The sequence below is a fragment of the Amphiura filiformis genome, chromosome 7 (assembly GCF_039555335.1).
Source record: "Amphiura filiformis chromosome 7, Afil_fr2py, whole genome shotgun sequence".
NCBI lineage: Eukaryota > Metazoa > Echinodermata > Ophiuroidea > Amphilepidida > Amphiuridae > Amphiura > Amphiura filiformis.
This window is the reverse complement of record NC_092634.1, coordinates 9,091,231-9,152,178: the sequence shown is the minus strand read 5'-3', so window position 1 is coordinate 9,152,178 and position 60,948 is coordinate 9,091,231. Positions and strand designations below refer to the sequence as shown.

Sequence of the window (60,948 nt, the reverse complement as noted above, 5' to 3'; positions counted from 1 at the left end):
ATAAACAGTTTGCTTGTCAAAATATAAGCTTTAAAGCACTTCTAACACATATATTTTGATAGATTCTATTGAATTGAGCAATGCTAAAATGTTTTTCCTGACCCTTTATATTTTGCCAAGCAAAATGTTTATAATACTGAAATATTCCGTTCACAATTGAAAATGTCACATCCGCTTCTGTAAATTGTATACAAAACTGTCCCCTAAAAGACAACAACAAAGCCATGAAATAATCATATGTGACATGTATGAAATAATAAACCTATTTTAGAAAGTCAAATATCATGTTGTTTAAGTATTTTGGCCTAAAACTACTAATTTTGAGGATGTGACATGTGAACGGAAATTGAAGCTTTTTGAATCTCCTGTCACAATTAAAGAAGGCATACTGAATTAAAAACTTATTGTGCCTTTTGATCCCCCACAAACCTGTAATGAAATAACTTCAAACTGGCATCCTAGTCCCATACCTGTCTTAGTTCTTTGAAGAAACTATTTTGGATGTGACAGGTACCATGGATGTGACACATGTGAACGGAAACTTTGAAATGACATCTGCAAGCTAAGTTGATGAAGGAGTTTTCATTAAATGGTGTCATTAGATAGCTCATAGCAGGAGATTTTTAATTTCAAGGAGAACAAATTCTGCCACTTATTTGTTAATAAATTATACTATTTGGAAAATTAATCGGATGTGACAAAATTGTGAACGGAATTTGTTGGCAAAAATTCAAAATATCGCTGTATCTACGTATTAAGAGCAACAAGTGTAATTTGTTCAACAAATAGTAACAAGACTCTGAACTTTACTAAAACACACTAGTTTGCCATTTATGTAAAGTATTAGTCGATCTATTCCACATTGAATAAGATACATAGATGTGAACGGAAAATGTCACATCCGAATTCAGAAATTTAAATGGTTCTCATGCTAGTTTAACTGACAACTACTACTTTGTTCATGTATGGCTGTATAGTGCAACTTGTTCACTACATAAAAACAACAAAAGCAGCTGATAGGCTCAACATAGTTAAAAGTGGCAGCATTGGAAACTAAATGTCTGTTTTTAGGTTGCTAGTAAAATGTGGTTTTTGACCACTTCTGACCCCTGTGCGCCCTGAAAGATAAAAGCAGAAAGGCCGATTAAGCTAGTGGAGGTAGGCTATACAGAGACAATGAAAAATCACCAACAGTCAATTCTGTAACCCCATTATTTTTTACACACCAGGCCAGATACGTTGAAAATCAAAAAGTGGCGCCTAACCGTGAAATGGGCCATATATGTAACAGGTGCCATTGTGTTGTTTCATACATGTATGAGGCATGAAGTAAATAAATAAATAAGATAGGTTAACAGCGTACTTAATAGACTCAATAATGAAGTATTCTCTCATCATATTCTCATTTACAAAAGCCTAATAATACTTGACTTCTTTAATAATCCAACATGATTTTTAAATACTTCAGATCAAAGTATGTTTTAAGAAATACAACAACTTGGACTGGTGTGCAAATTAAATGGTTTATAGGTTTTTAATAAATGCGTACATTTGTTGGGAGTGAAATTGTATGCGCGCATACTGAGATGTTGATGCTTCTAATGCACGTGCCCCAGCGCAGCAATATCTCAGTACAAGTGCATTATTTTGTACAGTTTCTCAAGCAAAAAGTAATACATATTAACCTATTTCACCAAGCAAAAAATTCAAGGATTTTTGCTATTTTGATAACAAAATTGTCACTTAAGTTTGGGAAAATACAAGCAAATATTAATGTAACACACCAAACCGCAAAAAAATGAATGCGTCCGAAAGCATTGCGCGTAGTACACGCCCCTGCATACACAATCAATGATGGTTTGCATTTTTCTAATGCTTGCTCTCGCTATCTAAGAGGGGTATGGAATATTGAATAATGATATTATAATAATGAAAAACAAGTTCATCCTTTTATGAGGTGTCCAATTGGAAGACCATTTTCATAGTCTAATCTGAGCACACCAGTTTAACACAAAAGCAATATTACTCGGCCCGATATACATGTAGGACCTTGTCAGGACTTGTCTTCACTCTCTTCAAGACAGGAACAGATCCAGTTTTTAAAAGAGGGCCACTCATAAAAACAAATTATGGCACGCTTTAAGGCAAGTACAACTCTTTTGGTAATTTTTGGGGTGTGTACCCACCCCCCCCCCACCACTGAGTCAGAGTGTTTGTCAAAAATTGGGATTAAAAAAATCCAATCAACATTTTTTGTTTTTGGTAAATTGGGCTGTACAACTGTGTACATAATGATTAATGTTAGAATAACCCAGAAATTATGGTCAAAGCCCTTAACAGGGTTCCCGCACCTTGAAGCCTTTAAAATTCAAGGTCTTTTCAAGGTCCAAAAGCATGATTTGTAAAGACTTAACCACAACACAAAAATCATGATGCGGCTCTCCATGCGGCACATATTAACAAAAGTAACAGCTCCTCTCCACTCCCTAAATTTTGTCAAAATTATACTTTAGGTAAAATTCCAATGTTCAAGGACTTTCAAGGACCTTGTGCAAATTTCCAGGACTTTCAAGGCCTTGAAAAGGTGTTTTCAAATTCAAGGACTGTGGGAACCCTGCCTTCGGTCTCAAAATGTATGAGCTGTTATCAATTTGTACGAGCTCAAACAAAAAGGAATGTAGCATACTTTGGCTTTGCTCCACCCTCATCAAAAATCCCACTATTCGGGGGAAATGGTGAATTTTAGGAAAATTAGGTCTGAAAATCTATGGACATGTTGTCATCAATTTTGGTAGCTATTGATTGACACAAGGTCCTGTCTTATTTCTAACAATATGCATGATATTTTGTACATTACAGATCCGTAAACTGAACCTTGAAAAACTGTAAAATGGCAACTGCAGATTCAAACACCGCAGGAGTTGAGAAGCCAGCTGAAGCACAAATGGCAAGATTAGACTCCACCCCAGGTCTCATAGTAGTGGGAGGGGGCATAGCTGGTGTGACATGTACAGAGACTTTGTCAGATCTATGTCCTGAAGAAGAGATTACATTAATATCGGCATCACCACTAATCAAAACAGTGACAAATTTTAATCAGGTATGTATGCACACAAATGTATCAATGGGTGCACTATCTACTACAAGTGATTAAAGCCATAATGTATGATTTCTTTTTTTGCCAAAAATTATGAAATAATATTTAGTACACTATACTATGATCAGCTCTTATTATTATTATTATTCGGTTTTTGTTACTGCGAGTCAATAAAGTTCCAACTTACGCATGCGTAAATTCACAAAAGCACACTTCATTCACGCAAAACGCAAAGCGCAGTTCGCGTAGGCGTTGCGACTAGCTGTGTGTACGTCATTCTGTATCAATCCACGGTGTTATGAGTCCCCGACTATTAAGGGCTGATCAGAGTATACAAAATTCCTGGCGGCAGAGTGACTACATCACACTGGAACTCTGCAGTCACCACTGCCATCACTCCATAAAAACTTGCCCTGTGTTGGCTGACGGAGTGACTACATCGGAAACAAGGCACTGGACCAGTGTCAGAATCTAGTCAGTGGTGTACCTCTTGAGTCGCCGATGCGGCATCAAGCAGGTAACACATTGGAGGCCAGCAGTTGTAGTCACTGCGTGATGACACTGCTGCATAGTACCCTACTGCCTTGTTTCCGATGAAGTCACTCTCCTGTAGTGACACTGCCGGCCAAAATAAGGGAAGTTTTTATGGATTGACGGCGGTGGTGACTGCAAAGTTCCAGTACAATGTAGTCAGGAATAGTAGTATCGCTATATCTTGCTCCAATTATACCAGACATGTAACCAACTGGCCAGGGAGTTCCAATAGGCAACATCCTGGTCACTGAGAAATCTTATGGCTGGAGCCGATTTATCACAAATTTTAAATATAAAGTTCCTTTTTTGAGGGATGGGATATTTGCTTCTGTGTAGTACATCATAAATTTGTACCTAGTCTTAACGTGTGCCACTAGTTACCTGTCAAATTTGAATTCTGGATTTGTTTAATGCCTCAAGCTTGAGGTGGACCTAGATAGAATGATGTTGGATTTTACTAAAATTGGCTTGTGAGTCGTTCATTGAGATACTGGTTCACAACTATGCTAGGCACAAAAATCAAACTGATGCTTTTGAAAATTAGGGGGCTCATGATGCAACATACTTTATTGTGTACACTGCATGGATTTCTGAACTTTTAAGGAAAGCAATTAACCTTTCAATTTGGACAGCAATTTTCCAAGTCAGTAATTGTGGTTTTAAAACTTGTTCATATCTTAATTACTTTATATCTATCATTATTTCAGATTTCCTATGTTTTGGAAGAGTTTGAGGTTGAAGAAAGACCAGCAGCTGCCCTGCAGACACGATGTCAAAATGTCAGAGTGGTCCAGGATATGGTGACAGAAATAGATTCAACAAATCGCAAAATAACAATGCAAAGTGGTTTGAAAATCCAATATAAAAAGCTTTGTATATGTACAGGCGGCATCCCGAAACTCATTTGCAAAGATAATCCACTTGTTTTGGGTATACGAGACACTGAAAGTGTTGCCACTTTTCAGAAGAAATTAACAGGAGCCAAGCGGGTGGTGGTCGTTGGCAATGGCGGCATAGCAACAGAGCTGGTGTACGAGATTGAAGGCTGTGAGGTAGTATGGGTCATCAAAGACACATCAATTAGCAGTACATTTGTAGATGCTGGTGCTGCTGAGTTCTTCTTACCACATCTTGTGAAAGATAAGGAGCCTGCTCAAGGACCTCTGAAGAGACATAAATATGAAGGTTTGTGAACACCAATGTGAAAGAAATTGGTTTTTATTCAGGTTACTAAAATGTTTCCTCGTTTTTTGCAGTATAAATTTCTTAATAAATTTAACTTGTACCATATTCATTCCAATGGCGCTAAACAAAGTCATTTTGGGTGGGCGCTTATTTTTTTACCTAATTTTTTCATGAGCTGGGCGTTTATTAGAGATAAATTTGCATATGTTATAAAAGGTTCCTGAGACGTTCTAGTAGCTATTCTGATGCAGAAAATGTATTGCAAGTTTACGCAGGACTTGTGTAGTCCTGCAGCTATTTCATTGTATCAACATCTATCTGTCACTTCAACATTAATGGTACCCTTTAGCAAATTGAAAATACCCTGGGTGGGCGCTAATTGGGGCGTGGCCGCTTATTGGAATGAATACGGTAATTACACTTACCTCAAATTGAGATTGTGAATTATGGTGTCCATATGCATTTACTTACAACAAAGGTACTTGGTACACATTTTGTCATGGTGTCAGAATTTATTTGACTTAGCCAATGCAAAAGAAATGTTTTTGCATTCTTATTTGGTTTACTGAAATAATCCCCTTTTTTGCAGCAACAATGATTTTTAAAAATAAATTTCGATGTCAGTTATGCATGCATGTACTTACAACGAAGGCACTTGATACCAGGGCATAATGGTGCTGGAATACATTTTATTAATTGTACCAAATTGAATAGATTTTAGTGAATTGTATCCAAATTAAGCATTTGAGAACAAATTTGAAATACAAGTGGATTCAGAATCTTTCATTGTAGATGATTGACCACTTGGGTATATATTTCTTGAATACAGTTGCAGATTTGGAGGCAGCAAGAAGGACACAGCCAACAAAAGGTGGTGCTCTTGGTCCGGATTGGAATACTGGGCTTGACATGAAGGGTCAGGCACAGGGTTCACATCAAGTCCATGTGGAATATCAATCCGAGGTAAGGCGACAAAACAATCTGTTCTACAGGCCGGACTGACCCATATTTTGCATGGGGATATTTTATGGCAAAAGTGGAACGATTCTGATTAAGAAAACATGTGTGAAGCAAGTGAAAGACTTCGCAACTTTTAAACAGATTTTGGTTATTTTTTAGGGCCATTTGCAACAAAAAAAAACCAAACCACCAAAGGTCTGTTCTCCAATAAAATTTTTTTTTTTTCGTCACCTATAAGATTAATTTGGTCAGGGCCTATATAGTGTATTATCTTAGTGCAACTGCTTGACATCCTACATCCATGGTTGTGAATTTTGTGGTGAGGAGCCAGTTTCTATTCCTTCCATCCAAAACATTGTTCATTCCGAGGTATATTTCCCTGCTAAAATGGCTATAAATTTCTGTACAATTAGCCATACGTACCTGACCTAAATAGCTAAATACATGGTGTGCTCTTTTGGTATGCCGTCCCCATGATATTCTTTCATTTTGCCTTTTATCAAGCCTTTTTCAAAGTCCTGGCTGATGGAAAACCTGTACATACACAAGTCAACTTTCCCCCCTATGTCCTGGCTAGCACCAGCTGGTCACCAGGGAACCCAAGACCCAGAGAAGAATCTCAGAATCCTTTGTAACATGATGCATCACCTCATTAAAGCAAATGACTTCCTATTGCTTTGTACAGGTTCCATTTGTTTTCCTTGTGGGAAGACTGGCTAAGCATGGGTTGATATTGAACATATTTTGTTCAGGGAAAATAGGCAAGGCTCATCATATTGTGTTAAGGGCAGAGTAATGGGAGAGAACATGGACCTTTTCGAGCTTCATTATTTCTGAATTGTATGTCCAAAGTATATAAAACTATACATTTTTGGAAAGGAAATGAGTCAAGGAATCCCATGGTGACGTCAGATTTGTTCAAAAATCTCAAGTTTTTGAAAAAATCACAAAAATTCACTTTTTTACCCCAATTTTTTTGTGACAACTTAGAAAAGAATCCGTTCGGAGTAAAAAAAATTCAGTTAGCTTTTCATGAAGAAGAGACATGAACTTAGGGAAGGTTTTTTATTTTTTTGAAATTAAGTCTTTTTTTTTTAAATATTGAAAAAACATGTGAAAAAAGACATTTTGTCACTCTATTAAGCTAAAATTGCACATAATTGTGTATATTTTTGTTTAAAACAAATATTTTGAAAAAATGAAAAAAGCTTCCCTAGACTTTGATGTACTCTAAAGGATAGTGCAAAAAGTTTACCCTTTGCTTGCATATTTTTCGAGTTTTCTTGTCACAAAAATCGCGCAATGTTGTCAAAAGTGAACTCTGAGAAATCGACGTTTTAGTAAAAAAATGTCAAAATTATGCACAAAACGTCCTTAAATTTTAAAACGGTAAGACTTTCACACTTGTAAAAGCTGTATTTGGTGCATAGTCTAAATATGCATCTTTTTGCACCAATGAGTCTATAATCTCTGCTTTCAGTGCGCCAAAATTCAAAAATCTAAGTGGCATTTTGACTGCAAATTTTTGTTTTGTTTACACCACATTTGCTGGCGTTAACAACATACCGAATGCGCCTTGACTGCGTTGGACATATGCGCAGAGTTGCGCCCAAGCATCACGCTTGACGCTTGAATCGCCAGTAATCACAATATTTCGCATTCACGCATTTCTGACTCATTATTTCCGCCAATTTACTAAGCTGTCTTGATCCATGTGACTTTTTAGAGTTGAAAAGAGTGAAATAAATCAAGCAAAAATACGAATAAATATTAGCAAGTTGTATTTTATCAGTTTCAAGTGAAAGAATACATCTTAGTGTTGATAAATATCAAAAAATCTCAAATTCGGTCGTGGACGAATGTGTCTTCCATTACTCTGGCCTTAAGAGAACAATTACAGCATGTTTTCATTTTAACTCGGCGAATTATAAAGTTTTTCTTTTGTGTCTTTTATTTCAACAGGTTAAAAGTGTGTGGACACCAAGTGAATTCAAATCAAGCAACAAAACAGCAGATTGTGTCCCTTCTAGCACAACTTCATCTGAAAAACGTGCAACAGAAACAACAGAATGGCCAGTTTATGTGCATCTTACCAATGGGAAAACATACGGATGTGACTTTGTGGTCAGCGCAACTGGTGTCACTCCCAACACAGCATTGTTTCAAAACCAAATTAACTTGGACCTCGCAGATGATAAAGGTATGAAAGTGGACGATCACATGAGGACCAATGTTGAACATATATACGCAGCTGGCGATGTATGCACTGCATCATGGGAACCTGCCACACACTGGATGCAAATGCGCCTCTGGTCCCAGGCACGGCAAATGGGGGCGTATGCTGCTAAATGCATGGTTGCAGATGCTACTGGCGAATCGATATCACAGGATTTTTGTTTTGAACTTTTTGCACACGTTACAAAGTTTTTTGGGTACAAAGTTGTGCTACTTGGGAAATACAATGCACAAGACTTAGGAAATGAGTATGAAATACTTCTTAGGGTCAGTGACGATAGAGAATTCGTCAAAGTGATACTGTGTAATGGTAAAATGTATGGAGCAATATTAATTGGGGATACGGATCTTGAAGAGACATTTGAAAATCTAATACTAAATGGACTTGATCTGAGTAGGTACGGGGAAGATCTGTTGGATCCAAATATTGAGATTGAAGATTACTTCGATTAAGCTTTCCATATAATTTTCTTTGTGATGATGGCCTTGCCACCACTCCATTGGTGTGTGATTATATTAGCAAAAAAAATAATGAATGGTTAACAATAATGAAAAAAAAAATCCCATACTTTTCTACAGGGAGACTAAAAAATCACGAACCAACCCAAGAAATCATACCTTTGTAATTTACATGATCGGAAGCCTCTCTTTAACTACAGAAGTGTTCAGATTACAGTCCATTGTCAACCATAGGAACAAATGGATTTTAAAATAACCATCTGAATGAAGTCACATGAAAACACAAGGTTTTGGGTTGCTGATTTTGACTAGATGTTTCACCAGAAAAATTATCCTTACACCTGGAAAAATAATCACAATTTCAAAACTGAACCATATTGGGTAAATTTGTTTTTGTAATAGATGCACTATCTAATCCGGCACATTATGACACCCCATTGAATCCAATGTGACCTACAGGAAGCAGACGAGCAATAGAAGTAAATAGACAAGCAATTGAATAGACGAAGGTCCAGTTTTAAAAGTGACAAACTGACCTATACAAGGTGCAAAAAGATTCCATCAAGCGCAAAGAGACAACACAGTTTCTTTAAAGTTCAATGAAGCTTTATTTAAAGCAGTATTTATTTCAGTTTTTAGTTCTGTACTTTTCATAACTTCCATTTTATTTGTCAGCTCTTTTGGTTCAGTTTTCTTTTGTTCCTTTTGTTTTAAATTAAAGGCACACACAAATTAGGCATTTACCACTCTCAAACCAGATGTCTATCCGTGGAGTTTTGAATAGGCCAGTTTTTCACTTTTAAAACTGGACCTTCGTCTAATCAAATGCTTGTAACTTTGCTTCTTGAAGTCTTATTGGATTCAATGGGGTGTCATAATGTGCCGGAATAAATAATGCATCTATTAAAAACAAAATTTACTCCAATATGGTTCAGTTTTGAAATTGTGATTATTTTTGCAAGGTAAGGATACTTTTTGGAGCAGTATATGGAATTTAGCACAGGCTTGTTTCACAAGGACTTTTTTTTCAACATGTTTGATTTTAAAGGAGGCTGGTCTGAAACACAGTGTTTTCTACCTCACATTAAGAGCACACACATTGTTTTTTAGCTCACTTTGAGACCGATCGCCCAAACATCAGTCATACCTGCCAACCCTAAAACCTCGCAAATAGAGACAAATGGGAGAAATTCCTGGAAAATAGGGACATACCCGAATTTCCTATACATTACTATAGTCAGTTTTGCAAAAATAGGGACACATGGTAAAATCGCTCTCTTTTTATGCTTTTTGTTTCTGTAAAAATAGGGACAATCCCTATTAAATAGGGACAGTTGGCAGGTATGCATTCTGTTCCAAGTTTTGAGCTAAATTCCTCCAGCAGTTTAAGGGATCCAAAATGAGCGTTTATTGCGTTTCGACAGTATTTTTTGTGGGACATGAGAGCACCTCAGACCTATCGAATTGCATTCTGAATACGAAGCATGTCTTTCTGATATCAAATAATTTTCATTTTGTTAAAATCACAATATAATACAAATTTTATGACAAATTATAAAAATTTGATATTTTTCACATTTTTGATATATAACAGTCCTCGAAGTAAATTATATAAATCTAATGATATATTCTTAAAGTGTATGTAGCAGAGAGGAAAAGCCGACGGTCAATTGAAATTTTTGACCTTTCATATTGAAGATATGGATTTTTTTCCCAAAAAGACCTAATTTTTTTTGGTGTTTTGGGAAAAAAAATCCATATCTTCAATACGAAAGGTCCAAATTTTCAATTGATCGTCGGCTTTTCATCCCACCTTCATACATACACTTTAAGTATAAATCATCAGATTTATAAAGTTTACTTCAAGTACTGTTAAATATCAAAATATCAATTTTAATGATTTGCCATAAAATGTGTATCAAATTGCAATTTCAAAAATCAAAATTATTTGATATCAGAAGGACATTCTTCAGATTCAGAATGCAATTCGATATGTCTGATGTGCTCTAATGTCCCAAAATAAATACTGTCCAAACGCTCATACCCCAGCCCTTAAGATTCCCAAAGCAAAAGTATGTTACAGTGCCCCACAGTAGACGACTTCTGGGATGGTAACCACCAAAGTACAATATTTTTGAGCTTTCACCTAATACCAAATCTGCATTTTGACATGGTAAAGTGGGAAGATAAGGTCGTCATTTAGGTCACACCCCTAAATCTGGCTTTATGTGAAGAATCAAATGTAACATTCATTAATTTTAAGTGTTTGTAAACTGAGCCTCTGCCGAATAGGTCGGAGCTATGAAATGTCAGAAAAGGATATACATGTACACATCAAAAAAAGAAAGTTCTCACTTGATTGTGTGGTCAAGCAAAACTGATACTATAGTGATAACGCGAGGAAAACGGTCAGCTACACTATGATACCAAATTGATTTTGAATTTGGTGTGATTTGAAAAGTTGAAATTACATAGTTCATCAATCGGTAACTGTCCAGACTGCTGTCTACTACTTAATCTGTGGAGTATTTGGCCATTAAAATGTTGCTGAATCTCAACATGGCTAGGTAATTTGATTTCTTTTGAAACAAGTGCGGTATCATGTTGCAGTTAAGAAAATTTTGATTTTATTGGTTGCTACAGGAACTTATACTGTGTGAGACCTGATATTGGCGGTATCCTTTAAATTAGGTCATTTGTAGGACATTACAAAACATTGTTGTATGAGAGTGTTACTAGACCTAGTCACGCTGGGAAAATTTTGGCCATAACGTCCTGTCTAGAAGTTAGAACTGACCATCGACCCTTTGAAAAACACCTGATGCAGACCCATTAACAATGTAAGCATTCTAATAATGTAATAGACTATCCAGATAAAATTATAATTATTTAATTATTTTTAGTTCTAATATGTGACACGATCAAGGGAAATGAGTCAGATGTCGCTAATATTGATTTTGAGATATTGGCAAAGAAAGTATTCAAATTCTTTGTTTTATATTGTTTTCAGCGATTGACGTAACTTCACAAAGAAAAGTCATATCAACATGAGATTGAGGTTTTCAGTTTCTCATTCCCCTTGATCATGTCACATATGTCCCCAAAGGCAGGCATAACTACTAATTACACTAACACAATCTGTATCACAATACATAATATTATTATGGTATGAAAGTTTATTTACACATATATTTAAAAGCCATACAAAATAATACATACGGTAGTACAAATCTGATGTGATTAGAATCTACTGCTTGACTGAAGTGGGAATGTTTTGCACAAAAGACCACAATCACAAAGTTGTCTATTATATTACTTTTTCTGGGAAAATACATTCTAATGTGATTTGTATTATAGTGTCCAATAAAGCTTATCAGATTCATTTTAATACCTAATAATTGTTTTCCGTTTCTTTTGTTCTCAAAAGAATATTACACTCTCATCAAGTTTCACCTGCCAAATATATGTCTTCTGTCATCAGAATGATGCTTAACCTGTTGCAATCACAACAATGTGGACAACAAGAAGAGGCAGTTTTGGGCAGGAATGTGTAAACAGCCGGGGGTTAAGGGACTACACGCCTTGATAAATTTGTGACTATTTATGCATTTTTCTCAAAAACTAATAACACAGTGGTAACAAAAGTTATGTATATTATAGGGACAAGGAATCCAAAATTGAATTTTACAGTGTTTTGTGTTTTTAATATGAAAATTGATACTTTGTTTTCATGTCATACTCTAGTATTAATGATATCAAAATGCATTGAATGATAGAGTATGACATGAAAACAAAGTATCAATTTTCATATTAAAAACACAAAACACCATGCAAAATTCAAAAACCATGAATGATCCTAGCATTTAGGTCTAGGTCCAGGGACACTACAAAACCGAAAAAAATAAAAAACTTATTTTTTTTAAATTTCGGGTAATGTAATCTCGGGCGGGTACCCCAAGCCCACCCGAAAATGCCAGCCTTACCCTGAAATTATGGAAACTTCTGGGCTCATTCTGCTAAATTGTTGGTATGAAGTATTTTGGGGTAATTTCTCCAAAATGAGCATTTTTTTGCCCAAATTTGACCTTGAGCAAAGATTAATTCATCAAGTCTTTGTCATTCTAAAAATGTATACTTTTATATACTTTAGTTAAGGCTCAAAAGTTTCCATAATGCCAGGGTTAAGAGTTAAGACCACCCTTAAACTTAACCAACCAATTTATGCAGTGCAAAATCACGCTATGTGTGTGAACTATTTTGTCACATGCCCCCCAATAGGATGACTAACACTACACCGCTGGGATGCACAACGAATACAACATCTCACACAGAATTATGTATGGTACTTAAAGCCTTAATATGTTTGATTTCCGTCAAAATTTAATTTTGTTATTCTTTATTCAAAATGTTGAAATAATATTGGTAATAACTGACGGGAAGGGTTGCTGTCCATTTTAAGTTGAAATAACAAGGTAAAGTGAAAGAAACCCCACTGGTTATTTTGGCCATTTCCCATGCAGTTAGTATATGAGCTTCTATGGGAGGACATATTATCATAGTTTATGATATGTCGAACTTTGCTCTGTTGACCTACAAAGACAACAAATTTGGCCGATTCCATTTAGGTGTAAGTTGGGACACGTGTAAACATTAAAAGTATGCAAAAAAATCAGGTTTGAAAAAAATTAACCAATTTCATATTATAAGATCGTACATTATGGCTTTAAGGAACTTAGTCAAAATTGAATATGTGATCAATATCGAGCTTGCTTAGCTTGATTGCATCACATCATCATGATATTAAAATAAATATAATTTCTTTAAATAATAAAAATACTTGATCACATATCAGGCATGAGAAAAGATTTCCATAACAAAACAGGAAAATTCTGAAAAAGCAGGAAATAGTGCGTAAAATGTGGCAAAACTTTCCAAAACGGGCTAAAAATGAATAAAAATGCGGAAATTTGGACAAGAAAAAAGCACTGAGGAATTCCTGCTTGGTCAGGAACATTCTCATGCCTGATATATACATAGCAGGGCATTCATTTTTCATCAAGTTCTTTGCTGTTGTTTGCTCTTATCTCGAGAAACAAGTTCAAAACTAGCGAATACTTTTGCACTAACAGTCACAGTGGCATTAGCAATCTTTTGTTGTAATGTCATGGGTCCCTCATTGCCTGCTGCAGAGTCTTGCTGCGATGGGGTAGGTCCTTCCCACTCATGTGACTGGTCTTCTCGTATGGTGAGGGGTCTTCCGAGACCCTGACGTAGAAGTCTGGCAACCTCCAGGGCTTTTTGTCTGGCGTTCTGTACTGCATTGAGACATGCTTGTCTCCTGTAGAAAACAGAAAAGAGTTGGAACACAACAACATTAATCATGTGCCAAATAAATGTTATACATGTACATACTTTGGAAGTATGTAGGCTATCTAAAACTTAAGTTGTTTTTAAAATAGAAATAGAATCGGTAATAGATAAAATGACAAATTCCTGTTCACTGTGTTCACAGCAAAATCTATTGGGTTTTACCGGATCCACATGAGTAAAATGATAGCATCTGCCTTGGTGTTCAAAGGTAACACAAAATGGGGCACACAAAAAAAAAAATCCCAGAAAGCGGAGTGAAAGCCGCAAGGTCACCCCGCTTGTGATGTGCCTTTGATAAAAAAAAGCAAAATACATGCAGCTTCAAGGAAGGAACTGTGGATATCATGTGCATAATTCGTCACATTCAGTCCATGCAAATCAAAGTCCACCCTTCAGTTAACTGTCAACATCTTGCTTTTCAAAATATTATTCAAAAAGTGGGTGCAATTTTACATCCATGGATTAACAAAAGCCTTTTAGAGAGTGCATCCAACCTTCGTGGGAAATGCAGTGGACCAGATCACAACAGTCACTTGTGATCAAGCCATCAGCCTCGATGGCGTAAGCTCAAGCCGTGAGTAATAATATTTCTGACTTTGTCACACAGAATAAGAAATATTATGATCTACAACCCTACTGATGCATCTGTTTACGGATGTTCTTTGGTGTTGTTATAAGTACTGGACTGGTACTGGGAAACAAGAATTCCACTAAATTGTAATATACATATATCCTTTAAAATTAAATAATGCCGGTCATTTAAACCTACCTAACCCCTTCTAGACCATGAGAGCTATGAAAGTAATTTGGTTGTGACACCAGCACCGATTCATCAAGCTTTTCCACCAGAAAATTACACACGGCCTGACACTTGTCAAAATCTACAAAGACTACACCCACTTCTGCTTCCATGTTGTAAACGCCCTCTAGCCGCTGGATGAACTTGGTAATTGTCACATCACCTTCCTGCGTGGCACACAAATGATAAAGCAATTTAACATTAAAAAAATGAAATGCAAAACAATAAATTAGTGGCATTCAATTAACCTGTTCTGAGGCTATATATGTACGGTACCTAGTTTTTTATAGACTATAGAAAAATGATTTAATTTGTGTACATCGTGCAACATTCAACTACGCTTATTACTCCGCGACTAATCATGTTAATACACAAGCGTACAACGCTACTCTACGCGTCCATATATGCGAGGTTATCTGCGTACAACAGCTTACTACGCACAGCCACGCAAAGAGTATGTTCCACGATGTACACAAATTAAATAATTTTTCTATATACATGTACCGTAAAGTGGGGTGACTTTGGACAGTGGGGTGACTTTGGACACGCATATACATTTGTGTAGAACAGGGTTGCTTGATATAAATCACAATTTTTTTTCAAAAAAATTGTTTATTTAAATTTAAATCAATGATTTTTTTAGAAAAAAATTATTGATTTACATTGAGATACCCTGTCTAATATGCGTGTCCAAAGTCACCCCACTTTACGGTAGTTAAAATAAATTTTTGTATCAGCATTTTCTTGCCAAAAACTTTTGAAATACTGGTACTGTAAAACCGATACAAGCATACAAACAATACAATGTACTAATTGGAAGACCAATCTATTGATTGGCTTGTTTACGGCTGTCTCGGATTAATTTACTGTACGTTCACTATTAAAAAATATGCTTGTAGACGAGGTTTTACGGCATGACATGTTGGAAAGTCTTTAATGAGGGAAATTGGGGAAAAACATCCATGGTATTTAGCAATGTGCGATTTGCAAAGGGGAAAAACAATAAATTAGTGGCATTCTATTGCCCAAATTATACAAACCTGTTGGGCTATACTTAGTTTTTTTTTAATCTAGACTAGTTTAAAAATTAATTTTTGCATCAAGGTTTTCTTGCCAAAAACTTAAGAAATATATTATGTTGGAAAGTCTTTGAATGAGGGAAATTGGGGAAAAACATCCATAATGGTAATAAATAATACATGTAGCAATGACTGTGCGATCACAGATATTGTTCCAATATCTGTGGTGCGATTTGCATTAAAGATTTTTTAAAATTTCCAATACTGGGTAATTTTGTTTTCTTTGCTCCCCTCCCTTGACAAAAAGTACAGGCACGTGACTAGAACTTCTGCTTCAATCATGCAATTGGGCCTTCATCAGGGGTCATCCGGGTGTGAGAGGCCACAGACCAAAAACGAGGAAAATCACTAAAAACAGCGTAAAATCAGGGTAAAAACGCCAATATGGGCTGAAAATAAAAGAAAAACTTGTAAATTTTGGCAACAAAAAAAGAGGAAATCAGCTGAAAAGAGGAACTCTCACATCCCTGCTTCATTGAACTTTTTTCAATTTTTCTAAACATTTTTAATACAAAAATACATACCTAATTTAATATTGTAAAAAAAAGTGTCCACCAAATGCTTTCATTTGGCACCCATTTTGTAAAATTTTCCAACGACTGACAAGGCCGGGGCACATCCCCCTCAGCCAACCCCCTGCGCCGCGAAATAAATTTTGGGGAGATCTTTTCTTTTAGACCACCCGAGCTATATAAGGTAACTTAAAATTACAAATTTATCAAATTTAACTTTCGCATCAAGGTTAAACATGTTCTTAGCTATACAAACATGCCTTTTATTTCATCAAACAATTATTTTGTTCCAAAATCCATGTTTTTATAGCAATTTTTGACGTAACAGAGCTGAATGCAAAACCGTTGATGCAAACTCCAAAACTTTCGCGTTGCAAGAGCGCTTGATGTACATGTACGCTCGTTTTGACAGTGATTTACGCTCGTGTATCAAGCGCGTTTGACAGTATTTTACTGCATGACGCAATTTTGCATTTATTAGATGGCGAATTTCTCATAAAACATGATGTATTTTTCTTTAAAAAATTCGCTCATTTCACAAATTCTTTGCCACTTTCCACTAATCTGATCATCTTTTTATGTGACGGAAGTGATGCTGATTTTATGATACATTCTTGCTTTTCCAATAATTTTTTAACTATTTTTTGAGACAAAAACTTCCCAGCAGAATAGCCGTTTTCACTTGTTTTTTACCCCATAATTAATTTCCCTCATTTATCGAAGCCCTGCCCTCCTTCCAATGTACATTAAACCTCGACTTCAAAGTGTTTGGCAACTGTTTAAAAAACCTTGATGCAAAAGTAAACCTTGATGCAAAAGTAATAATTATTTACTATTTAGTCCCTATAATTAAAAATAATATAGCGAGGAGGGTGGTCTAAAGGAAAAGATCGCCAACTTCGGATTGATCATGTTGATGCCTCTGCATCGAAGTAATTTTCATTTTACCTTAACATTGTGTGTGTGCAACGTCTGCACAATGTAATCTAATCTTCTAGCAACACTGCTTTTTGCTTCACCGGCCTGTTCTTTCTTGCTTGATACCACAATTCGTACACTAGCTCTGTCCGGTGTTAACACGGCCTCTCCCGTAGCCCAAACTTGAATTTCTCGCAATTTAGGCACTGACAAATTTTCCCGATTCGCAGATATCTTGTCCTTATTGTCAGTACACTGAGTTCCGGTAGAAGCCAAAACATGGGAAGGGTGGAATGACATGATTAAAATGTTGTTCTACAGGTCGATTTATACAAAAAACATGATTAATATTTAAGCTTCCATCACCAGCAAACTCTAATCTGGTTTTCGTGTTTTGATTCTAAAAATAGCGCGCCTGGTGTTTCTAGAAATATTAGACTTGTATAATTTAATAATTATAGAATTTCTTTTAAACTTTCAAACTACATATTGTATCTGAGTTTTTTTCATACCACCTTCTAATAAAAATTACCCTTTTTTTTTGTCAAAAATGTTTTTACCCAGTCATTATTCGGCTATATTAGGAAACACTTTACAAATAAAAGAAACGCTCTTGTCCGTTTGTTTGAGTACTGTCGTAGTTCCTCAACTAAGTATTTACATTTACATAGTCATGATAGTACATTGTGTATTGGATTGGAATTAGTTTGCAGACTTTGCACGTTTGGTCTTTTCACTCTTTTGGCTCTAAAACTCAAACGGTGAGGCTCCCAAATGTTGATTTTCTTTTATGAGGGAGGTGGGAAAGGTGATTGTTACAAAATCATTGTAAGTTGATTTGGAATTATGTGTGAAACTTTCATTTTTAAAACAGTTTGAGCAAATATACAGTCAAAAACTAGTCGATCTAAGGTAATTGAAATTTTTATGCAATTCTATTGGAGTAAGCATAAATAACGATTAAAATATCAAAAATGTCCATGTTCTCGGAATTCACCATATGACCTTAAAAGGCTGAAATTTCTCTTGATCCGGATGAGTGTTTTACTTAATTAAAGCCTGAGTATTTTGTGATCCACAGCCTCACCCCCCCACTTTTCTCAAAAAAGATTGAGATTTTTATACCACAGGAAATCTCTGGCTACATATAATGTTTATGTACAAAAAATGTCTTGTAGCTAGATTCATTCGTTTATCAAAACTCGTCAAATTTATGTTCTGTTACGAAAGAACAACACAGTGGCATAAATGAACATATTATGGAGCAGTGTAGGCCTAATACACATCATGTATAACTCTAAAACGCAAAATCGGACTCAACTGAAATTTTGGGAATACATTTTTTCTTGGATATCTACTGAAAAAGGGTGTTATAAAAGATGATGCTAGAATCACAAAGTATTCCTTTAAAACATTTGATATTTTTTAGAAAAAAAAATATTTTAAAATAATTAGCCCAGATTAGAAAACACTTACGTGCAGACGTTTCTTATCTTTCTCGGTGTTTCTGTTGATTATGATAATTGTTGAACAGCAGTTGTTAAATATCGCTACTTAGTAATGTAGTTGCCAGACGATTTCTCCATCAACAGGTCGTCAAAAGTATACGATTATATTGGCCCTCGTTTCGGTTCATTGTGGTGCCTTGCTTTCTGATGATGGTGTTGGCTTCCTTTATCCATCTTGCGTATTTATCACTCTCTTTTTCGACAATATTCACCTCCTCCCAATATTAATGACATACACTGCACGGCCCCCACACACCACGCACCCCCCCCCCACACACACACACGCACCCCCACCCCCACCCCACCCCACCCCCACCCGGCCCCACACGTGTGCGTTAATGGGAAACATGTGACATCCCGAAACACACTCCTTGGGAAAATGAGTAGGTTTTTGTTCTTTTCTTCTTTTCCTTTCTCCTTATTCTTTCTTCCCACACTTTTCAAGATGAATTGTGGCCGGCGCTGCACGCACCCGCCCCCCCTCCCCACCACCACATCCCGATATAATACACAAATCGCAACCTCGGAATACAAAAAGCGTCGAACTTATTCCTGCTCAGGCAAAAAATAGTTAAACAAAGCTGTAAGTGTTGTATATGTTGTATAATATTTTATTGCACTGATAAAAAGTTTCTAGATATTTTAAGGCTACTGAAAATGGCACCGCCTTTAATATTTAGCATTGATATGTGTAATGTACAATGTTTCATATTATTATTTGCAAAAAAATAAGAGACACGACATATTGAAATTACGTATGGATTTTATTACAACGTTACAAATTAATAATATGATTTAATACACACACTACTATTATTATTTAAGTTATATTATGACTTTGATCTAATCTCAGAAGAATTTTAAGCTGTAGGATTTACATTTCTGCGGCGTCTTTTTTTCTGTTTCACAGAGTCAGAAGCCGCCTAGGATAGCTAAAGTTACTGTCTGTTCAATTAGCTTAGATTCTTGAATTTTAAAGATATTTGAAAAAATAACAGATTGTGGTCAAAGTCATCAAAGAAAAGTTTTAGCACAGCCTTAGACCTAACGTGATTTACAAATTCCAAAGTTCAATTTAAAACCCCATTTCTTTTTAATTTTACCTCATTTTAGGCAGTTACTTGGGTCCACCAAAAGGGTTCGCGACCTTTTCATAATACTTCTTGATGCGGATCATAGACCGAATAAATACTATCTCAGCGCATCTAATTATTATGACAATCGTCCCTATTGCACTAAATGGATTGATTCAAAAAAGTTTATGGTACCCGACGTTCTACGGCTTGTCATAAAAATATCGCGGGAAAAGACCAAATTTGAAAAGAAATGAGGTTTCAAATTGAACTTTGGAATTGGAAAAGTATACATCACGTTGGGTCTAAGGCTGTGCTAACACTTTTCTTTGATGACTTTGACCACAATTTTTTCTTTTTTCAAATATCTTAAAAATATAAGAATCTAATTAGCTAATTGAACAGACAATATTGTATTAGGCTAAAAAAATATGTGTTTGTTTGCCCAAGGTACGTCCGACTCACAAAAAACCAAAAAACAAAACAAACAAAAAACACCATTAAATATTTTCTTTTTCTTTTTTGATTTAGAAAGAAAGAAAATGATGTTTCCAAATGACACTTGAAAGTTAATAATTATTCCTGGCAATCACAGCTTTCATTTTTCCCATTTTGCCCTCCCAACAATATTTTACCATCAATCATCATCAATACAGAGAACCAAGATTCGTTTGTTTTTTGTGCTAAAAGAATGTAAAGCATTGCTTGTTTTACTTCAAAGACTGAGATGATTATCACGATTATTTCCCAATGCTATTAAAACAACAAACATTTTGTATGCTTTCATTCTTTGTGGTGCTGTAAAACAGATCACATGGTAAATTGGTAAGTACTCACTTTGAAGAGATTTTACCGAATTTATACTGAATCTTTATCAAGAATGTGTTGCCAAAGAGATTAAACTTTATATGGTAAAGTTGAATTAAATTTAAGTTTGATACCAGTACAAAATTTAAGGCCGAATGTGATATTTTTGCCATCAAAGTTTTTCCTATTCTTTGAGCATGTTGAAGTCAGTTTATGATGTTAAAGCTGACTCTGGACCTTTATCATAAAAAGCGCACGCGATTTGTCTTGCTGCTTGACTAACGTGGCAATACTGTACAAAAAGTTACATAAAGCTGATATTCCAATTTTTCGTTGAGTCATGACGTCGTCGTCAGAGGTGACATAATGATGATGGTCGTGATGACTTTGCTAGGATAAATATGTCACCGACCAAAATATATTAAAAAAAGTCTTCGATTGCATACCTAGAATTAGTTCGTATGATTTGTGACGTTAAAGTTGTTTGCAGAGTTTTAGATAATATAGTTGTTACCATATTACCCATCATGCACCTGCTTCAGTCCGCAATAGAAATGTGTAAACATCAACATTGATTTTATTGAACTAAAAAAATGTATTGCACTTTAGTATATTAAAAAATAAAATTAAAATAGTGGTATTTTTAACAATAGTTCCATAATTCCACCATTATTAAGCTTAATCTTCATACCCTTGTTGTTCATCTTCTTCTTCTTCTTCTTCATATTCGCCGTCATCTTCCGCAGTAGCGTCTTGATACTGCTGATACTCAGATACCAGATCATTCATGTTGCTCTCAGCCTCAGTGAACTCCATCTCATCCATGCCTTCACCAGTATACCAATGCAAGAAAGCCTTACGACGGAACATGGCGGTAAACTGCTCAGAGATGCGTTTGAAGAGCTCTTGAATGGCTGTGCTGTTTCCAATAAACGTGGATGACATTTTGAGTCCACGAGGTGGGATGTCGCAGACAGCGGTCTTCACGTTGTTGGGGATCCATTCCACGAAGTAACTGCTGTTCTTGTTTTGAACATTCAGCATTTGCTCATCAACTTCTTTCATGGACATTCTGCCACGGAATATTACAGCTACCGTCAGGTAACGCCCATGACGCGGATCACACGCAGCCATCATATTCTTCGCGTCAAACAGTTGCTGCGTCAATTCAGGGACCGATAAAGCCCGATATTGCTGACTACCGCGACTTGTCAAGGGTGCGAATCCTGGAACAAAGAAATGCAAACGCGGGAATGGGACCATGTTGACAGCTAGTTTACGCAAATCGGCATTGAGCTGACCTGGGAACCTAAGGCAGGTAGTGACTCCACTCATGGTGGCTGACACAAGGTGGTTGAGATCACCATAAGTGGGTGTAGTTAACTTCAATGTACGGAAACATATGTCATAGAGAGCTTCGTTATCAATGCAGAAGGTTTCATCTGTATTCTCTACGAGTTGATGGACAGACAGCGTAGCGTTGTATGGCTCCACAACGGTGTCAGATACTTTGGGAGATGGAACGACGCTGAAAGTGGTCATAATACGGTCTGGGTATTCCTCACGAATCTTGCTGATGAGTAAAGTGCCCATACCGGAACCTGTGCCGCCTCCAAGAGAATGAGTCAATTGGAATCCCTGTGGGGAAAAGATGATGATAAAGAGAATTAGAGTATGTTTACACGGAAGAGTAAAACGTAGAAATAACATATACCAAGTTTGATTTGAATTATTTATTTCTTATATTTTCTTTTCTTATAATAGTTATATCAGGGAAATATAATTAATACAAGTGACGGAAATGTATAGGCTATATTAAATGAAGTAGAACATGCAACTATAGGCATACAAATATGAATTTTGACATTCATGTTTAGAATACGGAATACACTGTGTTGATAACATGTTGTACTCTACTCCAGATGACAGATCAACCGCATCCCACATTAAAGGGGTCTTTTATGATTCTAGCAACCTCTTTTTATGGCATTTATCAGTATAGATATCCATGAAAAAAAAGCATATTTATCAAATTCGGTTGATTCCGATTTCGCGTTTGCGAGTTGTGTATGATTATTGTGTATACTATTACCCTTCTCCACATGCCACTGTGTTTAATTTCGTTCTGCAGGTATACTAACAGAATATAATACTAATTTGACAATATCTTTACTAAACGAAATAATCTGCAAGAAATGTTTTGTATATATAAACATTATGTAGCCAGAGGTTTCCACTGGTATAAAAATCTGAACTTTGTTTGAGAGCAGTGGGGTTATGGACCACGAAATTGCCTATTTAAATGAGATTTCGAATACCTTTCCCTTTCCATTGCTTGCATACCTGAAGACAATCGCATCCTTCGGCTTCTTTTCGTATCACATCAAGGACAGAATCTACCAATTCAGCTCCTTCAGTATAATGTCCTTTAGCCCAATTATTCCCAGCTCCACTTTGACCAAACACGAAGTTATCTGGCCGGAAAGACTGACCATATGGTCCAGAACGGACAGAGTCCATGGTCCCTGGTTCCAGATCCACGAGCACTGCTCGAGGCACGTATTTGCCACCTGAAGCTTCGTTGAAGTAAACATTGGACCTTTCTAGTTGGAGATCAGAGTCACCATGGTAGGCACCTGTTGGATCGATGCCGTGTTCATCAGATATCACTTCCCAGAACTGTACAAAGAAAAAGTATTACAAAATTGGCTTTCAAAGATGTTCAAAGTATAATTACTCTGGTGTTTTGCTGCATGCTTGGCAGCGACTATTACTAAATTATATACCTTGAATGTGCTTTTTAACTTAAATTTATCTTTAATATTTAGACAAATTAAGATTATTGTTGTATTAATTTTGCAACCAAATTTCAAGCCTTTATGTTGCTTAAAATCTTTTGTACTCTTCACAAATCAGTTGTAATATTCAAAAGTAAACTTAGCGTGAAACAGACCATTTTCATTAATTTTGTATATTATTTATAAAGTGGTTCTATGGTTGGATACGATAGTACTACGAAAGAGCAAAACCTATTAATATAGTATCTAGTAAACTTAAAGGCCCATTCAGTTATTTGCTGATCCGGACGATCGTAAAAATCATCAAAATTCAGATTTTGGTACTTTTGTCATTGTCATAAATGTGTTAACATAGCCTGTTAGTGGTTCAGCCGAAAGCTGTGTATTTAAGACAAAATAAGGAATTTATATGGATCTGTAATTTAGATACTGACAGTATCTAAATTAGCTACATGTATATTTGAATGGGGATTCAACTTTGTCAATACTGTTGTTTTCTTCGTTTTTTGCCGAATGTTTCATTTCAAAAATACCAAATGACAATTTGAATGACTTATCCTTCACTTTTAAGCAATTTATAAACAATTTTAATTTTTTACACTTTCGCTGGGATCACTGAATGGGTCTTTAAGGCGTCTCATAGCAATTTTTTCAGGTTATCCCCTGTTGAAATGTAAACATGACTTACATAAGAAATGCTTTGGGTCAGTACATGTCATAATAAAATATTATGTTATATGTTTACGATCGAACTTTTATATACTTTTGTCATCGTAAGTGCGCACTGGTTCGAATCCGAACGGTTCTGATTTCTTCTCTCCTTTATTATAGTGCCAGTCAGCTTATGTTATAATTATCATATTATTTTCTTATTTGTTTCCTCTGTGATTATTGATTCATGCACGTCCTGCTAAGACGCCGGTTAGGCCGCCCCTATCTTTATGACTTTTATATCTGGTAAGAGCACATATACCGATGTTTGTCGCCCAACAAAATAGAAATTGGTAAGTTTTTTAGCGGATTCGCCGTCGGACAAGTTTAGAACGGTCAAGCTTTCGTCAAGAGTAGCTCTGACTTCTTCAGGACAAAGTACCTAAGAATGAGACACGTAGGCCGCTCTTTGCCTACTGGTTGCTCTGAAAAGAGCCGTTCACTAAATACTGTCTCTTGTCAACAGAGAGCAAGCCGATCTCGCCTATCTGCTGATGTAAAAGGTTTGGTGGCTCTGAAAAGAGCCGTTCACTGAAGACTGACTCTTGTCAACAGAGAACAAGCAGACCTCGCCAATTTGCTAATTTTAAAGATTTGATGGCTCGGAAAAGAGCCATTCACTGAGGACTGCCCCTTGCCAACAGAGAACAAGCAGACCTCGTCTATCTCTTTTTCGGAGCCACCAAACCTTTAACATTAGCAGACAGGCGGGGTCTGCTTGTTCCCTGTTGACAAAGGGCGGTCTTCAGTGAACGGCTCTTTTCAGAGCCACCAAACCCCTTTTACATTTTTACATCAGCAAATAGGCGAGTATCTGCTGACAAGAGGCAGTCTTCAGTGAACGGCTCTTTTCAGAGTCACCAGTAGGCAAGGTACCGCATTCTTAGGTACGTTGTCCTGAAGAAGTCAAAGCTATTCCTGACGAAAGCTTTACAATTCTAAACTTTCCCAACGGTGAACCCGCTAAAAAACTTACCAATTGTTATGAACTCCAGTCGTAAAAGCATACCCCACAAACATTTGTTTTGATTTGTTACACACTGAATTTATTGAATGCAAAGTTTGGTATCAACCAAATACCCTGGAAGAGTGACTTATCATGCGGCACTATAATAATCTTCATATTCTTGTGAAGAATTACCGACCATCTGACATAAATTTTGGTCATGTCATTGTGAAAAATGATTCTTAAAGTCCATATGTGTGAAACCGATAGGAAATAGTAAAATGGGGGGACCAAATCAAAGTGTAACTGTAAATCGTGAAATTCGCTGCTACTAACACCATACGAAAAATTATTGACTATGTACATGATGTATGTATAACAAATGCCCAACACTGACTGTTTTTGATATTTCTCTTTATTGACAATTTTAAAAAATACCGATTTTTCACTGAATTGCCCCCAAAAGTTGACCTGTTGTTAGGTTCGTAAACATATTATAACTAAACATATTGACGACATGTACCGACCCATGGCATTTCTCACACACGATAGTTGGTGTAGGTCATGTTTACTTCTCAATAGGGGCTAATCTGAAAAAGGTCACTATCATACCCCTTAACGCTATGTTTTCTGATCAATTAATTTGCGAAGCCCTATATGATAATTATCGAGTAACTGAGTCATGGCGGGGACTGCTCTATAATCCGACGCTTCTATAATCCGAAGGTTCTTTAGTCCGAAGGTTCGCTAGTCCGAACATGTGTTCATATCATTCGCTAGTCCGAATTTTAAAAGAGGTTCTCTAGTCCGAAAAAAAATTAAAAAGAGGTTCTTTATTCCGATGGTTCTTTATTTCGAAGGTTCTATAGTCCGAATTTTAAAAAAGGTTCCCTAATCCGAATATTAAAAGAGGTTCTTTAATCCGAATTTTAAAAACGGGTCTCTAGTCCGAATATGAAAATAGACTCTACAGTCCGAATTTAAAAAAGGGTTCTATAGTCCGAAATTGCAAAAGGGTTCTATAGTCCGAAACGGATACCGTGTTCTTTAGTCCGAATCGGTAAAAAGGCTCTATAGTCCGAATTTTTTATATAACATTAACATTTACTGCGCCCAATAGCTAGATAATAGCAGAGTTTATGGTAAACGGGATGACGCTACTTTTAGACCCCCCCCCCGTCATCAAAAACAAATCCTGCGTACGCGCCTGATATCCCCCAACTTACTGTAAACAAAGATCCTAAAAATACGATATTTGCTCCAAAAATGTTGACATATTTTTACACCATCAGAAACGAAAAGAAAAATAATGAATGGAACGAAAATATAAAAAAACCTGAAGAAGTGCAAAACACACACACACACACACACACCCACACACCCCCACCCACAAACAGAACAAAAGAAGGAAAGACACAATGAAAGAAAATAAACAACTGAATAAAGACTAAAAGGAAGTCCAAATGAAAGAACAATGAATACAAAGATAATGAACAAAATAAATGAAGATTACAGGAAGATAAGAATGAAGAAAATACCACCAGAATGAAGATAAACGTCAATGTATGCTACGTAAAATATCCAGAAAAAGCAACCATGTTGAACTTCAGTGGATTTGTATTTAACAATTGATGATTTGACACTGAAACAAATGATGAAAATAAAATTCGGACTATAGAACCTGTTTACCAATTCGAAATAAAGAACACGGTATCCGTTTCGGACTATAGAACCCTTTTGCAATTTCGGACTATAGAACCTTTTTTTTTAAATTAGACTATAGAGCCTATTTCCATATTCGGACTATAGAACCTTTTTTTTTAAATTCGGACTATAGAGCCTATTTTCATATTCGGACTAAAGAACCGTTTTTAAAATTCGGACTATAGGACCTTCGAAATAAAGAACCATCGGAATAAAGAACCTTCGTAATAAAGAACCGTCGGATTAAAGAACCTTCGGAATAAAGAACCGTCGGAATAAAGAACCGTCGGACTATAGAGCTTCCACCGTCATGGCAATACAGGTTGTAGCTTTGCAATGGGCTGTGAAGCGTAACAAATTACAGTGGATGATAAATTTGTCATGACTCCTGGCCGGCTACAGCTGTAGCCAAAATGTTATGTTCGCTTCATATCGTTTGTCGACAAGCCTTCAATATATCGAATTCAGTTAAAAGCGTTAAAGATGTATCGGTTAGTCACTTTATGGGACATTATAATGTTAATCTGTTAAAATGAGCAGAAATGTCAACCTTGAGATCTTAATGAAGCAATCGAAGTAAAGTATCCTGCTTATTTATGTTGATTAGCGAGAGCAGACTAATTAGCATGTGGTAGAAAAGAGTGCAATAAGTCGGATTCATTCAATTGGAACACATTTACGAATAATCGTTTTGATTGGATACACATCCGATTCCTTTGTCTCTTACACTTACATACATTGTAAATATATTACAATAATTCAAATAAAGAAGAAAACAAAACAACAAATTATAATTTTATGTAAAGAAGTACAATTAGCAGAATGATAATAAATAAACGATATAAATGAAAGTTGAATAGAAAAATAAGCATATTAACAAATTAGCTGTGAACGAAAAATAAAGAAGTAAAAAATATAAAACTACAAATAAATAAATCGACAATTGGGTAAAATAATCAAATAAATAAATAAATAAACAAATAAATAAATAAATAAATAAAGAAAGAAAGAAAGAAAGAAAGAAAGAAAGAAAGAAAGAAAGAAAGAAAGAAAGAAAGAAAGAAAGAAAGAAAGAAAGAAAGAAAGAAAGAAAGAAAGAAAGAAAGAAAGAAAAAAAGAAAGAAAGAAAGAAAGAAAGAAAGAAAGATAGAAAGATAGAAAGAAAGAAAGAAAATAAAGAAAAAAGAAAAACGAAAATCGAAAAAATACTATCTTCAGTAGACAGTTGTGCAAGCTGCTCGTGATTTATTGTTATATGCATGTGGATAAGCGATAGCAAGTATTAATATCCTAACATTTTACAACTGATTTGTATTTATCATTAGCAACAGAAAACATATATTGCAATGTTATGCGCTACGCATCTATGACTTGCATTGTTTCAGCCATCAGCCAGTATATTTTTATTAGATTTCGCAGCTGAGTGTATGAATCATGCATCTCATAACAATGACTCGTTACATTTGAGTAACTTATATGCATAAATAGGGAATAAAAACATTAAAAATACACACACCAGTACCAATAGGCAATAACAACAAAAGAAAGACCAAATACTTTCAATAATACGTTCAACAGCAGGGGCGTAGGTAAGGGGGGGGCGGCTTCAAATACCCCCCCCCCCCACGCACACTCACCCTCATGAATTTTCAAGTATAAAATGCGGACGGCAAAGAGTAAAGTGTCCTTAAAATGACTAAAAATGGAAAAAAAAATTGACAAATTGGTACGAAAATTTGGCTTTTCCCCTTCACACTAAAATCCTGGCTACGTTACTGTTCAACAGGCTGCTCATTAGACATGCATATTCAAATGAACGAACTAACAGTATTTACTACCTCATTCATAATATTATATAACAATAACTATTATCAATCATATTGAGAAACAATGGTTATAAAACAAACGAATATGATGAATTTTAATCTAAATTCAAATATTCTTACCTTAGCTCCGATCTGATTCCCACATTGCCCTGCTTGCACATGTACAATTTCACGCATTTTGCTTGAAAATAATGACCACACGAGTTCCGCAGAATATTATCTACCAATCAGCAAAATGTTCCTCGACTGGTATATTTATCGTGTATTGTGTTTGTGAAATTAAGAAAATGGTATCTTTTGACGATACCTGGTTTCCGTTAGCAACTAATAATATCCTTCCGACATATCCTTCCGCGATTTATTTTTAGACATTGATCGATCATGAATGTCAACATCAATTGCGAGGAAAATGTAATTATCGTAAGGCATAATATCATACCATTTGGACTATTTGTATCATTCTCCATTTCTGTACGAAAAGTGGACAGTGTTTATATTTTTGGTGGACTCTATTTTGCATAATTATTATTACCGTATTTACGGCTTCCATGGTAACGAGACCATTTCACCAGAAAGCTATTAGAAGGCATTTGTTCGAGTAATGTTGAAGGCTGTTGAATACTTTGTTTTTTATAATTTGTACTCATCAACAAAAAAATCCTTATTACATTCTGAAATCACATAAGTAGGGGAAAGTGGGGTATAGTCGACCTTCGGATTTGTTGGAACATTGTGATTTCTGACGCAGTAGTATAGATAATAGATTGGCCACCTATTTACAATATTAACAATAGGCCCTAAATGGAAACTTTACTCTGTTAAGCTACTTGTTTAGTTCGCAAAGTTGTACAACTTAAGGATCTAAATCTAACAAATTAATAGAGAATTAATTAAGATCGAATATTGATGTAAAAGTTGTAATTTGTATATAGTCAGTAGCAAACCATAAAATGCAGCACATATTTATATTGTGCTTAAAAAAGAAAAAGATTTCGTCTTTGAAAACCCAAAGGCTGTATTTACGTGTACCATGTATTTTAAAAATGTCTTATGCAGTACAAAACATGATAGCCACCATTTCAAATGATATTGTCATCCGGATCCTTAACGCGGTACATTAATTTTATTTATTTATTTATTTATTTATTTATTTATTTATTTATTTATTTATTTATTTATTTATTTATTTATTTATTTATTTATTTATTTATTTATTCATTTGGTTTTATTTTATCTATAATCATGTTTCAGTTTATTTTGGCGTCTCAAATTTAAATGAATTTTGCTTCTCAAAGTACTACTCTGCTCAGTCATAAGGATTCAGACAAAGTAAAAACATCTCAAATGACACCTTACCTAACAAGCATTTATGCTTAATGTGGGCTTGGTCGAGACTGAATTGCAACTGAAGTAAGCTGTACATTTATTTTATATACAAGGACGTTATTGAATTATTTATTTTTATATTGGTGCTATTAAGAATATTAAAATTTGTAAGTGTGTGGTTTCTGGGCAGCTGCATGGTTGAGTGAAGCATATCTTAATTAAAATGAAATGGATGTAGACAAGATATACAAATATATATTGACGGCAAAAGACGAACTTGTATGGACAACTTATTAGCTTGAAAATGCACCTGCAAACAGTTGCTAGTTTTGACACTTTCGGTTAACAGACACTTAAAAATATTCATTACGAAATTTCGTATCATTTCCAATTTCAGTGATAAATTAATTTTGAATATTTGTATCTTGAGTTAAAATCAGAATAATAAACACGTAAAATGTATTTTAATATTGTTTCCAAAATAATTGTTTAAACGCTGTATATGAATAAGCCAGTTACTTTTGTCTAGAGTCTTCCCAGTGTTGTACTCTATTCAAATGTGAAGTTTTAAAGTTCTAGTTTTAAAGATTTGTGTAGTAGTTGAATAGTAGTAGTGTAAATTGTAAAGCGCATTGAGATGTCTTTGATACAATACTGCATACAAAAAATATCCGAATACATAAAACAAAATTCATTTTTCAATGATACTAAATTGCAAAATAAAGTAGTCGATAGATTATGGAGTTGTTTGCCTACTTGGATACCTCATTCGGCACAATGTGACTTTGTTCCACTAAGCTATACTACGTATTTTAAATCAACAGGTAGCGTTTCAAAAGTGACACAGTTGGATATTTCCTCATTTGAGGCGATTTCCGCTGCCTTTGTTACAGCCTCATTACAGCCTGACAGATGAACGCTTACTCCACTGGGTTCAATATCTGCATGCTTCGAGGGAAAAGTCAATGCCAATTTTTGTTACTTTTGAAAAGCTCTCTTTTTTATTCAAGTTAGGGAAATCGACTAATTTATTTTGTAAGTAAGTTTGAGCGTTTTTAAGATATGGCTTTTGTATACTGTTTGTGCGCAGTGGCGCTTTAGCATGGTAAAAATCTGGGACATGTGAAATCGCAAATTCATGTTCTGGTTCAGCAATTCATGACAAAGCATTTTGATGACAAAGAGTGTCGTTCTACAATACTACTGTGGACTCTCGGTTTGCTAACCATGCTAACCTGATATTGACCTTATTCATACCATTTCAAAACCAGTAAAAATAATTCAATCTGCACAAAATATTTTAAATTAAAAACAAATCAGTATTAGTAATATCTTTCACATATTACTGAACGTTTATGGTGTTAATGGATGAAACAAAACTAGTTATATTCATGACTCCAATATTTCTAGTTTACAATAATTGTAGTACGCAGAATAGAATTCACAAAAATTTAACTACCACTAAATTTTGATCATTCGACATTGTATTGTCACGTTTACGGGATTTACCAAAGAAATGTAAATAACCACAATATAAGGAAATAAAACTCAAAATTTGTGATCCGTACAATTTTGTCTGAATTATATATAAATCGGCAAAATCGAGCAATACGTGTATCATGTGTATAGTGCAAATGTACAGTGGTTTGTTAAAACTGTTCACCCGAGATTGTGATTCACTTGATGTAACCAAGGCTGCTTGATACCGTAAGTAAGGAGGTTATACTATTCAACTTGTTGGGTTGTTGAACACTAACATGAACATGATGAACAATATTACTAACATAACGCCTGAATAACCCTCATCATTTTAGCCTTAAGGATAACCCCTAAACTTATCCTAATCATACCCTAATTCCAATCTTTACATTATACGTAATGCAATATGTCGCAGAAGAAATGTGTAGAACTTAGACAATTACGTTTGATATCAACAGAGGAAATACAGGTGTAGTCAAAGAAAAGAGATAATTACATAGTCATGATAGTGGTTTGTATCATTACACCTGTTCACCCGAGATCGTGATTCACTTGGTGGAACCAGGGCTACTTGAAGCTACTTGATACCGTAAGTAAGGAGGTTGTATTCTTCAATATTGAGTAGTTGAACACTAATATATTAAATAATATTTACTAGAAACCTAATAATAACCCAAACTCTATACTAAGCTCTAAACTTATTATAACCTTAACTTATTCTAACCATACCACTAATAATATTCTAATCTTGATTATAATGTACTTTACAGAAAAAGAGATATAGAACTTAGACAATTACGTTTGATATTTGCCCATACAGTGCAACAGACATGACAGAAGAAATATATCGTGTAATCATAGAAATGAGACAATTACATGTATAGTGTTTTATAACATTACTGTAAATCTGTCCACCAGAGATGTGAAATCAGAATGAGACAATTACATTTTGATATGTGCCCATGGATGGGGTTCAACAGATGAAATGTGTGGGTTCTGTAAACATACAAAACAATTAATTTTGATATGTGCCCATGGTTAGGGTTCCACAAAAGAAATGCATGGGTTCTGTAATCTTAGAAACGAGACAATTACATTTGATATGTGCCCATGGTTGGGGTTCAACAGATGAAATGTGTGGGTTCTGTAAACATACAAAACAATTAATTTTGATATGTGCCCATGGTTAGGGTTCCACAAAAGAAATGCATGGGTTCTGTAATCTTAGAAATGAGACAATTACATTTGATATGTGCCCATGGTTATCATGGTTATGAGTTCAACAGAAAAAATGTATGGGGTGTGTACTCATAGAAATGAGAGAGTTATATTTGCTGTGCACCCATGGCTGGGGTTCAACAGCAGGTATATATGGGTTCTGTAATGATAGAAATGAGACAATTACATTTGATACCCATAGTTGGGTTCTGTAATGATAAGAAATGAGACAATTACATTTGATGTGTGCTCATGGTTAGGGTTCCGCTGAAGGATGTATGGGTTCTGTTATGATAGAAATGAGACAATTACATTTGATATGTGCCCCTGCATGTTTCGTGGTTAGGATTCAACAGCAGGAATGTATGGGATCTGTTATGATAGAAATGAGACAGTTACATTTGATATGGGCCCAAGGTTAGTATTCAACAGCCTGGAATGTATGGATCTGTAATCATGGAAATGGGACAAATACATTTGATATATGCCCATGGTAAGGGTCTTAAGAAGAAGTGTACGGATTCTTTAAATATTTTGTTTTGTTGTTTGTATGAAAAAAGGAAGACATTGCCAACCACAAAAGGGAAATAACGGGAATGATGAGACGCGCTCCATCATAGATAAAAATCAACTGGTTCTGCAAAACTATTCTAGACGTACTCCTCGGTGCTGACTTCAAAATGGCATGGGGTTATATTCCAAAGATATTCTGCAGTATTATATTTATTTACAACATCAGTTTTCTTGTGATCAAAGTATCAGGTAAGTTGAAACATCGAAAATTACCTATCTGTATTTGAAATCAGGATATGTCTTGATGTATGTATGATGTTAAAAACATCTCACTTCAGCAGTTCAAGTTAAAAACAAGAAATTCTAACGGACGCGTGACTTCAAATGTCAATATTTTGTTACTGCCTCTCTCCCAAATAATTATATCTTCCTTTTGCCCCGTCCTTTTGAACCCAGATGATGATTTAAGCACTTCCCACCACGCCACTGTGTTGACTTGCGGTTAGCACAGCTGTGTGAGTGAACATGACACCACTGCACGCACATTGCATTGACGGGCATGGTTAATTTTGAATTTGGACTGATATATTTACAATAAAAACCCATTCACAATGCTAGTCGATTTCACATTTTATGTTACCTACAGAAGGTGTGAAGTATTCTTCATGCATACATCACTTTAGATATGAAATTGACCAAGTAATAATGACACACGCACAATTCTTAAACAACATCTTTTGCACAGAATTCAATGGGATTTGAAAAGTAAAGTGGCAGTTGAAACTCTGGTGAAAACACGTTTGCAGTGCATGATGGAGCTTCCTTAAATCATCCTCTGTTTTGAACCTAACCACAACAGTACTATCATCAATCTGAATCCGTATCTAAAACCAATCCTATCCCGAACATTTACCCAAACAATGGTTTCATGGGTGGATGTCGAATTCAGTGTCCTTGAGATGAACGACGCCATTTTCAAACCCTAAATCTGCATTATATTTGTATTTGTTTGTTTGTGTGTTTGTTTGAAGCTGTCGACGAAGTAAAAATATCCAACGAGCTATTGAATGAGGAATACACGGACAACCAGGAAGTTTTAGTTGTTCAATCGTACAATCATACCTTCGTGTGTTTGGCAACAAATACTGGTACTATGGTGTCTATGAAGTGGGAATTACATGATGGAAATGCCGGCAGATTTATTGATCACGATAATGGATTTCCTCATACGTTACCAAATTCTGGCGACTCGGATTTGACTGATACTTTGGGACAGGTAATCAAGCAAATGTTTACTTGTTTGTTCCCTTCTTAGAGCAGCAGATACTTTACTGTGTCATTGAATGTGATGGTTATAACTACAAACTATGAGTACTCATCCATATGGCAGTTTCCGTGGAATTTAAAAGTTTTACGTTGGCCGATAACAAAATAAATACGTAACTTTGCTATTAAAGACATGGAACCTATTTGCTGATATAGGGATGTCTTTGTAGCGTGAATTAGTACCATTATTTAGGGACATTCCCAAGATTGTATTTTAAACTTGTAAAAAGTGGTACCTTGAAACTTGTTTGTTAAACCCACCTTCATAAAGTCCTTGTGATGTTATACAGTGCAAATGCTTCACGAAACTGCATGTGTTTGCAACTTTCTATACCTGTAGGTAACGATTGCTCCTATTTTTGATATACCTAAACATAATCTTCGGTGCAGAGTTGAAGATAATATCAACATAGACCGCAAAATAATTCTGAATGTCCAAGGTAAGATAATACTGTTGCATTCCATTATTATTAATTATTTGTCATATCTGGGGAGGGTTAAACTCATTTAACCATATTCTGACTATTGAAGGTGGATAAAGATGCACCCATCGCGTGCTAGAACATAAACATCTCAAAAAAAGAACTAAACCCCCTTAACTAATCACCATTATTTAAAAACGGGTGATTGTATTACAAATCTGTAAAATGCGTTGGAAGCAGAATTTATTCCTGCACATTTTCGCACTTCATTTGCAGCAATTAACTAAATATTGACGTCACAGCGTACATTTGAAAGTTGCAGTGAATTGTATTGATTTTGTATTCAGTGTAATGGAAGGAAATCCGTGTAATGATATCAAATGAGGTGTCAAAATGCGCATAAATAAATTCTACTTCCAACGCATTTTACAGATCTGCAAAACAATAGCCCCCTTTTGAATAATGACCATTATTTAAGGAGGTTAGTTACTTTTTTTAAGATGTTTATTAAAAATTGACATACAGACTATAATAGCATGCAAAAGTGGATAGACCCAAGAAAAACCCTAGAATATACACCTATGCCGGGACTCGAACCTGGAACCTGTGATTTTAATCTGAAGTACCAAGCAACATGAGCAATGAGCATGAAGCGTCTATTGTCATAATACCGTATATAATTTATATTTGACTCATGCAATTGGAATAAGAATGAGGTGTAATTCACATAATTATTGTTAATTCAACAACGGAGCCGTCAATGTGTTGAGACTCAAAAGGTATGTGATAGATGCTATATTCCTCAGCAACATTAAACTACCGCAAAGTGAAAGTTTCCATCGTTGAATATTGTTAACATGGATGATGACTTGTATTTCCTTTAGTCCCGCCATCTAACTCAAGTATCAAGCTGTATGACGCAAACAAACCAGGGGGATACGCACCCGGTGAAATAATCCAAGTTACGCAAGATGAAAGCCATTCATTAAACTGCGTAATACAAGCTACGAAACCAGAATCCCAAGTTTCATGGACAACAGTTGCTGACAATGTTCGAACCACAAATGCTGCAAATTCAGATGACATGAGACTATTTGATACAACATCTATATCTACATTTGTTCCTGCACGTGAACATCATAGGGAGATGGTCGAATGCAGGGCAGTAATAAATGTACCGGGTATAGGGAACATTCCATCACCACCGGCTTCAATAGAAGTACAGCTTGAAGTACAGGGTGAGTATTAAACGCACAATTGGCACAATTGAGTAGCTTTCGTCTACTACTTTTCACGATGTACGATGGCAAAATTCGTGAGGCCTACCACCCTGCAAAAGCTTTCGAACTGTAAACCGAGGTTCTTAGTAAATAATAATAATAATAATAATAATAATAATAATAATAATAATAATAATAATAAACAAATGCGGCAAAAGTCTGCTTAAAATCCATGCTCGTCAAAGAGCACCAGCACTTTGTTAGTTTTATTTTATTACTTTTCTCTCAGGTCCACCAGACAAACCTGTCATAACTGGACCAACAGACATCATAGAAAATGAAATGAGTCAATTAGAATGTCAGGCTAATGACGCGTATCCTACAGGTGAGATAAACCTTTTATATGATATTTGATATCCCCTTGTCAAAAGTACATGGAATTTGCCTGTAATTCTGTTATCTTTCGTAGCCTTCTAATCTTGGTCCTCCAATGGTGTGAATACGTTTCTAAAGCCATACAATGTACAAATGGTATATAGGTAATAGGTATTACCACTACTTCAAAATACCCATTTCCAATGGAAAAAGTGGAAAGCAGCATGTTGTTACCATGGCGCTCCATACTTAAATAATTTCTCAGACAACAATTTTATTTTCATATGTGGTGTTACAAATAGTGGCTAGCCCTACTATATAATATGGCCTTTGTTTAGCAGTTGTCACTGGATTTAGCAGTTCGCTTGATATAAGGCGTTTTTTTGTGGCGGGGGATTGCCACGGTCAAAATCCTCTATGATAGGCTAGTAGTGGCTGGCTTTAAGCTCGACAAATGCAAATAATTGTTGACTATACCATTTTCCACCCTGATGTGGTAGATCCTCATTTTGCTTAAGTTACTCTTCCGGTGTATATTGTTGATACCAAAGTTTGCATTCAATAAATACAGTGTGTAACAAACCAAAGCATCATTTTCCGCAAACTGCAATTTGTCACTTGTAAAAAACGTCGGTTTATGGCCAAAAATTATGGGCTCTTACCAGATATAAACGTTCGTAAACAAATAACATAGACATGTACTGAACCCATATCATGTCTTATGTTAGTTTGGTGTACCGTACGCCACGTTTACCTTTCAACAGGGGATATAAAATGGTTCCTAACACCACACCATATTAAAGTGATGATAAATGGAAATGCATATTCTAAATGCCATTAAGGAGGGAAATATGGGATTTGTCATACGTGTGACTTAATTTTCAAGATCAATATGTTTAATTTTATTAACATTTTATTTATTCGTGAAAACTGGCCCATTTGGAAATAAAGTTGAACATTTCATTCAACATTACCGTACCGTTAACGTAGAGCATTAGTGTGTACAAATTTTCTGGAGACAAAGTCAATGGTGACAATCATTGGCGGTGGGGCTGATGATAGAGTCTCCATATCTATCTTAACGCTACTCATCCTGTGAGTTCGTAACCATTTTTAATTGATATTGTTTCCTTACATTTAAGGTACCTTGCATTGGTTTCTAAACAATATTGAAATCACGGATTCATCTGCACAAACTGATTCCATGAATTCCAACGGCAGATACAATATGATGAGTACTCTTACCTATACCATGAGTAGGGAACAGAATCAACAACAAATACGATGTGAAGCACACCACGAAACACTGACGTCTCCTCTCCAATCCAGTGATGTATCCATTAATGTCAAATGTAAGTTGTGAACTTGTGACTCGGTTTAATTGCTTAAATGAATTTAACTGCTTATTGCCTCGGTTACCCGTACGAGAACTCGGGGAGCTGATCCTGGGTGGCTGCGATGGTTTATTGCGCGATGTATAGGGTGCGCTTCAGAGCTGCAAGTCCCTGATTGCTGCTAGGTGTTATTAATGTTATTAAAGTAATCGCAACAATAATCAATACGCTGTGTGCGCATTTATTACTGTGCTTCATTCGAAAATGTATTGCATTTTCATTTTAAAATGCGAAGTGAAAAATAAAATCGTACGTTCAAGATGCAATACAACTGCAACGGGCGAGATTTAGATTTGTTTATATGCCAATTTTATTTTAGTCGTTACTTTTATCATTTGATCTGTATTCTGCAATGAAGCATTTGACAATATCAGAACAAGCAAGATACATAATTGCGTTATAAACTAAATGTCACTAATCGTTGTCATTTTCGTAGTTTGTCCAACAGAAGTATCCCTTTCTAATTGTCCCACCTTCGTGGTAGTAGATGGCATGAAGACAATCAAGTTATCCTGCATATCCTCATCGAGCAATCCACAGAGTGCCATTACATGGTAAGAGAACTGCCACTATTATTAACAAAATAAACAATGCAGCAAACATTGACGTAGACAATCCAATTTCACGCATTCCTACACCTCAATGGCAGACATTGTTGTGTTCCATCCCACCTGAAATGTGAAATGATGCAGCCTTGGCGGGGATTTTAAACTACATTCCATCACCCGTGTTACACGAAGATAAAAGAATGATGAAAATTTACAACGCAATACCATATAACATCGATTTAAGCGGCGTTTATCCACCCAATTGGGCAGTCACAACACCGGGTTGGTGCGAACGGGACATATAGTTACGGCCGAATGAATTCTGAGTCCTAAAAATCGAGTGCGAGTCTAGATATTACAAGTCTGAAAATGACCCACGGGTTTTACCTCTGTTTTCAATATAATAACCTTAATTGCTTACATTCCAGGTACCTTAATGATGACATACAAGAATCAGGACATTCACCTAAATATGCAGATGCGGACTACTATGGGGAAACTACTGAACTGGATTTCACATCCCGGCCGTTGATAGCAGATGATGTGGGGGTGGAGACTAAGTGTTGTGCCGATATTGCAACAGAAGACATCTGCCAAACACAAATATGTAGTGAAGTATGCAACCCTGATATTTACTGTAAGTACATTGTTTAATTAAATATATTAATGAATATCAGAATGAACGAATAGATTTGAGTTATTACGTACTAAAATTTGAAAAAAATATCGATGTCCATACATGCGGTGAATTATCATGTGTTTTCTTCTGTAGTGTTGAGGACAATAAAATAAACAATTGATACAACCGATATCTTTATTATGTTTATGTTTAGTGACAAGTTTTATTTAACATATTTTCAAAATTTGTTACTTTCCCTTGTTCATTTTTATAGTTAGCCCTGTATTTGAAGATATCACGGTTCCACAGGAGACCAAAACAGAAGGAGACGAAGTCACTCTTTCATGTGTAGTTAATGCCATGCCACAACCAGACAAATTTGTACAATGGGTGCGAGATGGGAACACCATTGGTGGTGTCTTTGACAATGAAGCAGGCAGGTTGCTTCTTCATATAGCGAGTGTCACCAAGGAGGATGCCGGGTTGTATATGTGCGTGGCTGATAATGGTTTCGGAAGCGACAGTACAGAAGAACTGCCTTTAAATGTTCTGTGTAAGTCATTAAATGCCAATACTTCAAACTGTACGATATGTGAGACTTTTTCTGGAAATTAGGCAATGCTCTGACCATGTTTTAAACAGATTAATTGAGTTGGGCAAAGTATATGATCAATATGCCTTTGGTTTGAAGCAAAAAGTACATAATACATCAATTGATATTCTTTTCATATCTTATTGTTTTTATCAATAATTAATATAGTTAATGAGCTACAATGACTGAAAAGGCTCATTAACAGTGCTACAAATCAATGCATACCTCAGGGTACTTTATTTTGCATACTTTTTGAAACTTGGTCAAAGTGTTACTAGTATGTTCTAATGTATTATATTACCTAGCCACCCTCTCATTTGCATATTAGCATAATTAATGACCTAATTTGCATAAATACAAGTCAAATTATAAGGGCATTTCGTGATACACAGCCTCATCCCCCAACTTTTCTCAAAAAAAGTTGAGATTTTTATACAACTGGAGACCTCTGGCTACATAGCGTTTATGTACCAAAAATATCTTGCAGATTAATTCGTTTAGCAAAAACATTGAATTTCGTTCTGGTATACCAGAACGAAATTACAACAGTGGCCTATGAAGCAGTGTAATAATCATGCATAACTCGCAAACGCAAAATCGGCATCAACTAAAATTTTAGGAATAAGCCTTTTTCGTGGATATCTACTGAAAAATGTCATAAAAAGAGGATGCTAGGATCACGAAATCCTCCTTCAAGTCAACTTATTTTACCCTCAGAGTTCCTAAAACCTAATGTAATTTACTGTGTAAATATGATCTGAGGCTTACTATGTAAATTCTCCTTTTACTATACTTTTTACCATAAATACGGATGGAATATTGCAATAATTTGTCCAAATTTGAGGGTAAATTGAAGATATACCATAACTTATTTTTAACAGATAAGCCGGTGTTAATTCAACGGAACTTAATGGGCATGGTCGTCTTGAAAAGGGGTAGTCGTGTTTCGCTGAATGTCACCATTCAGTCCAATCCCCAGGCAGTAATAACTTGGTCATCCCCATCAGGATCGGTTCCAGTCAATGGTAATGATGCATACGAATTAGACAGTACTGCCAAACAAGATGACATCAGAGGAGCAGTGGTTGACAGCAGCTTAGTTATCAAGGCTTCATCATCTACAACTGATGTTGGCAAGTTTATTTGCACGGCTACGAACAGCAAAGGGACTTTAGATATATCTTTTGATATTGATGTAGCAGGTTTGTGTTATGAGCAATAAATTTTGTTTTTATATTTTGTTGGGCGTATTCGTATTAATTGCTTTTTATTGGTTTATCAGCCATTAACTTAATTAGAATAGTACAATAATGTGATACATAAGTATATGAATGATTCCGAGTTTGTTGCACATCCCTGCTCTAATGGTTTTTCAGCAATACCATCTGCCCCAAGTTCTCTGAAGCTCGTCTCTTCAACCAGTGACACCCTGACGTTAGAATGGATGTCCGATGACCAGGATGATGACCAATGGTTTTGGGTAACTTGTGGAGACATAGATGCAAAGAAACATACTGGACAAAATATGGCATATACCGCCACTGGGCTGGAATCTAACACGCTGTATTCATGTGAAGTTTATGGGGAGAATGACGCTGGTGTAGGACCTAGTAGAACTGTTCAGGGCATAACAAATCGTGAGTTCATAATGTTTTATATTATTGTTATTATTTTTTATCGTTTAGAAAGCATAACATCTGTCTAAACAGACAATTAGAGACAAATATAATTCACAATTTAAATCGCACCAGCTAAATTAGAATAATTATTGGTTATCGAAGGCCATACTTTGTATAATCGGTATTGACGTCAGTTTTTAACAGTTACTAGACTTCTGTCATGTAAATTTCAATCGGTTAATTTAGCAGTCAAGTTATTTCAATCGGTAAGGCGTTTGACGTTAGACTCTGGTGCGTGACAAAACAAGTTCGAGTCCCGGCAGTGTTTTAATACATTGACATAATCCTGGTTGCGATGGTTGTAATGTAGGTTGATTACAGGTCTGCGCCTGAATAGAACTGCGTCCCTGAATAGCCCGGTCAGTGAATTTCTGTAAAGTGGCTGGTGGGTTTATACCAATGCACATCATACTATAAATGACTGGTTTTTTAAACGATGTATTTGTTTTGTTTGTTTCAGCATCACCTCCAGATGCACTCGGTAAGTATTTGACATTAACAAATGATAATCACAACATTTTACATTTATTATTGTTTCATAACTTGCTTATTCTATGCCACAATGGAATGCCTGTTGATGTGATGGTATAAAACCCTTTCTGTCAACAGGAATTGAAGTAAAACATGATCTAATGGCAAATGAAGTTTCCATATTGGGAGTACCGAATGCTGGATCCAACTTATGCGTACAACTCGAGATTACCGTCGACATTGATGAACAAGATTGGAATAAGACTGGTCCTTGTCATGTAAATGACACAGTCCAAAGTATAGATACGGACACCAATGTCAGGGCTAGAGTATGTTCGACAATGCCTCCAAGAAAATGTAGCATACCAGATGCTGCAATGCAAGGTTCGTTATGCTTGCTGGGACTGCATTTTAGAAGCAGTCTTAGGACAGTTATTGCGTAATGTGTATGTTTAAAGGGGACTTATTCTATCGGATTATAAGGATTTTCATTGGTTATCATGAAGACAAATGCACAATCTTAGTGAATCTAGGCCAATCGGTAGACAACGTAGTTATAATAATACCGTAAAGATTTGCCTAATGTCTCACATAAGCTTTTTTGACTTAGCGTAAGATCCCTTCTTTGAAAATTCCAACAAGAATTAAAGGTCCCCTTATTTGGCAATGGGAAGTTTTGACAAGAAGGTCATTTTGATTTTGACGATTTTTTCAATGCCCAAAACCAACCACTACGTGAAAAACAATTTATAGTCTTTGTGGTCATCATTGTTGTCATCGTTGTCGTCGTCGTCGTCGTCGTCGTCATCATCATCATCATCATCATCATCATCATCATCATCATCATCATCATCATCATCATCATCATCATCATCATCATCATCATCATCATCATCATCATCATCATTAGTATATTAACTTCTGTTTCTTTGACACTGTTATTCATTTCAGTTGGTGAAGGTCAAACTTTGCCAATACTGATAATAGTAATCGTCAGCGTATGTGGAGGTGTACTGGTATTGTTCATAATTCTGGTGATACTTTTGAGAAGGTACGATTCCAAATTTGTATAGCTTTTTCTCTTAATATTTTTGTTTGGTTATAAGATCATGGCATTACTGACTTTTGTTCTTTGGCAGTTTCATATATTTTGCTCTTCAATGTAATGAATTATCATAACCATGGTAACAGCAGCTACGCATATTATATCTATAATTTATAAAGAAATTGTGGATGTTCTTATTGTCTTATATATTTATCATTATCTGTTCATTTCAGAAAACGAATAACATGCCACGGTAAGTAACGTATATGAGAAACGAAACATTTAAAAATTTGCAGACACTATTGCCTTTTATTATTGCTATTAATATGTGCGTGATTTTAGAATTAAAGTAAACTGGGCTAAAAAAGAAACTAATAATTTTTTAGCTGTTCCATGTCAGTGCATTTTGCTGTTGTGTCAGTTGGATAACTGCTTGGTTACTGACATCTGTTTAGAGTAGAGTATTGAAGTAATCCTGAGTGTAATTTTGGTTCATTTTTATGAACAGGATTTTAAGATATGACCTTGTGAAAATTTATAAGTTTCTTTTTGAGAACAGTTTAATTTACTATACCTTTGTATGCCGCTACATTGTACCAGTTCTTATATTGAGATTTCACAAACATAAGGTTCTATATTTATATTCTCATTCGCCATTATACAGGCACAACTCCGCCTACACCACCACCGAAACGGATCAGACAATCAAACACTAATGACGACAATGATACCGGAAGAATCATAGGTAGTTCTCTTTCAGATCAAATACCACCAAATACCCAATTTACTGGGATTTGTGTTTATTTGCACTTTGGGTTGGTAATCTGGTCTTTTTTGTTATTAATCATATTAAATTTCCTCTTGTAGTGAGCAATCGTTTCCCCATTGTGGTTATATGTTCTTGTGCAGGAAGTCCCATTACCTACTTGCGTAATATTTGTTTGTGTGTATTTTTTTGTACCTCGACTGCTCACATTAGACCCAGTTTTAACCACCGTTTATCAGGATGAGTTGGTAGCCTAATGGATAGCGCGTCTGGAGATCGGAAAGTCGTGGATTCGAATTCCATGCCAGCACATTCAATTGCTTTTTCAAGTTGGGATGTGTGCCGGTCGGCATTTGGGTTTATTTGTTGTCTTGTTTAATTGTAATACTTTGGGTTGGTAAACTCTTCTTTCCTTCATTATATCCAGTTTCCTCTTGTAGCGAGCAATCGTTCCACGTTGTGTTTATATATTCTTGTGCATGATGCGTAACCGGCTATTACCTACTTTACTTATTTTTCACTGGCAATGTTATCCAATTTTTAGCAGTCCCACACTGAAGGACCCCCATTTTCTTGGAGCCCACCCTGAATGACCCCTTTTCTCGAAAAAAATCCTGCAACGATATACCCCAGTGTCGTACTCCGGTAGGCACAGGTACGTCACTCCCACATTCGATTGCTCCCTTCCCCACCCGGGCACTCATGCAGATGTTACGGAGCAATTTTGAATAGTGGTCACCACGCCTCGCCTCGCCTCACCAACTATATAAATCTTACCACGAATCCTAATCCTAACCCTTAACCTAACCTTAACCTAGACCGCGGAATTAAAAGCTCTAGCCTTAATCACAAACTTGTTATAATATTTTTGCTTAAGGGTAGGTATTGTAGGTCGAAGCAGCAAACAAATGTTCACTATCTAAATCAAGATATTACACTAATATACAGATTTTGGATTAATAAATACCAGAAATATGAAGAAAAAGATGAATAAGCTGGAAAAGAAACGAAAATCTATGTTAAAAAGAGTTGGAAATATATGTACAGGTTGAGGGTGCTATTTACATATATTTGAAATTGAATTTAGCGGAATTAAAGTTATTCCTAACATTTCATTGTTTCGTTGCTATTTGTTACTCCTTTTCTGATGTTTTAATGCGATCATACTAGTGTATAGCCCCTGTAAAGATGAAAACATGATTTAAGATAAATAGCGCCATCAGTGTTCGCCTTCTCTTTAAAATGACGTAGTTTTAAACGCTATCAAACCACCGTGTCATGATAAAAATCGTATACATGGTAAATAGATTGAAACAAAGATATGAAGTTGATCAGTAAATATTTCGGTAGCTACTACGTACAAATTTTTATTTGCCGGATTCTGTTCCGTGATACATTTGAATTTATTTCTGCTGTACCGTAAAAAATCGATAGTTAGCGGAATATGTACTTACTATCGAGCGGTTTTAAAACATGAAGAGCCCCATCCACAAAAGTGTAAAGGGTTTTGAGCAAATCATCGATACACATAGTTGTATACGAACAAGTAATCCTGAAAAATCTGCGTCTTAATCCCATTAGCTCAGTTGGTAAAGCGCCGGACTTTGGTACAATTTCATGTTTTCAAAACCGATCGATAGTAAGCACATATGCTAACTATCGAGTTTTTACGGTATTCCAGGTGATAGACGAAGCAACACGACTTCGCCAGTGGTCTCTTACGTTAATCCTGCCATTGATGATGAAGAGAGTTATATTGAACCTATGGAAGTTACAAATTCATGTAAGTTGTATAGGTCATGTAAATTGGAACTAAAATACAGTCATAAATTCATTCAACAGTCCTTCTTATTGTCTGATAAAATACAGATCAGACTCGAGGATAAGCCAATAATTTTGCCCAGATTAATAAATCTCTTTAATATAATGCGCCAAAAAGTATCCTTACACTTGGAAAAAATTCTAATTTTAAAACTAATTTTAACCTAATTATGCACATTATGACACCTTATTGAATCCAATGTGACCACAAGAAGTAAAGTTACAAGCATTTGATTGGACGAATGTCCAGTTTCAAAAGTGACAAATTGGTCTATACAAGGCGAAAAGATTCCAACAAGCACATCAAAGAGACAACAAAGTGTTTGTTTCATTTTGTTTTCTCTGTACTTGTAACGACTTTTATTTTATTTTTCAGTTCTTTTGATTCAGTTTTCTTTTGTTCCTTTTGTTTTGATCCATCATATCATGTGTAGCCACCGTTATTGTCCATAACAGCTGTGCATCGTCGTTACATGCTGCCGATTAGACGTATAGGCCAGTTTGTCACTTTTAATAAATGGGGTGTCATAATGTGCAGGATAAGATTTAAAGATCATAAAATTAGGATTTTTCCCCAAGTGTAAGGATACTTCTTTGGCGCAGTATAGTACGACAAGTCAATCAGATTGCCAAGATTTTATACCTACTAGCTGTGTAATATAACACAGCTCAAGAGCCAAACAGATTGCCAAGCTTTTTATAGTTGTTTAGGAATTCACATTTAAAAGAAACTTGTTTTTCGTTTTTATAATTCACCAGCTTCTGCTCTCAATCTAATCCGCTTCTCACAAGACGGATATGTATTACCTAATTACACCCACACCGACAGGGTTGCTGCTGATGCTGTTGTGTATGATAATACTCGCAACGTAACGGCAGGTATGTTAATGCAGAACACACACCACTCACACACCCACTTCCTATACTAGGCTACTAGCACACACACCCACTTAATCATGACATATATAATTAGATACAAAAACGAGAGAAATTTGAACAAACGAACTTACTGGTAGGTTACTGTTTTCATGTTTATAAAACAATTGGTAGCTCTTTTACATCTGTGTCAAATAAGACTGTTAAGGGTAGACGAGGTATTGTTGGTCGAAGCAACCTAAAAATCGATTTTCATTATCTAGATCAATATATTATTTAAAATTAGCACCTTGATGTTTTGCAAAAGTTCTTTCTACAAATCGTATACTTTGCAAACTTGCTTAATTTATTGTTGTTAATGAATTATGTACGTTTTACAAAAGTGTTGTTGTTTCAGCCCTCTCTACAACGTAACTCAAGAACCACAGCACCTATAAAAGTATATTTGTGATATTTTAATTCTTCTACACGCTCGCTATGAATTGAGTAATTCAATTTTTGCCAAAGCTCACTACCATTCGTAAGATGCTGTGAACTACCAAATCACAACAGTTTAAAATAATTAATAACCTTTTAGGTGTACTACACCCCTTGATAAATTTGTGATATTTTTTTGCATTTTTCTCAAAAAATAATAAAACACTGGTAACAAAAGTTATAGGGCAAGGAATCCAGTTACTACACTGGAATTTCAGTGACTCAAGACAAGCGGTACGTTATTTATGATAAGTAAAGAGATACCGCTAGAATGTACCTCATTTCTTAACATATATAATGAACCACTTGTCTTAATTGTGGGATAGGCTTTCACTTGTCTTGAATCACTGAAATTTCAGTGATGTAATTGGATACCTTGCCCCTATAATATACATAACCTTTGTTTCCAGTGCGTAGTTATCATTTTGAGAAATATGCAAAATTAGTCACAAAATGTATCAGGGGGTGTAGTACCACCTTAAGCACGGTATCCAATCAGCCCTGATATTCTGTATAGAAGCCGGCTATGCATATACATGTGAATGGGAGTGCGTTGTAATATGGACCCTGACATAAAAGTTTTTGTTTTATTTCTCTTTGATACTTGTTGTTTACATTACATTCATATACATTATTTTCAGATAAATTATGGAATATTTATTTTTAAACAGATTTTATGAATAGATGAAAAAAACACGTAAAATCTGTGATATATTAATGTTTCCTCATTTTTGCAGGAGCTGTTAGCCGACCACCAAAGACAACACCACGCATTTATGACGAGGTTGCACCTGATCCTGAAGTACAAAGTATGTACTTAATTCCCCTTGAACGATAGTTTAATGGATTACTCTATGTTTTTGTCTTTGCATATATATACTACGCCAATAAAGTATCCTTACACTTGGAAAAATAATCACAATTTCCAAACTGAACAATATTGGGGTAAATTTGTTTTTTTAATAGACGCCCTATCTAATCTTGCACATTATGACACCACATTGAATCCAATGTGACTTCAAGAAGCAAAGTTACAAGCACTTGATTGGACGAAGGTCCAGTTTTAAAAGTGACAAACTGGCCTATTCAAAACTCCACAGACTAGACATCTGGTTTGAGAAGGGTGAATGGCTAATTTATGCGTTTGGCTTTAATTAAGAACAAAAGAACCAAAAGAAAACTGAAACAAAAGAACTGACAAATCAAATGAAAGTTATGAAAAGTACAGAGAAGCAAAAACTGAAATAAAAACTGCTTTAAATAACACTTCATTGAAGAAACTGTGTGTTGTCTCTTTGTTTCGCTTGTTGGAATCTTAGTGCGCCTTGTATAGGCCAGTTTGTCACTTTTAAAACTGTACCTTCGTCTATTCAATTGCTTGTAACTTTACTTTTTGAGGTCACATTGGATTCAATGTGGTGTCATAATGTGCAGGATGAGAAAAAAAACAAATTTACCCCAATATTGTTCCGTTTTGAAATTATGATTATTTTTCCAAGTGTAAGGATATTTTATTGGCGCAATATAATATATTTTAATACAAATTTTGAACAGCCATCGAAAAGATAAGAAGAGTCAAGCTGTAATAAAAATCAGAAAAAATAGAAAGTTGCTAAAAAGGTAACAAAAGGTACTAAAGCTAGATTTTTCTTTTACACACTTTAAAAAATCCAATCAAAAATGAAACCCACACAAACAATACAATACAAAACAACCTCTTATTAACTCTAATGCACGGTGTCCAGATACTTTTGGGGATTAGTGTACAAAAACATTATGATAGAGTAGCAATGAACATTCAAATAAAAGTATAGCGTACTGAGGCTAGTAGATCAACGTCTAGGTGTTGTGCCTGTGCGTAGCGCACTATAAATCAATGCGCGTTATGCAATGCGCTTTAAAAGGTGTAATTGAGTAATATGGGAAGTTGCAGATGAATGGTAAAAGAAGCCTATTTAAAAAAGGACTTATGGGCGATGGGGGCTTAGTACTTTGCTATGGAATTGGAACGATCCATTTCGTCATAATATGAGAATTATTTCCAGCAACAACACAGCCACGATGACATCATTCATGCTCGCTTGAGCACCTTATTGTTTTTAATGAAACCAAATAAAAACAGTAGTAAAAAAACCCAACAACAACAACAACAACAACAACAACAACAACAACAAAAATATTAATTTACATCTTGTTTTATTCTAGATGATCAAAGAGAGGCGACCACTTCTATGTCATCCGCTCCAGGTACACAGATATGATATTTTGATTGGAATTTAAGTCTATATGGTTTTGTACAATTATGTTACTGGCTCCATAAACAAATTCGTCAAAAAGGTGGCAAAAATCCATGCAACCATACTATCGACACAATATGTTAGCATGGTACCTAGAATGAATACCTTTGGGAGCTATAAAGCTGTCAGGAAGAATTGATGAAAACTTTAAGAGGCATGTAACGTAATGCAAATTACAACTTAGTGACAATCTGTGGTTCTTGCATTTTGTGTGCGCATGGCTTCTTATCTGTGTTCCACAACGTTTTGTATAAAACTATGCCTATTATAAGACCAAGAATATTGTCATATTTTGCAAGATGAATTTCCAAAAGGTAAGTTCTTATTTGTCACTACTGAGCAAGTTATGATCAGCAGATTTTTTATTCTCATCCCCATCATCTTCATCACCACTACCAACCACACTATCACCCATTTCCACCACTTTCACCCTGATGTGGCTGCGACATCACATTTCGTCGGGTACAGATGATTACCAACCACACCATCCATCCATCGCCATCACAACAGCTACTTTTAGTTAGTTAGTTAGTTAGTTTTGTTTCCTTTTATGTAGATGTTATCCCAAATATACCTTCAAAAGCTGCGTTGAAACCTTAGCGTATACTGCTGCTAAACCAACCATTTATCAACGACGGCCAACCCTCTCTTTCCAGTCAAGCATGCCACTCCCCCTCCCCACCATCACCACCATCAACACATCACTATTACCAATAACAACATATCCCATCTCCATCACAACTAATGGCTTCTTATCGTTTGTTATATTTGCTTCCTTTTATCAAGATGTTATCCCAAACACACCTTCCAAAATTGCGTTGAAGCCTCCGCCCAAACGTACTGCTGGCAAGGCATCGACGGCTAAACCTATCGTTCCAGTCAAGCCTGCACAGACAAGATTGAGTTCCACTCTGACACCAGTCCGTCCAGCTCCGACACTGCCACCTGGTATGAATCAAGGTACTCCATTCAAAGGTATAACAACAACAACAACATAGAACATAGTTGATTTGATGATGGATGGATTCTGTGATCAAAACGGTTTCTATTCCTAAATTCCCCCTTTCGCAGTAAAATACTTTAATAAAATCAGTAGTCATACTTAACATCAAGAATTTCATCACATCAAGACTAGTCAAAACTTACGTTTCTGGACATTTCATCAACCATCGATTAACTTCATCAGCAGTGTTGCTGTTTTGAAGTTCTCTGTGATATTGATCCAGCAAGCCTCAGGGTTTTAGCAGCATCATTCCCTGTGTCAAAACAACAACACTGCAGATGAAGCCAACTGATGATTAATGAAATGTACAGAAACGTAGGTTTTGACTGATCTTGATGTGTTGATATTATTGATGTTATGGATAATCTACAGACCTGATGACTTTACTGAAAGGCAGTAGTGATACTTTCTGACTCTCGATATGTAATTTTTGAGAAAAAAAAACATATTAAGGAAACATTTTGTTTTGAGTATACCAATAAGTATATTCATTTGTTTGCTCGGTTAGTTTTCATCCAATGAAGCAAGACATGATATGGGCATTTATTTACATGTCAAAATGTCACAGAAACATAAAGAACTAGGCGATGCGCAGAGGTGGCACAGACAACAGTGTCAATCAACCTCCTATGTCAAATCAACCCATCATTGCGATTAGTAGCTACAGATATGCAGCTATAATACCGAACTATACAGTATCAGAAGTCAAATTATTTCCCTACCAAGTTTGAAGCTTATTGGTTGTTGGCTGTTGGCTGTTCCGTTGAGCCGGTAGAGGATATTGTTTCTCTCGCGCTCGACAACTTATTATCCAAACGCACAACTATCCACCTGCGCCATATGTCTCATTTCAGTGATTGCAGAATCCATACATTTATTTCTTCTGTAAAACTCTAACCATGCCATTTACAACACTGGATTTTATTTGTGGTCAAAATCATAAAGAATTAAAATCTTTAAATATGTTTCTCTTTCTTTATAGGAAAACCAATGGCACAGTCGCCGCAACAATCACACGAACATGGCGAAGAAACAATACAATCCAAATTAGCCAAAGCTTTGGAGAAGCGTAATAGACTTGATCAGGAGTAGTTTGCGTTTTAAACTATATTTTCAACTTCAAAGTTCAAGATGCCAGCCATGTTTCGCACCAACAACATTACATGTAGGCCTATGTACTTCCTGCTAAGCAGAGGAATTGGTATACATGGTATATTATAATTGAATCCAACATATCTCATCTCAGTTTTCGTGGAATTTGACATGGTAACTTGGCGTACTCTTATACGCATTACACGTCTTAACGAAGCAAATTTGTCTAGAGTGTTTACGCGACAGGAATCGTAGATGATCATTTCTTTGGTAGCTCCAACACAATGGAATTCTCTAACATTCAGCATCGTGTGTTCTTGTTAATTGCATCAAGGGCTCGGTCACCCACCTTTGCACAGTTTTTTTCGCGATATTATACAAATTTAAAAGACCAATAACTTTTAGGTCTTTAAAGTTAGATTAGGTTATAAATCTTTGCAACTGGACTTACTGTTTTTGTTGACTACAGTTTTACGTCATATCTCTGACGCTTCATCAGGCCTAGTGATGTGAATTGGCTTTATTGACCTGTGACGTCACGGTAGTAGGTTTGACGTCACCTGTAGTCAACAAAAACAGTAAGTCCAGTTGCAAAGATTTATAACCTAATCTAACTTTATTCAACTACCTGGATGATTGAGAATATTCATAGATATTTTAGGTCTTTAATGAAATTTCATGTATATCTTCAGTACGAAATTTTTATATGATGGATGAAGTTTAGGTACATATCATTAGATTTGCTGAAGATGAGCATTTTTGGTGACATTTTATTTCACAGTATGCTATTGTACCTACTAAACCATTAAATGAAGAGCTTATTTCCAAACCATGTTAGTTAAGTCCACAACCACATGTTTCTCATTTACTTGGGTGATACAGTTTGACATTAGCAACAATGCGTTGTACCATCAACAAGCCATTATTTACCACAACAATGCTGCTTAACAATATGCAGACTATTGTTCTTATTTGGGTACCAAAGGCTTCACTCTGTATTGTTACTGCGCATCCACCCACTGTGTGCTATGTAATGGTGCAGTGCATCTAACTGAAATACAAAACCTATAGCATCACAACCCATTGCAATATCGCACAGGGAAATCAGAAATGTGTTTGTGGACTTAACATGGTTTAAAGGAACCAAGCTCTTCAAATATTGTTTATTTTTATGATTTAAATTATTAGACAATATTATGTTTATTCCATTAAAACAATCACTTTAAGTATAACTTGTTTAGTATTTTTGCTTTTGCAATGTTTACCCAAAATTTGGAGTCCCCGTAACAAATGATTCCCGAAAATTGGCCACCTACGGTAAAATTCAGGGTTCTGACATTCATAAAATTTGATTGGAAGATGGTAGAAGAATGCCCTTATTTTGTTTACAATTTAATAAGCTAAATGCTGTATTAAATTTTCTCATCATTTTTAGGTATAAGTGTCCCCGTAGTACCCTTAATTTGTGGAGGCGGGTAAAAATTATTGGTATTTGGAAAAAAAATCAAAAATCAAAAACTTTTGAGAAAAATACTGTGCCCAAAATAGTTGCTTATAACAAGTATATCTTCCATTTTGCCTGCATGGTACTATATTTAAGGGTTTTTTTCAATCCTAATTTGTAATATTGGGGCGTTATTTGCTGGTATTTTAGCATAGGCAAGCATAGGGAAAAAATAAAGCAGATTTTGCATTTCTGATTACAGATCCGACCCTAGAAAAAGTTCCTTTGACCATATATCAGTAACTTCATGTTCAAACCATTTTGGCCACCAAATGGTATCAAGATCTTGAACGCTTAGATGTCTTAAGGACGAGTTTTTACGAAGCTGTACTAGATGTACACGCGTACGCTTGAGGAGAGGACTGGTAAACATATCGTTTGGACGATGTGTTTATGGAAAATCAGGAGAGGACTAGTAAACACATCGTCTGATGTGTTTATTGAAAATCGACTTTCTTGTTATTATTATTTTTGTCTAAGCACGTTCAAAAACCTCAACAAACGGACAGATAGAAAGTATTGTCAGAACTGTCAACAGAAAAATATTTCTGTCTTCAGATTACGTAATTTTATTACGTAATCATGTTCATCCATGTACCATAATATTATCCAGTATAGCTTGTGAAGGTAATAAAGAATTCAATAAATTGCAGCCCAAAATAGGTTTATAGTGTCTTTTTGTATTATTAGTATTCTGTAATTATTATTACTTTCTTTATATTAATACCAAATTAAAATCGTATTTGTACTTGCTCATTTTGTACTTAATATTCAAATAGCTCATTTAAAATGAAAATGTATATGCTTTTGATTAATTCGTTTGATTACTTGTGAAAGTATACTTTGAATTAACTTACGACGTAAACCTCATGGTTTAACTAACTACACAATCAATAATTGGAAACGAAACTTGAAAATGATTGTATTACTGTATTCTTTACATTCGAACTAATTATATTGTCATTATTGTTATAACATGATAACAGAAAACTTTCTCTCTATTACCATACCACGGTGACTTATCGTGACCACGGGATCACCAACCACTTTAAACCCATTAATACTATCCGCCAGTCCTTAGTACATCCCAAGGACAAACAACCCAAGGGAAGTGTTAGTGGAGTGGTCCACGGGGTACGTTGTTCTGGAGAACAAGACTGTCAGGACTCTTATATAGGAGAAACCGCCCAACCTCTTCACAATCGCATGCAACAACATCGCTGGGCCAGCTCTAGTGGAAACGACTCCGCCGTTTTTCTTCATCTGAAAGCCAGCGGACACCATTTTGACACCAAGGAAGTCCGGATTTTAGATCGGGAGCAGCGTGAAAGAGGCCATCTGGGTGAGGGCCGAGCAACCATCACTCAACCGTGGAGGAGGCGTCCGGGCCAAACTTTCACACGGGGACAGAATGATAAAGGACATTCCTAGCCGATTGTCATCTAAACCGGAAGTGTCCGGTACTCAAGGTCATTTGCATCACAACCCAGCTGAAGACTGAAGGTTTCAGTCGCAACGTCGGTTCGTCCGTCAAAAATAGGTATGTCTGGTTGACCAGATTTAAATTAAATCTTAATTTCTCTCTATTAATAAATATTCGTGATTAAGGGTAATCGACAGGATGACAAAAATAAACATTGGTTCCACTAATGTATGAAAATAACACCCCAAGTACATAAAACCATGTATGCTGTTTTTCTCATATCCCGTGTTTTATTCTCTCTGTAAATTGTTATGCTGTTGAAATAAAATCGCATAAATCGTACCAACAACCAACAACCACTAATGTATGAAAATAACACCCCAAGTACATAAATCCATGTATACTGTTTTTCGCATATCCCGTATTTTATTTTATTTGTAAATTGTTATGCTGCTGAAATAAAATCGCATAAATCGTACCAACAACAACAACAACCAACAACCACTAATGTATGAAAATAACACCCCAAGTACATAAATCCATGTATACTGTTTTTCTCATATCCCGTATTTTATTTTATTTGTAAATTGTTATGCTGCTGCTGAAATAAAATCGCATAAATCGTACCAACAACAACAACAACCAACAACCACTAATGTATGAAAATAACACCCCAAGTACATAAAACCATGTATACTGTTTTTCTCATATCCCGTATTTTATTCTCTTTGTAAATTGTTATGCTGCTGAAATAAAATCGCATAAATCGTACCAACAACAACAACCAACAACCACTAATGTATGAAAATAACACCCCAAGTACATAAATCCATGTATACTGTTTTTCTCATATCCCGTATTTTATTCTCTTTGTAAATTGTTATGCTGCTGAAATAAAATCGCATAAATCGTACCAACAACAACCAACAACCACTAATGTATGAAAATAACACCCCAAGTACATAAATCCATGTATACTGTTTTTCTCATATCCCGTATTTTATTTTATTTGTAAATTGTTATGCTGCTGAAATAAAATCGCATAAATCGTACCAACAACAACAACAACCAACAACCACTAATGTATGAAAATAACACCCCAGTACATAAATCCATGTATACTGTTTTTCTCATATCCCGTATTTTATTCTCTTTGTAAATTGTTCTGCTGCTGAAATAAAATCGCATAAATCGTACCAACAACAACAACCAACAACCACTAATGTATGAAAATAACACCCCAAGTACATAAAACCATGTATACTGTTTTTCTCATATCCTGTATTCTATTCTATTCTCTTTGTAAATTGTTATGCTGCTGAAATAAAATCGCATAAATCGTACCAACAACAACAACCAACAACCACTAATGTATGAAAATAACACCCCAAGTACATAAAACCATGTATACTGTTTTTCTCATATCCTGTATTCTATTCTATTCTCTTTGTAAATTGTTATGCTGCTGAAATAAAATCGCATAAATCGTACCAACAATAACAATAAGCGCCATCGCGCGAATATACAAAAAGTCAATTGGGAACAACAACAACACAACAACAATAACAATAAGCGCCAATCTACAAAAAGTCAATTGGGAACAACAACAACAAAAATAACAATAAGCGCCAATCTACAAAAAATCAATTGTTCAAAGGCGCTGATAGGCAGACACGAGAAATAAAATCTGATAGGCAAATCCAACCTGATAGATTTTACCACTAAATCTACATCTGTTTTAATTGTACTTTCTCTTCCAATCCTATATACTAGTACACATCACTTAACATTAACGTGTCAACGGATAAAACCAACTTGTAATATTAATGAATTCATTGTTTCAAGTTTACATAATATCCTTTCCCTTAGGTTACACAAACATGAACAATAACCTACTAATACCACGAAAACGTTGATGGTGTTTTTGTTACTAGACATTACAGAGATGTAGGCCACGATAAAGCCACATGATAGGGAAGTCAAAACTCAACATTTTATGAGCTATGCAATACTGTAATATTAAATTGCAGAAATCATTTCCTCTTAGAAGGGCGTAAAGCATATCCAGAAACGATTTGAAATAATTGAGGATTAGTAGAAATGATGAAGTACAAATCGAGTAATACATGACGCAGTGTTTCAACATAACGTTACTTCTGTCCGCTTGTTCACTTACTGGAACCAAGCTCTACTTAATACCGTAAGTAAGGAAATTCATCGTGACGTGTCATGTCACGATGAGACACTTTTGGGCAGGTTATTAATTTTGAGGTTTTTACATATCTTAAATATAGAGATATTTTGCTCCACAACGCCGTTTTCCCCAATCAAATCAGGCATTCCTAAGCAAAGATATTGAGTTTATAAGTCATGGTATTATAAAATTGGAAATTGAGATATCGGCCTTATTATTATAGTATTATTGACAATGTTAGGAATTACCTTGGAAAAATGTCTCAAAAAATACAAGATGCCAGTTATATTCCGGTCTGAAACTATCAGACAATATTTTTAACATTAATAACATCACAAATTCGCAACAAACCCAAATTGTGAAAAAATCACCCCGGGCAGATTTTTGGCTGTTTCTCCATTTACGATCCTGCCCAAAAGTGTCTCCTTTTGACATGACGCGTCACATATATTCAACCTCTTGGGTAGTTGATATGTAATAACAATGAATCATAGAAATGAGACAATTACATTTGATTAGGGTTCAACAGAATGAACCTATAATCATATCATAGTGCAATTACGTCCACGGCAAATTCACCGTGACCTTTCCAGCCATAAACCCGCTTATTGAAGTTTTTTTTTTACCCCAGGGTTATAACCGGGGTTATAAATGAGACAATTACATTTAATATGTTCCCCATGATTAGGGTTCAACAGAAGAAATGTTCGGGGTATGTAATCATAGAAATGAGAGACAATAATGGTACATGTAATGTGCCCAAGCTTAGGATTCCACACAGGAAAACGTTTGGGTCCTCTATTGATAGAAACGTGTCAAGCACGGATTGTGCTAGGTTTAAAGAAAGAAATGCGAGTTTTCTCTGTAATCGTTTTGTTTTGTTCTTTGTATTATGAAGAAAGAAAGATATCACCAACAACGTAAAAACTTGACATAAAGAAAGAAAACGAGGGAATGACAAGAGACGTTCAATTATAGATAGAAACTGACGCCTGTTTCAGAAACATACGGTACTAAAAATGGCGTGGGATTATATTCCGAAGATATTCTGTAGTATCATGTTTCTTTACAACATCAGCTTTCTTATGAACAAAGTATCAGGTAAGATGAATCATCGAAAATTACCTATAACTATATTTTTGTATCTTCGAAATTGAGTATGTATGATGTATTGTTTAATGTTTGTACGATAATTCGCCACCGCATATTGCTTCATTTTGTTATATTTTATTTGTCACCAATCTTTCAAGAATCTGACTTCAAGTTTAAAATAAGAAAATCTACACGTCTAATGTCACTCCCCAAATGTCTTCCGTTAGCACTGTCTAAACCTTACCAGTTATCATAGTATGCTCATTAATCTGAACTCTTATCTAAAATAAATTCTATCCCAAAGGTTCACCCAAACACTAAGATAATGGATGTCGAGTTTAATAATGCATCCTGTGGTAACAGCTATCATTATCAAACCCTGAATCTACATTACTGTTTTTTTGTTTGTTTGTTTTTGGGTTTTTTATATTAATAGCTGTTGACAAAGTGCAAATATTCAAATCCAAATCCAAATGGCAACGGTCGTGGCTATCAAATGAAAAATACTCTAACAACCAGGACGTTTCAGTTGTTCAATCGGAAAGCAATACTTTTGTGTGTTTGGCAACAAATACTGGTAATATGGTATCTATGAAGTGGGAATTACATAATGAGAATGCGAGCACATTTATCCGTATGGATCACGATATTGGATATCCTCTTCAAATTCCCCGTGACTCGGATTTTGATGACACTAAGGGACAGGTAATCAAACAACGGCTTACTTGTTTGTTTTGTTCCCTTCTTAGACAGTGTACTTCGGTTATATTTATAAATGCGCTTTTATAAATACGCACGTGACCCATGGGTACGACATACCAAATCCTCATGCATTTACCACTACACAGTAGGGGTAGGAGCTCTATAAATATAATCAAATTTAAGTATTAATTGAATTGCAAAATTATTACACATTTTGCAATTCCGAATTTGTAATATGTTATCAAAAACAACAAAAGTACTTGACGATGGAAAAAAATATTCAAAGACGGAAACGTTTACAATATAATCACAAAGTTGAACAAAATATAAAATTTTGCTGCACAGCAGTCTCATGTTGTTCCGCCTTTACATTCAAATGTATAGAAAGACCACTCGCTATGTAGAAGGTCACTTCGAGACTTACTGTCTATAAGCTGTTATGGCAGCGCGGAGGTGGTCACGTGCGTATTTATAAAAGCGCATTTATAAATATAACCGAAGTACACTGTTAGAGCATCACAGCCATGATGGCTGTGTCACTGAATACATAAATGAGGATTTTTCCACATCACTATACACACTTACTATGGGTATAGGTACATCCATGTGGCAGTTTCCTCGTGTTAAAAGGCTTTTAAAATTAAAACCAGTATCCGTTGAATCTTTTTCGTAGGCTAGCCACCTACTGATCACATACGGAAGTGTACAAGTTACTTCACAGTTACGATGATATCAATCGTAACATTTAAAAATCTTTGAAACCAGTTGTAGCAAATAATATTGGTCATTATTACGAGGCTTGTCTGTGTTTGTATTTTAAAAATTCTCCATACCCGTAGACAACATTTTTTCCAACTTTGGATATGACAACCAGGAAACTTCAATGCAGAGTTGAATATGATAATGATAACAACATAGTTGTTCGACAAATAATTCTGAATATCCAAGGTAAGATTAAGTAACACTATAAATAATGCAGTAATTACCATACTTGTCACACATTGCGATTTGATTAATTACAAGTGGTCGTAATGATGGAGTTTCTGGACGCGGCGGTAAAACAGCGCGCCTAATGGTTAATTTTACATTTTCAAACATCCAAACCATCTCAAAATTTCGGTCTTATTAGTCAGTGGTAGTGTAAACATTCTTTCTTGAAGGCACCGTGTCTAGCAAAAATGTCTAGAAAAGTTGCTTTTTTCCTTGTAAAAGTAATTTTTCGACATTTTATGCGATTCCTTTTCTCCGATGAGGGTATGATGAATCAGCTTTACGCACTACTAACCAATCAAGGGTCGTGGAGTTTGATTGACAATAACGCCAGACGCAAACTTTTTAATTCTGTCTCAGATTTTACCCTTTATTTTAGCTGTATGATGACAAATAATTCCTTTGGGAACTAAACCGTTGAGAAAGAATTGATAAAAAACATAAGGTACCTGTAACATAATGACAAATATACCTCAATTTAAAGCACTAAAGGTGCACAGATCAATACACATGATACATGATGGAATTATTAACATGGTGACGTTAAGAACTATTTCCGTTTCAGTTCCACCATCTAGCTCAAGTATCATGCTGAACGATATCAATCCCAGGGGAATAATCCAAGTTGTGCAAGGTAAAAGACATTCATTAAACTGCATAATACAAGCTACAAAACCAGAATGTCAAGTTACATGGACAACAGTTGCTGACAATATTCGAACCACAGATGCTCCAAATTCAGATGACATGAGACTATTTGATACAACCTCTATATCTACCTTTGTTCCCACACGTGAACATCATAGGGAGATGGTCGAATGCAGTGCAGTAATAAATGTATCGGGTATAGGGAGCATTCCATCACCCCCGGCTTCAATAGAAGTGCAGCTGGAAGTCTATGGTAAGTATTAAATATATGCGGTGGAAGCGGAGAGGGGACGGGGACACGTCCCCCCTAGTTTGTCCATTGTGGATGTTTCCCCTAAAAATCCCTTTAGAAGTAGAAAATTAAGGTTAGCAACTATTTTAAACTGTTACGATTTGGTAGTTCACAGCATCTTGCGAATGGTAGTGAGCTTTGGCAAAAATTGCATTGATCAGTTCATAGCGAGCGTGTAGAAAAATTCAAATATCACAGATATACTTTTGTAGGTCCTGTGGTTCTTGAGTTATGTTGTAAAGAGGGCTGAAACTACAACACTTTTGTAATACGTATTATAACTCATTAACAACAATAAATCAAGCAAGTTTGCAAAGTATATGATTTGTAGAATGAATTTTTGCAAAACATCAAAGTGTTATTTGCCAATTATATTGATTTGGTTGCTTCGACCAACAATACCTAGTCTACCCTGGCCTTAAAGGAATAGTTGTCCTGTCCCTCTTCGTCTTTAGCACCCAAAATGGGATAAAATTGCAACTTTTCCCATAATAAAAAGAGGATGCTAGTATATCACAAAATACTCCAGTATTTTGAAAACCGTGTGTCCGATTTGCTTCAAACAAAAGCCATATTGACAAGTATGCTTTGCTCTACTTAATTCATCTGTTTAAAACATATAATAGAGCACTTCCAACGCCTCAAGTAACCTAATTGAAAAGATGTATGCACTTATTGTCTTCACATAAAATGTGCTTTTGTTTGTTACTTTGAACTTTCAGGTCCACCAGACAAACCTGTCATAACTGGACCAACAGACATCATAGAAAATAAAGAGAGTCAATTGAAATGTCAGGCAAATGGCGCTTATCCTAGAGGTAAGATAAACTCTGGTTGTTACGTGTCTAAAATTCATTTCATAGAGTTTCATTTCAGAGTTTCTTGTCAAAACTAAAAGGACATTGTCATTAATTCTGTTATCTGCATTCTTTTCGTCTTCTGTCATTGAGAAAAATAGATCACCTGCTTGAATATACTTTGGTCTTCCATTGTGTGAATGTGTTAAGCAGGGTCGGATTTACC

The 60,948-nt window shown here is 35.6% G+C and overlaps 4 protein-coding genes across 7 annotated transcripts; 2 read left to right on the top strand and 2 right to left on the bottom strand.

Annotated features, from left to right (window-relative positions):
• The first annotated feature begins 2,863 nt into the window (after window positions 1–2,863).
• Window positions 2,864–9,385, top strand: LOC140156708 (pyridine nucleotide-disulfide oxidoreductase domain-containing protein 1-like). The gene is made up of 4 exons (XM_072179646.1): window positions 2,864–3,100; window positions 4,339–4,816; window positions 5,646–5,779; window positions 7,739–9,385. Exons 1-4 carry the CDS (start codon window positions 2,891–2,893, stop codon window positions 8,462–8,464), a joined length of 1,548 nt encoding a protein of 515 aa, XP_072035747.1. The 5' UTR covers window positions 2,864–2,890; the 3' UTR covers window positions 8,465–9,385.
• A 3,022-nt stretch (window positions 9,386–12,407) lies between these two features.
• LOC140156250 (interleukin-1 receptor-associated kinase 1-binding protein 1-like) lies at window positions 12,408–17,532 on the bottom strand. Its single transcript, XM_072179246.1, has 3 exons — window positions 17,179–17,532; window positions 14,610–14,806; window positions 12,408–13,808 (listed from the first exon to the last, which is right to left on the bottom strand). The coding sequence occupies exons 1-3, from the start codon at window positions 17,446–17,448 to the stop codon at window positions 13,526–13,528; spliced, it is 750 nt and encodes a 249-aa protein (XP_072035347.1). The 5' UTR covers window positions 17,449–17,532; the 3' UTR covers window positions 12,408–13,525.
• Window positions 17,533–19,325: 1,793 nt separating this feature from the next.
• On the bottom strand, window positions 19,326–28,814 carry LOC140156707 (tubulin beta-4 chain-like). The gene is made up of 3 exons (XM_072179645.1): window positions 28,642–28,814; window positions 22,880–23,215; window positions 19,326–22,174 (listed from the first exon to the last, which is right to left on the bottom strand). The coding sequence occupies exons 1-3, from the start codon at window positions 28,696–28,698 to the stop codon at window positions 21,215–21,217; spliced, it is 1,353 nt and encodes a 450-aa protein (XP_072035746.1). The 5' UTR covers window positions 28,699–28,814; the 3' UTR covers window positions 19,326–21,214.
• Window positions 28,815–31,432: 2,618 nt separating this feature from the next.
• LOC140156706 (uncharacterized) lies at window positions 31,433–53,234 on the top strand. Of its 4 annotated transcripts, none has more exons than XM_072179643.1 (23): window positions 31,433–31,554; window positions 33,105–33,306; window positions 34,089–34,333; window positions 34,724–34,823; window positions 35,690–36,043; window positions 36,315–36,410; window positions 37,543–37,752; window positions 38,231–38,348; window positions 38,771–38,979; window positions 39,236–39,514; window positions 40,435–40,755; window positions 40,930–41,190; window positions 41,693–41,713; window positions 41,842–42,087; window positions 42,655–42,754; window positions 42,982–43,001; window positions 43,413–43,493; window positions 45,196–45,297; window positions 46,095–46,214; window positions 47,426–47,497; window positions 48,894–48,935; window positions 49,772–49,945; window positions 50,971–53,234. In XM_072179643.1, exons 2-23 carry the CDS (start codon window positions 33,225–33,227, stop codon window positions 51,078–51,080), a joined length of 3,363 nt encoding a protein of 1,120 aa, XP_072035744.1. In that variant the 5' UTR covers window positions 31,433–31,554; window positions 33,105–33,224; the 3' UTR covers window positions 51,081–53,234. The 4 variants fall into 4 exon arrangements, with proteins under 4 accessions (XP_072035744.1, XP_072035742.1, XP_072035745.1 ...); XM_072179641.1 differs by having other exon boundaries at window positions 49,772–49,960; XM_072179642.1 differs by lacking the exon at window positions 31,433–31,554 and adding an exon at window positions 31,832–31,915 and having other exon boundaries at window positions 49,772–49,960.
• The last annotated feature ends 7,714 nt before the right edge of the window (window positions 53,235–60,948 follow it).

Bases quoted from the DNA above. Each gene is read 5' to 3' on its own strand.
- LOC140156706 (XM_072179641.1), top strand. From the start codon at position 33,225: ATGGCATGGGGTTATATTCCAAAGATATTCTGCAGTATTATATTTATT. The intron at 40,756-40,929 runs GTTTGTGTTATG...ATGGTTTTTCAG, and splicing joins TTTTGATATTGATGTAGCAG to CAATACCATCTGCCCCAAGT. The intron at 48,936-49,771 runs GTACACAGATAT...CCTTTTATCAAG, and splicing joins TTCTATGTCATCCGCTCCAG to ATGTTATCCCAAACACACCT.
- LOC140156250 (XM_072179246.1), bottom strand. From the start codon at position 17,448: ATGTCATTCCACCCTTCCCATGTTTTGGCTTCTACCGGAACTCAGTGT. The intron at 14,807-17,178 runs GTAAAATGAAAA...TGTGCCACGCAG, and splicing joins TGCACACACACAATGTTAAG to GAAGGTGATGTGACAATTAC. The intron at 13,809-14,609 runs GTAGGTTTAAAT...TGTTTTCTACAG, and splicing joins CATGGTCTAGAAGGGGTTAG to GAGACAAGCATGTCTCAATG.
- LOC140156708 (XM_072179646.1), top strand. From the start codon at position 2,891: ATGGCAACTGCAGATTCAAACACCGCAGGAGTTGAGAAGCCAGCTGAA. The intron at 4,817-5,645 runs GTTTGTGAACAC...TCTTGAATACAG, and splicing joins GAAGAGACATAAATATGAAG to TTGCAGATTTGGAGGCAGCA. The intron at 5,780-7,738 runs GTAAGGCGACAA...TTATTTCAACAG, and splicing joins ATGTGGAATATCAATCCGAG to GTTAAAAGTGTGTGGACACC.
- LOC140156707 (XM_072179645.1), bottom strand. From the start codon at position 28,698: ATGCGTGAAATTGTACATGTGCAAGCAGGGCAATGTGGGAATCAGATC. The intron at 23,216-28,641 runs GTAAGAATATTT...TTCTTTGTACAG, and splicing joins GGAATCAGATCGGAGCTAAG to TTCTGGGAAGTGATATCTGA. The intron at 22,175-22,879 runs GTATGCAAGCAA...TTTTCCCCACAG, and splicing joins AAGGATGCGATTGTCTTCAG to GGATTCCAATTGACTCATTC.